General features: G+C 41.3%; 1 protein-coding gene across 7 annotated transcripts; it reads right to left on the reverse strand.

Moving 5' to 3' along the window:
* Positions 1-317: 317 nt before the first annotated feature.
* ZNF475 (zinc finger protein 475) lies at positions 318-58269 on the reverse strand. 7 transcript variants are annotated; one of them, XM_059175754.1, is made up of 7 exons: positions 58092-58269; positions 47932-48086; positions 46650-46769; positions 34079-34163; positions 30703-31949; positions 5090-5270; positions 318-2193 (listed from the first exon to the last, which is right to left on the reverse strand). In XM_059175754.1, exons 5-7 carry the CDS (start codon positions 31735-31737, stop codon positions 2042-2044), a joined length of 1368 nt encoding a protein of 455 aa, XP_059031737.1. In that variant the 5' UTR covers positions 31738-31949; positions 34079-34163; positions 46650-46769; positions 47932-48086; positions 58092-58269; the 3' UTR covers positions 318-2041. The 7 variants fall into 7 exon arrangements, with proteins under 7 accessions (XP_059031737.1, XP_059031736.1, XP_059031740.1 ...); XM_059175753.1 differs by lacking the exon at positions 34079-34163; XM_059175757.1 differs by lacking the exons at positions 34079-34163; positions 47932-48086.
* Between the last annotated feature and the right edge of the window lie 13820 nt (positions 58270-72089).

Here is a 72089-nt window from a genome sequence, read left to right on the forward strand (position 1 = left end):
GTTGACTTGGAATTTTTTTTTTTTTTTTTTTTTTTTTGTCATGCTTTGAAAGAATGGCTATCAGAATGTCTTGTTAGGACCCCAATTGGCAACCCATTTCAAAGTTGAGGTCAGCATTTTCAGTGTATTTCCCCACTGGACTGCTCAACATCTGCGGAAGGCAGGGTGGCTTTTGAAAGAACTGTGCAAACTTGGGTTTTCACCTTTTCTGTTTAAGAGAAACCCTAACGGGCAGGCAAACAACAAGCATCCTAAAATCCCTACTTGCCTTAGTTACTTAGTGCTGGGTACAAAAAAAAAAGAAAAAGAAAAAAATCACACGTGGCGGATCATTTGTTTGCATGGTCCATTGAACCTGTGATGAGATGTAGCATACAGATAGCACGGGTACCTGAGGGAATCTGGGATTCCGGGAGTCACGAGTTTGCTTCCCTAGTCCATCCCTCTACTCAAGCCCAGTGTGACCTCGAGTTAGCTTGTTATCTATTTAAATACCATTCCTGAGACATAAAATAAAGAATAAAATAATTAGTGCCACCTCTCCTCCTAGCCTGATGTGAGATTTATTCGCATGGCAGTCTAAGGGGCTCTAAGCACAGAGGCTGATTGACGGTACACTAACTCCGGTATTAGATATTGTCAACCGTGCTAGTGAAATGAAGAACTAAACTATCAACAGGGTGTTAGATGCTATGTCTTTCTCAAGAGGATAATCTTCTTTGAGGGTACCTAAAGACTATTTTAAAAGTTAATCTCTTCTTCCTTTGTGACAAAAACAAAACAAAATAATAACGACTGATTAGTGCAATCAACATAACCTAACCTCTTCTAATTGGAGATGTGGGACTAAAATATTAGGTCCAACACATTTTGCTTGTATAATTTGGAGCTGACTGTGCTGTGTTAGGTCATGAATTCAAGGTCTGCAGCAACCCAGTGGATCCTGGATGGTTCTGAACTTCAGCCATAAAATGAACAAAGACCATAAGCAAAACTGCCAGGAGTCCAGGCAATGCAGCGCCGTCCAGGGGAGCAGAATTTCCTGGGCAGAGCACCTCCTGACCCTGGCCTCCTCCTGGGAGAGCCCCACCTCTATGAATGCACATTCAAGGTCTAAAATACAGAGCAGTTGCACAAGCCATTGCCCGGGCAGTGGGTGGGGAGGCATAGAACTTCCTGGCAGGCTTTTAGAGCTCAACAATAAAACACCTATAAGCCTCTCTGAGGCCACAGAGAACTCTCTGGACTTCTCCTATAGGAGGGAAGCGCTAACCTCCACCCACCCATGTGATGAATCACACTGTAGCAGTTTTCTGACATATGAGGCTGGCATCAATTCTGAAATTTCTCTGTAGCATTTCCCGCTCTTGGTAAGGGAGTAGGAGTTAGACATGATCCTAGTACTTTAACCCCTTAGCTCTTTTTTGAAAGTCTTTGCTATGCAATGATTTTATAGAGAAAAGAAGATTCCCAATCAACAGCTCAATTAAGAGCGTTTCCCTGGGTTGGAGGAAACCGGGAGTGGCACCTTATTTCAGAGAGCACAAGGGTGGGAAGGAATCCAGTTTTTCTGGAGACCAAGGAGTTGCCTGAAATCACCACCTGAACCCTCTTGTTCCCTGAAAAATAATAGGCCTTATTGTGAAATTCAAAAATCCTGCTCAGGAAGAAGAGAAGGGAAGAAAAACAGCAACAGTTGGCTCTGAAATTTCCTGGAGACAAAAATGCCAGCCCTGAGGAGTTGCAGCCCACTTGTAACTCTGCCCCACGGAGTGTGACGAGCCCTCCCTTCCCTTCACCACCGTGTGGCTGCGCGCAAGCACGCAGCTGCTCAGCAAATGCAGAGCGATGGCCCACCACGTCACGGTCATGGTCACGCTCCTGCCACAAGAACCCTGAGCAGGCTTCCCGCTCTAGACAACCTCCAGTGGTCTCCAGGGTTTCTTGTTTCCTTGCTTTACCCCCTTTCCCTCCGTCTCTCCATACCCCGATCTCTCTCAGAAGAATCTAAGTCCTGTAACACTTGTGCTGGGAGAGGGCTTTACTTGGCGGCTTTTGGTTTACAGGATCGTTGGTGAACAATCAGTCTGTCTGGCAGGAAGGTACGCCCACAAATATTACAGGGAACCAACTGGCTCAGGGCACTGGTCCAAGCAGCTTCATTTAAGGCATCAAGATCATAGAAACCTTTGGCTGGAAAGTTAAAGAAGAAAAAAAAAAAAAAAAAGAAAAAAAGAAAGAAAGAAAGAAAAGAAAAAGAAAAATGGTAAAACATGGATTAGTTTTTATTCTGGACAACTATACCCTACTTTTTATGGAAAATATTTTCAGGAAATACCTGTTGACTGAGGGTTTAGACAAATCATACTACTTTTGCCAAAAAAAAAAAAAAAAAAAAAAAAAAAGTACCACTCCCTCTTTCAAGAGTTGAGTAAAAAGTTAGCTATGAACCAGAGACTTTTTACTCCTTGGATTTTAAAAAGGGGAAGACATTGTTTTATGTGTTATGATATGCATTCTTCACTAATTATTAACATCTTTGCTTACACATTATTATCTTGTAAATACAACTTTTGGCCTTCTTTCAATTGACTCTAAATATAAACTTACAAAGGGAAAAGAACATGCATTTGTGTTTTCCTCTTCTGTAATCCTTCAGTGGAATGTTCTGAAAGGCCAAAACTGACAGTTCGGGGTGAATTTAGGATGAATAATATCCTAAAAATGTATCTTCTCGTCATGGCCATAAACTCAGAGACTCTTTAAATAATTAAAGCAAAGAATGCAAACAGAATAGTTAATCTGACGAAAAGAAGTGTCCTTAAGAAAACAACCAAGACATCTGAGAGATGTATAATCGTCATTGGCAGAGCATAGGAGAAAAGGCATATGGCTTTATTTTAGAAAAACAGTGTGGGATTTAGCTTTAATAAACCTTATTTAAATAGAATGGCTTTAGTACATTAAATTGACTGTGTCTTCGAATCGCCCAAAATAGGCCCCCCTAGGTGTAGCCAGGCACTCAAACCTAAATTGCATACTTTTCTTTTTATCATTTTCACATCAAATATTTCTTCATTAAAGCCCAGGCAATTCTCCTGTGACTCCCTCCTAATGGTTCACACAAGCATAGCAAACTTGAGATTCCTATCCCGCTACTCCTCATGTTCTTGATTTTACTCCACGGGAAGTTAAACTCCAGCAGAACTTCGTTTTTTCTCCTTCAGACAAACCCAGTATCTCTTTCCACGCAGGATACGAACGTGTATTTTGAGAGCTTTGAAAACTACTGAAAAGGGAATGGCACGGACTTTCTCCTTACTCATACGATGTAACATGGATTCAAAAATTCCAGAGTACCCGTTGGGTCTCACTGGGGAGGATTCATCGCATTACTAAAAGTTTTTGAGTAGGGCTTTGACTTTGGATCTGGAGGAAGGGTTGTCTGGACCCCATGACCACAGGAAGTCCATAGGGTGGGAATGGGAATTCTCTCAGCCTCGAGAGGAAAGGACACCTTCAGAAACAAAAACAGCATGGCACCCAGAGGACGACTGCAGGGAAGTACAGGGATAGGTCCCACCATTTCCATCTGGGGCCAGTAACAGACTATGGAATCCCTGAGGGCCTTCAAACCAGTCGTTTCTCTCTCCTCTTCTAGACTTGTGCAGAGAACGTGATAAAGTCAGAAGTGAAGAGAACAGATTTTTAACACCACACAGAATTGCTAGGAAGAGAGTTTCAGTGCGGTAAACCACGTCTTTGTGGGCAAATGCTCTCATTTCATGGATGGATGTGTTCACCTTGAACACTTTTCCCACCTGAATGATGGGTTCTCCTACTGTTGGCAAGGACTGTGAAGAGTCAGGTCCTGGCAGCCTCTAGAACTTTATCATGGCAACCTAGATTCCACTCTGTGGAAGTTAGAGAACTCTTCTGTGTCACATTTCTGACAAGAGTGCTCTGGACTCATTGATACTGAATGACTTGGAGGTACCCTCTAGTTAGGCAAATCTACAGTTACAGAAAGAGGATTAATGAATTGAATGGTAACTTTCTTAAAACCAAGAATGATTTTCCTTTGAGGGGATCTGCTGAGGAAGTGATGACAGTAGAAATAAGATGAGCGAGGCTGAGTTGGTCTGGCAAACATTTTCTGAACTACTTTGTTCTCGCCCCAAACGAGCAAACAAAGGCTCCATAAAGAGGCCGCACACAGCAGTTTACAGGGTTTCATTTGGCGTACGCCGTGCTGTACGAAGTATTAATTGCAAAATTTGGAAGATCTGGGCATTGCATATCAATTTCTGGATTTCCAGTTTCCTTTGTGTTAGCAAAAATATGCCCACATGGAGGGGCGCCTGCGTGGCTCAGTGGGGTAAGCTTCTGCCTTCGGCTCAGGTCGTGATCTCAGGGTCCTAGGGTGGAGCCTGACGTCAGGCTCTCTGCTTGGCCCGCCTGCCTCTCTGCCTGCTTATGATCTCTCTCTGTCAAATAAGTAAATAAAATCTTTTTTAAAAAATATGCCCACATGGGAATAAATTTCTTAAAGGTAACAGCAGGAAGCAGGTAGCAGTGATCTCCTTTAGAGAGAGTCAGCATTCTCCCACTCACCATGGTCCCCACCCTCTCTTTTGTCACATGTGGACCAATTTATTCATTTTGCACCCTGGCTGGTGGACCCTGCAAACTGTGAGTCTGCTATGCTGCTCTGTGAACACCAAGTCATAGTCATATTTGAAAACGTGTCTCTAGGTGCCCTCTAAGATTTTTTAAGCTTTGTGCTTCTTAAGTATGAAGTTTGATAATACATGAAAGTAGCTTTTGGGAAATACAGGGAGTGCCAGTGGGTCCCCTTCCTTGCCCAGTTTTGACAATAGTGGCTTTACGTCTTAGCGTCTGAGGCCCTTTGGTCAGGCATTCTAGAACTGTTTTTCCTATTTGGTTGTAATCAAGACAGTAAATGTTGCTGATTTCAGTTGTTTGAATAAGTAAGAAAGGAATACCTCTCCTCTAATAAGTTTGGAGAGAAAAGTCTCCCTTACACACTTAAGTCTTTTCTTCTTTTCTCTTTTTTTCAAAAACTTACCAGTAATGGTCCTGACTTCTGGTTTTTTAGGTTCGGGTCTCCTTAACTCTTTTGGTAACAAGTTGTTTTCATTATGCCACTTTTTCAGACATTGTGGTTCGTGGATGGCGATAGACTTTGTTCCATATTCACGACCACAAATGTAGCAGATAACTGTTGGTGGACGCCTTATCATTGTTGGCTACAGGGAATATAAAATATCTGTTAGACAAAGTGCAAGTGTAGAAATAACACTTTAAAATTATAATACATTCACATTAGCTAGATAATCACAGTTTTTAAAATTCCAACCAGTCAGGGAAACTGAAATATTTTTGGCGATTAAGAGAATAAACCACGTCATCTGAGTGGTTGGGAGTAGGGGAGAGGGTGTGGGTTTGGGAGGACGATAAGAAATTAAAAAGAGATGACCAGAATTCTACAGATTGGTACTTAATAAAATGTGTTTTCTCATTTAATAATTCTTGCTTACCTATCTTCTGGCCATTCTCCCTGCTAGGAGACTATGGAAATCAATTAGGTATGAATCATCTTTTCAATAACATCAGGTTCTAGTAGGCCAATATTCCTGAGAAGTAAAGTCATAAGTGTCATTGGAGAGTCTAGAGGAGACACTGTGTACCGTCCCACATTCCCTCACCTGAAAAACTTCCTGTGATTCTAGGTCTTTTTGACCTGGAACAGGCGCCACCCACAGGCAGGGCAGCTCATCTTTCACAAGTGGGAGTTGCTCGATAATGGCCACTTCACCAATCAGGCTGATTCCATGCAGTGTTCCAAGAGCGGGACTGCACCTCCCCTGCTCATTGCCACCCTATACAGACTTCCTTCTCTTCCCTGTCTTTCTCCCTCTACTTTACTGGGGTTTCCTGGGGTCACCTCCCCAATGAACTGCTTGAACTCGAGTTTTTTTTTCTTAGCATTTGTTTCTGAGAGAACTAAATCTATGGAAGAGTGAAGGATAAAATGGAATAGGGAGTTTCTGCTTCTGCCCAGGGTATAGAAAGTGACAAAAAAAGATTGCTCCCACCTAAGCAATAAGAACAAATCAGATAACTTCTGGAACTATAAGTTCTTAGTGTGTTGGAGAATCAAAGTTTCAAAGTACCTCAATGAACTAGAAGGACCACCTGAGTTTGAGAGTGCATCAGCCCGACCAAAAGAATATCTCCCAAGCTGTAACCTTACGTGAGTATGAGGCAGCAGGTGTCTGCCACAGAGAAAAGGCAGAACAGCTGAGTGAGAACCCTAGGGAAGGCAGGCATGCAGGAACTATCTACATAAGCCCTCCAACCCACCATGTCTTACACCAGGAACAGTAAGGCAGTGGGAGGTGGCAGTCTAACAAAGCAGAGAGACCCTCATCAATTCAAGAATGCAGGTCCTGCCTAAATCTGAAGGTAGAGCTGGAGAATTAGACCTTGCACAGGGTACCGGATAAGAACAATCTACTGCTGATGGGAAGGGTGGGAACTAAAGGTGGGGGGTGGGGGCGACTTCCTCTGTGTTGTGTGCATGAAGGGTCTGCAGCAGCCCAAGGGTGCAGCAGGAGAACAGGGAAGAGCCTTGTAAGTACAAGGCAGGGGTGTCTTACCACTGGGGGAGTTTAAAGCCTATAGTGCTTTCAGCTTACCTAAAGCAAGGACTGAACACTGGAAATAGATGGTCACAGAATTCTTAGATTTTTTCTGAAACTAATCTTTTAAACACAGACTGTGATATGTTAAATGTGCAAATTTTAATCTCTACAGTAATCACAAACCACAAGCACATGCAAAGAGGCAGAACTAAAAATTCAACATGGCGGGGGGTGCCTGGTGGCTCAGTGGGTTAAGCCTCTCCCTTCGGCTCAGGTCATGATCTCAGGGTCCTGGGATAGAGCCCTGCATCAGGCTCTCTGCTCGGCGGGTAGCCTGCTTCCCCCTCTCGGCCTGCCTCTCAAAAAGAGAGTTGTGATCTCTTTTTCTCTGTCAAATAAATAAATAAAATCTTAAAAAAAAAATTCAACATGGGACATAGAATATCAGGGAAAAAAAGGTAAGTTAACCACTTGTCAGAGAAAGATAGGAAAGAAGGAATCAACCAACCAACAAACAAACAAGGACAAGAGGAATAGAATTAAAACACTAAGGTGATAGGCGTGCCTGGGTGGCTCAGTGGGTTAAAGCCTCTGCCTTTGGTTCAGGTCATGGTCCCAAGGTCCTGGGATAGAGCCCCGCATTGGGCTCTCTGCTCAGCAGGGAGCCTGCTTCCCTCTCTCTCTCTGTGCTTGCCCCTCTGCCTACTTGTGATCTCTGTCTGTCAAATAAATAAATAAATAAGAAATCTTTAAAAAAAAAAAACCACTAAAGTGATAGATTGACACTTAAATATATCAATAATTGCAGTAAATATAAACAGACTAAAGAATATAATTAAAAGGTATGGATTGACAAACTAGATTAAAGAAAAAGCTATAGATGAAAAACCCAACTATATATTGTTTACAAGAAACATGTTGTATGAATAAAGACACAATCAGATTACAAGCAGTAGGATGGGGAAGAAGTTTCATGTAAACACTAAGCAGAAGAAGGTGAGTATGGCTCTATTAGTAACACATAAATGAAATGCAAAGGTTGCAAATGTTTCTTCCAGTTGTAAAGATCAGGGAAGCCTGAAGGAAGTAGCATTTGAAGAATGCGTGGAGTTTGGATCACAAAAGGTGTTGGAGACAGGAAGCAGCATGAGCAGAGTCTCAGGGACAGGAACCCGATGAGTAGAGAAAAGAGCAACCAATATAAAATACTTACATTAATAATAAGAAATAGTTGCCCAGTGATAAGTGTGGTCTTGAGAACTATCATCAGATAGTTTGGCTTCAGGCATGTTATCAACAACCATGAATGCCATACTAAGATCTGGATTTGTTTTCTAAGTGGTAGGAAGCTATTTAGCAGGGGAATGACCTATAATTGCATTTCTCGAAAATTAGTTTGGCAATAATGTATCTCAAAGGGCTGTGCTGGCAGCATATCTACGAAAACTTGAGCATCCACAGAAATCACGGATCTAAGAGAACATCAGTTGGCGATGTCACTTGAGGAAAAGGGGAAACCTGGAAAGGCAGGTTAGGGAAGGAGGAAAAAAGTGGAATCTGTTCTGGACCTGTTGCATTTGATATCATAGTAGAACTCAAACATAAGTCCAGCCAAAACAGCAAATAGAGGCCTGTCATTTAGAATTCATGGGTTTCAGAGCTATGCACACAGAGACGATGTCTAAAACCATGAAAATTTCCAGAAAAGGAGCAGATAGAGTATGTACGGAGGGAAAGTCCTGAGAGAATATCTACAACAAAGAGATCGGGCAAAGGAAGTCACAGCCTGGAAAGACAAAGGTTCAAGTTCGTAATTAAAGAAACAGGGCATGGAGACAAAAGATTCAGTTCAGAATTCTGGAAACACTTCTGGTTTCCAGAAAGGCGGTGTCATTGCTTCTGTGCCGTGCCACAGGGAGTAATGGGGTCTTGAGAAAAGTCGCTAGATTTGGTTGCCGACAGATTACGTACCAGTGAGTTTTCAGAGTTGAGCTCCAATGGAGGGATAAGGGTAAAAACGAAACTGTTTAAAGTTAAGATCAAGGAAAAGAGAAATATACTTTCAAACAGTTTGCAGAAGGGAAATTTGAGACATCAGTAGAGTTGAAGAAAGATCTGTTTTGGGGACACCTGGGTGGCAAAGTTAGTTAAGCCTCTGACTCCCAGTTTCTGTTCAGGACCTTATCTCAGGATCATGAGATCGAGCCCCACATCAGGCTCTGCTTTTAGCAAGGATCTGCTTGAGATTCTTTCTCTCTTTCCGCTCCTCTCCCCTGCTCTCTCTTTCTCTCTAAAATAAATAAATCTTAAGAAAAAAAAAAGAAAAGCTCTGTTTGGTTGTTGTTTTCGGGGTAGAGGTATCTCAGGCAGAGAGCAGGTTAGGACTGAGAGAAGAAGGCTAAGTATGGGAATGTCTCAGAGGAGGTAGGAGGAGATGTGATCCTCAGAGGTAATTAGAGATGTTAGCCTCCGATGACAAGGAGAAAAAAGAGAGAGAGATTGATTGTCAAGAAGTGAGGCACAGGGGCGCCTGGGTGGCTCAGTGGGTTAAAGCCTCTGCCTTCGGCTCAGGTCATGATCTCAGGGTCCTGGGATCGAGCCCCTCATCGGGCTCTCTGCTCAGTAGGGAGCCTGCTTCCTCCTCTCTCTCTGCCTGCCTCTCTGCCTACTTGTGATCTCTATCTGTCAAATAAGAAAAAATATTAAAAAAAAGAAGTGAGGCACAAGAAGGAGCTCCTATGGGATGACTTTAGTCTTCTAACCGTGAGGCAAACCATCTTCAGAGAACGAACAGATTCAGATTCTGGGAAACAGAACAGCAAAAATTATGGGGGTTTTTGCAAAAACAAACTGAGATTCTCTTGGCACCATGGAGAATGTAATACTGATAGTGACTCAATTAGGGAAGACTACTAAGACCCAGTTAGGTTGAGCTGCAAAAAAACTTCAGTAGAATGAAAAGACATTTTCCAGTGTTTGTAAGCAGCACGGGGTGACATGAAAGCAGAAACAAATTAAATTGATGGTGTGGTTTCCTTTGGGGATATAAGACACCATAAAATGTGTGCATGTTTGAGAGGCAACTAGCTTTTTACAAAGGTGAATGGGGGTTACACCTGCAGCGTGAGGAGACAGAGCAAAATCACAGTAAGAAGAAAACACGTTTCTGGTTTCTGCATACCCAAACAGAAACGACGATTCTAGAGGAGTAAAGCCACTAAGACACAGCAAGCAAAACAGAAAATGGCGTTACTCCTGAGATGATCCATTTTCTGAAAGATACACGTTATTTGCTAGAGGGGAGATGGGTGAGGGATGAGCGAAATAAGGTAAAGGGGATTCAGAGGTACCAACTCCCAGTTATAAAATACGTAAGTCATGGGAATGAGAAGTACAGGTAGGGAGCACGGTCAGCGATATCGTAGTAACATTGTATTGTGGCAGATAGTAACTACACTGGCCTGGGGTAAGCAGTGGGAATTTACAGAATTGTCCGATCACTATGTTGCACACCTGAAACTAATATAGCATGGTATAATATTGTATGCTGACTAGACTTCGATAATTTAAAAAAGGATAATTTTAAAAATATTTTAATTAATTAATTAATTAATTAATCAATTAGAGAGAAAGAGAATGGGGGGGAAGGGCAGAGGGAGAGAGAATCACAAGGAACCTCTCAGCTCCATGCAGAGCCCAATCTGAGGCTCAATTTCATGACCCTGAGATCATAACCTGAGCCAAAACCAAGAGCCGGATGCTTAACGGACTGAGCCTCCCCGGAGCCCCCAAAGTATCATTTTTTAAAAAGCACATTATTTGAAGTAGAATATTTTTCTTCTATTATTCTATGCTGAAGTATGCCAGTAAACTACATTCATCAAAAAATGCCTACATCGTGTTTAGTCTTCTTTTTTATTTGCTGTGTAACAGGATCTAATGTCTGAAAAGTGACTTTAAAAATATCTGGCAAATTTGAGACCTAAGAGAAAGGCTAAAGCAGAAGCAGTAATTTTCAAAATATCCATTAGTTTCTTACTATTTTTTACAGATTCATTTACTTGAAGATTAATTAAATACAGGCTTTTTAAAGTTTAATATGAGAAGCTCGCCTTTTTACTTTGCGAATAATGAATATTAATATTCCATATGGAAAGTATGAGCCAAATCCAGTATTTAACCAAGCATACAAGCCGGATAAATGGCACGGGTCATTAATGGAGACGTTCATGTCACATTGTCAGGTTTCTTTTGGAAGGAAAAATTAGAAGAAAACAGGCAGATCCAGAGGCCAGATGATATGCACAAAATAACTTAAAGGGATGTGGGAGAAAATTAATACCATAAAAAGGCTAAGATGTTCTATATTATATTTTCCAAAGCTTGGTCCATGCTCTATATTTGTGGTTGAACTGTAGTTGAACCTGCAACACACTCCATATTCTTAGGTTTTAACATTTTACTCCTAAGCCTGCTCCAGAGAAGTGTAAGCAACCCAGAACACAGCTGAAGAGAAAAATGCATCCCCTCGGGGTGGAATGGGAGATAAGAGAACCTCTTTTACTTTTCATTAATGTCACCATTGTCCGTTGGAAACTTACAAAGAGAGCGGAAAAAGTTCCATCCCCTGGTCCCCGCCACCCCCCCACCCCACCAGTTTGTTCTTCAGCCTCTTTTCTCTGGTGTTTTGAGCTGGTTGGGGGTGGGGGGACGATGGAGCGCGGAGGGGGGCGGTCAGCGCCCCAGGGGAAGAAGAAAGGGCACAGGGTCTGTGTGCCAGGACAAGACACAGCCCAGCTAAGCAAGGCAGGCAGGCACACTGAGGCTTTGCCGGGGCGCAGCTCGGGGGTTGTCTACCTGGGGTCTTTCCAGGACCACGGATTCCAGGAAACCATAATCAAAGGCAGGCAAAGAGGAAGCCGATAAAAGTTCCAGCAGAGCAAATGGTTAGATCAACAATTTTCCTGTCAACATTTCAGATATTCTTGGGGTGAGGTGTTAATTTTTTAACATTAAGGTAAAAGAATTTTTTAAGAAGTTAATCCCTGATTCTGTGGAATTGTTTTATGGTGGGGAAAGGAGGGAGGAAGTTTATTAAGGGCTCATCACAAATTTGCTTTTGCTTCCTGATTTCCTGAGAAAGTCTACTAAGGCTGGAGATGGACAGAGGGCATCGAGCCCTTCAGGGAAAGCTTTCGCATGTGTGTATTTCTTTTAACTTGAATCCACTAACTTTCATATGTTTCCAATCATTTTGCTGGCTACCATTGGCATTATCATTTTATTTTCCATGCAGTGTTTTTTTTCTTCTTCTTCTTTTTGCTATGTCTTTTCTCTACTGAGAACACTTCATGTTTCATCTTTCGGGCCAGGACTATGCATGGCAAAGGAAAGTGGACATTTAACAACTTTCCTGAGTCACTGTGGGGGAATGACTGGTCATCCACGTATTACTTTTATAGTTTAAAATAAGTAGCAATCACAACAAATGTTGGTGAGGATGCAGAGAAAGGGGAACCCTCTCTCTCTTTTTTTTTTAAGATTTTATTTATTTGACAGAGATCACAAGTAGGCAGAGAGGCGGGCAGAGAGAGAGGAGGAAGCAGGCTCCCTGCCAGGTAGAGAGCCCGATGTGGGGCTCAACCCCAGGACCCTGGGATCATGACCTGAGCTGAAGGCAGAGGCTTTAACCCACTAAGCCACCCAGGGAACCCCAGGGGGAACCCTCTTACACTGTTGGTGGGAATGCAAACTGGTGCTGCCACCATGAAAAACAGTATGGAGGTTCCTCAAGAAGTTAAAAATAGAGCTACTCTATGGCACAGAAATTGTGCTACTGGGTATTTATCCAAAGAATACAAACACTCTAGTTCAGTACATGCACCCCGATGTTTAGCAGCATTATCTACAGTAGTCACACTATGAAAGAAGCCCAGATGCCCATTAATAGACAAATGGATAAAAACTCGTATAGTATATACAATAGAACATTACTCAGCCATCACAAAGAATGAAATCTTGCCATTTGCAGTGACATGGAGGGAGCTAGAGATCATAACACTCAGTGAAGTCGGTTAGAGAAAGACAAATACCCTGTGATTTCACTCATAAGTGAAATTTAAGAAACAAAACAAAAGAGCAAGGGAAAAAAGAGACAGAGACAAGCCAAGAAACAGACTCTTAACCCTAGAGAACACATTGATGGTTACCAGAGCGGAAGGGCATGGGTGAAATCGATTTCATCATGAAATCGGTGATAGGGATTAAAGAGCGTTCTTGTCATCATGAGCACTGGGTAATGTAGGGAAATGCCGAATCTCTATAATGTACACTTGAAACTAATGTAATACTGTAGGTTAACTACCCTAGAATTAAAATAAGATTAAAATAAAATAAAATATAAATAGCTGTGGAATACCACCATCTAAGCGATGGAAACAGAACAAGGACCAACAAGGTGCGTGTTTTGGCATGAAACAAGGTATTAACAGAAGAAGAATGGAAAAAGGTCCTAAAATCCTAGACTAGGAAATCTATTTCAAAAGCTTCCAACAGCTCCCAGTGATCTCCCTGACAGTTCAGGCTGAAAGGAAACCCAGTAAACAGCACAACTCAGTTGCAATAGAGCTTGTAGAAGGAAGTAGAACAACTGGTTGAGGGGGAGACATATGCCTAATGGTAAGTAACGAAAGAGATACTGATAAGTATAATCAAAGTCATTACTAGCAATTTTGCAAAAGATCAGAAAAACTCTACATTTTGTCCTTCCTTATGCTAATCCCACAACAAAAACTAAGTAATGATAATGTGAAATTATATTTGTGTGATATCATTCCTACATTAGGGGAACATAACCAACCCAGCAAGGTAGCTTTTTGGAGATTTGTGGTGAAATAGAGATTAGTGATGCTCGTGGGGGCAATAGACCCCTTTGAAGATCTAATGAGTTATATGGCCATCTCTCCAGAATAATAATTTCCATGGATAAAGAATTAGGGGTATGATTTTGAACAACTGGTGGACTCTGTAAAGCCCAACCATTACCCCCAGGAAGTGAGTTCTTGGGCCTTTAGTCGAAGCAAACCTTTTTTATTCCCCCCAATAGATGCTTCTTTGTGTGAGGAACCATTTGGCACCATTTAATGCCTCAAAATGCCTCAAAAAAGGGCTGAGTTGAAGCAAGAACTTATGAGATACACCACGTCTGGCTTTAGGATGATCTTCAGTCCTGCTTTGCCTAAAACAGTCCCTGTGATGCCGGTTGTCTTGACAATTAACAATAGCTCCTCTTGAATTCTCTAAGATGCCCCCGTTTGGTTAACAAATTATGTAATCACTCTACTTCTGATCCCTTTTGGAAAACATGATTTAATAAAACAGAAGCAATCAAGAGATGAAACGACCAAACAAGCTCAGAAATCTCAAAGCCATGACTCTAAGACTGGCTTTGACCTTGGAAATTGGGGGTTTGAGAAGAGAATGAAGAAAAGAACATTCCTCAACATATAAAAATACTTACCAAAATTTGAGAAAGGAAGGAGAGGGGCCAAGATGTTAACGATACTAAATTCTTTACTGTCATGACAAATAGCCACTTCAAACAGTATAAAATTAAAACCCAGAGTTACACGTTTTTTTTCAAATCTGGTATTATCTTTGTTTTTTAACTGCAGCGGGTCCTTTAAAAATGAATATTTTTTTAAAGATTTTATTTATTTATTTGACACAGAGAGAGGGATCACAAGTAGGTAGAGAGGCAGGCAGAGAGGGGGGGGGAGGCAGGCTCCCTGCTGAGCAAAGAGCCCGATGTGGGCCTTGATCCCAGGACCCTGAGATCATGACCTGAGCTGAAAGCAGAGGCTTTAACCCACTGAGCCACCCAGGCACCCTAAAAATGAATACTCTTTAGTGAAGAAATATTTATCTGAAATTCAGCAATACCATCACCATCTCTTTGGTTTCTTTCTGTCAAAATCAAGTAAAATTAAATATAGTATCTCTATTTTTTCCTTTACTAATATCTGTATTAATAACTTAGTCATGACTACCTTAGTCCCATGAAAACATCTGCGTGCCTGTTTATTTATATATGTTTGTGCACAGAGAGAGATTCCTGGAATAATAATCACTTAGGTCAAACAAAAAGGAGCTTGGAACAATTTTTATGCCAACGTTTGTACTTTACTAGTGGCTTTAATTTTTTTATAATAAACATGTGTCATTTTTATAAGAATAATAAAATAAGAAGAATATCAACTCCAGGGTCAAAACTTCAGTTGGAATTAGGTAATCCAATTAGTCCTAAATGGAAAAATCAAGTGGAGTCCAACACACTTTCTGAACATTCCTTAAATAACTGATAAAAGATGGTATAATCAAGCCTGTGTATATAATCCAATCTAGTGTTGTTGTCATCAGTTAGTAACTGGACCTAGAATTAATGTTATAAATGAGTAGTTTTGCATAGCATAAAATAAAACTGTAATGCAAAATGAAAATATTTACAGTATCTTAAATTACATTATTCCAATAGTACCATTTTATTTTGTCAGCCGTTCATAGTTGGACATACATCAGTCACATGTTTATATGACATAACTTAATTGAAGCCCTAGAATTTTACTCCATTACTTTAAAAAGTGATAAAAAGGCCTGGAAAAAAAAATCTGAAGACAGAATTTAGCATGAGTTTGTTTCCACCTAAGATAATCTAAATACAGCACTTCCAGATATTTTCATTTTTTTCAGCCTCGGTTGTCTGATCTGGTAGCGTTAGCCCAAGTATGATTTCAGAAATAGCTAAGTGGGACCGTATGGTATTAGCCATCTTATGCTGAAAAGTGGCAGCCAAAGAGATAATCTGGGGGGATGGATGGATTGAACCATCCCCTGGGTCCTCTGTTGTCCAATTGTGGCTGGACTGACAAATCAACATAGAATTTTCAGCCTCCCAGGTCCCCCACTCTCGTCTCTGCACTTGACTATGTTTTGTGCAGACTTGGTGTGTCTGATGTGGTATCCAGAATTTCTGTGGTTTTCCGTGGCTACAGAAGAAAGGCTAACATTTCATGTTGATTTCACTCATGCCAACCTTAGACCTATGAAACAGGTCTACTAGCCACACCAAACTCAACACCAGACCTGAAGCTAGAGCCAACAGTCCTCAACTTTTCCTACCTTCATGACTTTACTCATCTGCTCCTTCCAGCAATAAATGTTTAAATGGAGGATAGCATCTTCCTGTGCTGGAGGTTATGTGGCATGCCAATCCTTAGCTTTCTTTAGTAATGGAGACTAGCATATCAACTACTTGTTCAATTAGAAGGAAAAATTGGTTAAGTGCCATGATAGACAGAGCCCCACAGGAGCCTGCCATAGGAAGGAAGGAAGGAAGGGTTTTGGCCAGAAGCTAGTAAAGTGGGCTGTTGAATAGGTAGAACTGTTCAACAACTGTTTAATATTACTGTAGTCAGTTAATTTGAGCACGTTAAAGTCGGTCATGAAGACTGATTAGAGAGAGTATGAGAGCAAGGACCAGTCTATTCAAAATAGGCACACTGAAAGCTTGGCACATCTTCAAAGCATCCTGCCACCTTTCCACTTTGGTCCTGACCCCAGACTCCACCTGCCTGCCACAAGAAGCTAGCCACGCCTCAGGCGCTGGGGCATGATTGGACAGAAGAGACCTGCAGCCAGTACTTTCTCTGCCAACTGAGTGGCATCAGCCACAACTAAGACACAGTGCTGTTTGGGATGTCAGACAGAGGGAGGGCAATGAGAAAAGTAATGAAAAGTGTCTTGATTGTACTGAGACCTGAGTGTAAGGATGAGGACCTCATCCTTTTGAGGCAGAATCAGATGAAGGCATGGCTCACGTTGGGGCATTTGATACTTGTCACAGATTAAACCATCTTGATTTCTTTCTTGTTGAGAAAACGCAGAAAGATTTTGCCTTCCCTGAAGTAGAAAGCATTCTTAAGTGATAATAAAAGCAGTAAGGCACATATTGTGATGAGCACTGGGTGTTATATGCAGCTAATGAATCGTTGAGCACTACATCAAAAACTAATGATATATTAGTATAGTATTATTATACTAATATTAGTATTAGTATAAGCTGGCTAACTGAACATAATAAAAAAATTTTTTAAGAAAAAAAAATAAGGCAACTGAAAACACCTGTAAATAGATAAAGTATCACACTGCCATGGCATGGACTTAGCAATAAGTACCACTGTTGTTTGTACCACTGTGGATAGCCCTCAGAGCCATGAGGCTGATATCTCATGAGCCATGAGACATGAAGAGCCCATTGCTGCCGGATTCCAGGGAGAGAAAATCCGCACGAAGCTGTGGTGCTTAAAAATCAAATCAGGGGTCTCCAGGAGGTAGAAGCAAGAATGAAGGGTATAAGGAATCTTCGGGGTGATGAAAATGTTCTGTGTCTTGATTACGGTGGTGATGTAACAGGTATATAAAACTGTCAAAACCCATTGAGTTGCGTGAGTTTCATGAACGTAGTTTATTGTTTGTCTTTCATTCCTCAGTAAAGGTTAAAAACCACTCACGCAGACCTCGTTTGGGGGAGCACTTTGCTTTGTGGTGACCACGGATTGCAGTCAATTTCAAGTCAGCAGTACACCCCATCAGAGGAAATCACAGAATCAAATGATGTATTTTAGAGCGACGTTTGCCGGGCACTAGAGACTATTGTTAAGATGTCTAGGTTTGCACGCTTTTAATTTGTCTCCCAAGAAATTCTTGAAAAGAGAAAAAAAAAATATCACGGAAGAAAAATGAAAAAAGAAAAAGAACTAGAGAGAATTAGAAAACATTTTATTGAGTACCCCCCCCACCCTGAACATCAACATTTTTAAGAGGGACAATGCACTGGGGAGCAGCAACCCCATTCACATATAATTTCATTCAGGAAAGTCCAATTCTAGACTGTCAGGCCCTTGCTCTGGGGCAGGGATGAGTAGTTTGAAAGTAGGGCTATTCCCCCGTGCCCATATGTGTGGCATCTGGTCTGTTGAGAACATCACTCATGCCAGTTTCTATCTTCTAGTAAAAGGAACTTCGAAGTCCTTAAGTATATGAGTGTGTGTGTGTGAGAGAGAGAGAGAGAGAAAGAGAGAGTCAGAGAGAGAGAGAGTGCACAAAGGACACAGGTCAGTTCAGTCACTTTCCGCAGGTGATGTCAGGGATATCCAAAGGCGTTCTTTGCTTCAAACTATCCATGCCTTTGCATTTCCTTTGGCTATGTCCTTGACCTCCTTGCAGCCTACAGTTATCATCTCTCGGTTCATTCCCCTCAAGAGGAAAGAGAGAGAGTCCTGAGAGCTTTGGTTCTAGAAGGCCACTAGAGAACAGACGAAGCCTCCCACGTTTGTGCACTGGGAAGCAGACGTTTGCTGGATTTCTTTGCCATCATGAAAGCTGTTGGCCTGTTCCTTTTGAGGAGGTCATTTAAGTGGGGCTGTGCCGAAGCAACCACATCAAAATGGAAAAGATGTCATTTTATGGCCAAAAATGTATGTAAATAAAATGCCTGCCTTTTTCCTCTAAGGAACATGCTTCATGCGTTACTTGGAAATGAAACTAAAAATGCAGTAAGTTTAATTGCCCTTTTTTATTTTTATTTTTTAAAGATTTTCTTATTTACTTGAGAAAGGAAGAGACAGAGGGAGAGTACAAAAGAAGAGTAAGAGTGAGAGGCAGACTCCCCATTGAGCAGAGAGCCCAACGTGGGGCTTGATCCCAGGACCCTGAGGATCATGACCTGAGCTGAAGGCAGACTCTTAACCAAGGTTAAGAGTGCCCTGGGTGTCCCTATTGTCCTTTTTTTAAGGTTACATCATAACATCCCTGCATCAAAACAGCCATATGTCCTGTGTCCATTTGGGGACGTTCATTAACCTGAGAGTCAAAGAGGAATCAAGGAACCCAGAGGTGAGAACATCCTGAAAAAAGAAACAATCTCCATCGGTCTAAACCAGGACTTTGATAAGTACATTAGAGAAAGGTGCCCCACCTTAACATGTTTTCAAACCATCTGGTTGTGATCATTAATCTGTAATGGTAGAAATAACAAGATGCAAAATTAAAAAGTACTGACCATGGGAGGGATAAGCATGGCAATCTTGCCTGTCTCAAGACTTGGCCATAGACCATTAGTCTATATGTTGACGTGTACTTTGTTTCTGGGAGTGGGACTGGAAATGAGCACAGTATGGCTAGTCTGTCAATATCTGGGTTTCATCAGCTTTTTTTCAACTTTACAAAAGCCAGGAGAGCATTGAGGTTCTAAATATTGATACCGAAGTCGCACTGTGAACAGAAAGCACCCAGAGACACCTCCTAAAAGCACAGGCTTTTGGAAGATTGAGACCTACCCTATGTGGAAATGCATCTGGAGGAATGGGCTGTCTGTCTGGAGGTGATTCGAGGTAGCCCAGATACTGTTGCTCAGGAAGAATCTTCTGGTTACAGGCCAGGTGCCAGACACCATGCTGGTCCCAATAGTTGGGATAACCATACTTCATTCCCTACCTTTTCTTGGGAAATATATTTTCACTTTCTTCTGAGCTCTTTCTCCAGGACAGTAGGTCAGGTGGACAGGTCCCTCTGTGGCATGCCCGAGACCCACTCCGTGTGAAGTTAGTCAAAAGCAGAGTCTGGGTGACAAAGGAGCCCACTGAGTGGAGGAAGCATTTTTTAACCTTTTCACCCACTAATATGTTTAAACTCAGACTCTAAGTTCTAAAAACTACTCTCCAGATTGTGGAATCTCTCTAGGGTCCTGTACTTTCTGTAGCCCTGTAAAATTCTTAGGTTTGGCTCCTGGATGTTTGACTCACAAGAACAGCCTCCTTGTTTTGGGGACTCCCACAGGTGATCCAAATGACAGCTGGTTGCTGTGGTAAGTTACCCTGTGTTCAGGCATGGAATGCCAGCTGCTCTCAACTGTCATGCAACTACGTGCATCCCTTCATGGGTCCTTCATGACTCAGGCTGTCCCTTTCACAGCATCTTAGCCAGGCTACCCCCCAGAACTCCCTTCCCTCTGCTTCATACTCTGGATCTCTGACTGTAACCCAATGGACCAATGACCATCTCAGTCAACAGACAGTCTTGTTGTACTTGACCAGCATGAGGTTCTTAAAAGTGTTAAATATGATATCTTTGAGGAGGACTTACTCTCCAAAATACCACAGGCTCCTCCACTCCCTATTGCCTTCCAGGCAGCCTACCCAAATCCTGAAAGCACTTGAGGAGGGGAAGGCCCTGAGTAGCTATCTCCCTATACCTCTCTCCAATCAAAGGTATTTGGCTTCTATCTCATTTCTAAGAGATGACCTGAACTTGTGGTTAATGGGCATTCATGTGCCAATAGCTAAAGAGGGTTTGTTATTCATCTATAAAATCTTTGCGTTTTAGCTGGGAATCAAAGGACTGAATCTCAGGCTGTGGAATTCAAAACCCTCCAGGTCACAGAGGAGGTGTTTTTGTTTTTGTTTTTGTTTATTTGTTTTTAAAGCATGTGCAGTGAAAATTAACAGATGGTCACAACAAGAATTCCCTGTTTTCTTTGAATTTAGCCCTGAGGCAATTCCAACAGAACTCAACTGGAGTCTTGACACCCATCCCGAGGTCTGAAGAAGTTTTAACTTTAAAGGCTGAGGATGGTTTCCAAGACCGCATAGTAACCATGTGCCCGGGAACTGGGCATGACCCACAAGTTGTCTGCTTGCCGGAGGATGTTTTGCTTCCCCACTCCTGATCACTGGCTGTCAAAAGCAGGGCACGTCCTGCCCGAGGCTGAGGGACTCTGAGGCTCTCTCGATGGGTGTCATGCCATTGACCGAGTTCCTCTTTCTTCACAACAAAATTAAACATAGAGGAGTTGGGTCTTCATGGATGTTTTAGATTTTCCACACTCCTGATTCCTTCCACCAGGGCCAAATAATTGAAATGTCTGTGGTTAAGTGCACAAAGCGTATCAGAAAAGGCAGAAAGTTCGGATAGAGAAATAAGAGGGCAAGTTTTTCTCCTCCATCTGTGTGGAGAAAAGGACAAAAGCTCTTGTAGAAATCCTTAGGAACATTACAATATTGAGAATATCTGACCAAGTAGCTGCTAATCATGCTCCAACACTTTCTCAGTTCCAGGACTTGTACTAAGCACTTAACATGCTTTAATTCTAATAGTTCTCATTCTAATCCCCTGGGCAGGACTCAGAGCCCTGTTTTACAGATCAGGAAACTGAGGCACAGAGTAGTTAATAAGTAGTGAAGTTTGTTTTCCCTCAGAGAGTAGCTCTTCTGCCCCTGCCACTGTGAAGGGGCAGGAAGGAGATGACAAGGGACGATTTGTCAGACACCATCCTGTCAGACACCATCCTGTCAGACGCCAATCTGTGTGGGAGAGCTTTCATTTCAGCCTCTCACAGTGGGGGAATAGAAGCTGGAGAAATTAATTGGTTCAAAGTTCTGTGAGTTCATTGTTCATCTATTAGCAGATTCCAGGTCTGTCTGATTCCAGCTGCTTCTAGAAACATGGTAGAGGTAAGGTCATCAAAGGTTAGCAGAGCATCATGCTCAGTCTTATTTGTCTGCAGAATCAGCCACTGGGTAGGATTTGACAGAAACCAGCACAATTCCCCCATCTGTTCTCTGGACTACCTTGAATGTTCTTTCCTTTGGGTTGAACACCGCCCTCCTTCCAGATCCTCTTTCAAAAATGCGGATAATCCTATGAAAGATTTTCCTGTGAAGGATTTTCTCGGATTCTCCCAAGCTCCTTCCAACGATATCTAGAGGTGAGGGTTGGTAGAGACAGGGAGTGTACACAAGGCGCTAACAAGTAGAATGAGATCAGAATATGAGACCGGCTCATCAGAGACTCCATTCCCAAAGTCAGAATTTTGCCTGCGGCCATTTAAAGCATAATTCCAACAAACCTGATGGAGACTGAATGTGTATAATTAAGTTTCCGTTCCCTCGGGCACTCCATACACATGCAAAGTATAAATAGCATTTTAATGTATAGGACAAACAGTATAGCTCCGTCTGAAACCACAACAATTGCAATTTGATTGTCTAGAAACCACTGGTATTTCACATTTCCTTCTGGTGTTTTCAAACAATTCTACCCAAATGTCACATCTGGAAGGATCGTTGTTTGAAACAGAATTGTTTTTGGAAATCACTGGATGCCACGTTAAGGAATTTTCCGACCCAGCCTGTGTATTGGCCCACTATTAGAGTCTGTTACTTATGATCTGGAGTTTTGTTTTGCTCCTTTGAATGATAAGAAAGACTTCACCAATCATTTGGAAGGGCTGCTAATATTCAAGTATCTGCATGTACTGATTTTTTTAAAAAACAAGCTACTAGTATTTGGGATATAGGCTTAGCATTTTAGTTATTTAAGTGCTCATCCTGAGATACAAGGCTGAAAAATGTAAGTCAAAGAACAAATTCCAAATTGGTCTCTGCTTCTAAAAGGAATACAGATTCTTGGCTGAAGTTATTTCTTCTCCTCCTCCTCTTCCTCTTTCTTTTTCTTCTCACATTTGAGATAAAACTGTTTTTGCTCCTGATGTTTTAGAAGGATGTTGGTTAGAAGGTGAGGTGTATGATCAAGTAAGTCTCTTGCCAAATTATTATCAAGACTGACTTTCCTTGAAGTAAACGGCTGGAAGATGTCCCTGGTGTTTGGTTCTGGTGCTTCTCTGTTTTGCAAAAGACCTGACCTGTGGCCCTCAAAGACTTTCAGGTCACAGGTAAAATGAACCATCAAGAGAGCAACAGGAGTAAGGGAGGAAAAACTCACAAACAGAGAAAGCCATTCAGTTTTTCTCAGGTTTTACAGTTAGAGAGAAAAAAAGCAAATCATAGATACTATCCGACCTGGAACTTGGAAGCTGGGTTATTTCCAATGCTTGATTTGTCTCCATCTTATATAATAACAGGCTCTGCAGCTCAGAGAGAGGCCAAAGAGGAATATTAGAATATTGATATATTGAAATACTGGAAACTTCTTGAGTTCCTGGGAATATTAGGCCCTCCTTCAATTTCTAGGACATCTCTTAGTAAGTAACTCAACCTCATCGCGGTAAATATTTGAAAGGGAAGTAGATGTAAGAAGGAGGTGAATTATACCATATAAAGAGAAAGCAAGAGACAGAGTCCCAAGTCAGAGGCTGAACTTTTGTCTAATGATTTAGCAGTGAGATTCTGCTCATAGGAGAATCACCTCTGTTTCAGGAAGAACTTTTTCAAGGTTGTATTGCCTTTGGTGAAGTTCTAAGAATCTTGGGAGAGATGTTGGTTGTTGATCCTGGAATTTGGATTTCTAAGAACTATGCATATCCATTCAGTCATTACACAACAATTTACTAAGTATCGACAATCAGAAAATACGGATGTCTGCTTGGGGCTGGAAGTAGGGAGACGGAAATGACTGGGAAAAGCAAGCACATAAAGACGTATGAAATTATTTAAGCTGGATTAATTGTTTTGAGACTGGAGCGTGTTGTAGATTTGTCCATTTTAGGACTGACTAATATTAGAATTTATTCTATATGATACCCTCTTCTCACAGAGGTGACAGTCAGTATATTTGTTATACAAATATAGGAGCAGAAAGCCACATATTGGAATACCAGTGCAATAACTACCTAATATTTCTTGTCTTTGGGCTCTGGATGAGGTAACCCTGTTAGGGTCTCTGCTACCATATGTACAATTATAATTTGAAGCTGATTTTAAAAAATAATTATGTTACACTGTCATTGGTACAGACGAGCATTATTCTTCATATTTTCATATTAGGAAGTGATACCTCAATCTCACGGATGATGCTGTTACTCTGAAATTTGTAACTCCCCCACCCTCTGTACACACAGAGTCCACACATGATATACAAGCACAGATTCTTTTGGGCTGGCTTCTAGAATCAAGAATGCAGAAGAGAACTGGTCTGGTTACCTTATAGTTGTGCTTGGTACACCTGAGAGTCATGGGATCCAAGAATGGCTTCCCTGGTATGCGGGCATGGTTGGCACCAAGGAAAGATGAAGAAATGGCACATGGAGTTGGACATTAGTGGTCCAGCTCTCAGCATCATCAGGGGCAGTTTGTGAGGTCGATGCTGGTCTTCATGACATCAACACAGCTGAGGTGGTGAATTAAGGCCACTTAAGAGGATTATAAGGCTAAGAATCCCCTGAAGGATCCCGCTGAATGTTTCATCTACCATCTCCGAAGACTTCCAAGACATTCTTGTGTTTGGGAATCATAGCCTTAGTCTTGGTTTCAGGAACTCAGTCTAACTGAAGGCATGAAGAGACAAATGACTAAGCAGACTCTTAAAATCAAACTTTTTCTCCCTCTGCCTCTTTTTCTCATCTGATGGGCTTAATAGGCTTGACTGGTATTTCATTGAGAAAACATGAGATAGAAGTGAACAGATCCAAGTTACCTCATCTTCCCACCAGCAGCCTACAAACTTGCCTTATCTGCATTCCAACCTCCTCCGGACATGAGTAAGTGTTGTCTCCTGTCAAATCCTACCTTCCCGGTGTGCTAGGATCTCACCTGCTACTGCGTGTTTCTTCCCCAGGGTTCACACTTGCCCCTATGACCTCTCCTGCGTCTTCAACCCCCTCTCTCCACTGAATCAGGATCCTAAACATTCATATATGTTCTAGAGTTTCCCATCTCCTATAGAAACCTCTCTTCATGTGCCATCTCTATTTCTTGCCCACCCATTGGTCTTCCAAGGCCAACGTTTCAAAACGCACCCTCCTGTTACTGGCTCAAGGTAGTTTCAATGTAAGCATCTTTCGCAAGCATTTTTGCTGCATACCTAATGGGCGGTAAGGCAATTTTGACATGAAGGATAAAATAATGAAAAATAAAAGAGGGACAGTAAAAAGGACATAATGAAACATAAAAAGAAATAAAAGTATTCATTTCTTCCTTCAGAGAGGTATTAGTTTTCCTAATACAAGGATGCATATTTGAAACTGAGCTTTGAGTTGCATCGTGAAAGCCTTCTACACTGTTCATTCTTGGCATATTGTCACATGTCTGTCGATAGATGTTCCAAAGTTCTATGGGAAATGTGAAAGAAATGCTCATGCTGTAACGCATGTGTTGCTGGGCTTGGTTTTCATTGTCACTGACATATTATCATTTTCTTGTATGGTTGAGTACAGTATATAATCTGGCTTCCCACTCTCTTTGTTCACACTTCAAGTAAGTTTTATCACTCTATTTTCTATCAAGTCTGCATATGGTGGTGTTATTCACTATTTTAAGATCACGACGTCTGTTTGTCCCTGGATGGAGCTTTATGAGGGCTAGGAAAGATTTATATAATGTAAAAACTGAAACTTTGTCAGTGAAGAAATGAAACCAAACTGTCAACCACTTATTTCGTCTTTTATGGCCAAATTGCTGTTTAGCCCATGCGTTACATGGTGAAAATATCCGCAGCATAGTACTTGGGACAAAGATGTCTGTGGCAAAGATGCTCACAGCAACAATACCCCAAGGACATGATCTTTATCATTCACACATTCTGGAACCCCCAGCACTACACGGAATGTGTCCTTTCCAAGGTTATGAGACTCAATCCACATTGCCAAGTTGAACAGGTATTTTTTTGGCCCTCATCCTACGCCACCATCCCACACTGCTTTCCACACCCTTGTTTGTGACATTTTCTGCAGTGTCTCCAGGCTCTCACTCTCCAGCTCCTTCTCCTCTAACCACTACATCATTTAATGCCTCAGGGCTCAGCCTGGCGTCTCCCTTTTCCAAACCACAACTCCTTCTGATGACTTTCAATATATATTAATAATGCACAAATATATACCCCAGTCCAATTTTTTTTTTGAGGTCCAGACTTCTATATTCAGCCTGACTTACCCACTTAGATTTCTCACAAGGACTTTGAGTTTGCTGCATCCAGAAAGGAGCTATTGGTCTTAACCTTCAAGATCCTCCCCTGACTCCAGACTTATCTTAGAAAATGGCACCAGAGCATTTACTCAAACCAGAAGTCTGGGAGCCACATTTGACCCTTCCTCAACACTTCCAACATCCCAACTGCCATCAAATTATGTCTATTATACCTTATCTCCATCTTGGCTATCAACGCGCTTGGCCAAGCTTTCATCTTCTCTCAGCTGGACCCCCTCAAGAGCCACACAACGGATGACCTCTGTTCGCTGGGCAGCTTCAGGGACTTACTGCTTCTATAGCCTCGTCTTGTATGCCTCATCAATCTCTGCCCACATGAGCTTCGGCCAAAATGTCTCTTCCTCTCCCTATTCCCTTCTCCCCACATCTTTACTTCTGGCTACTTCTTTCTTACCTGTCATGGTGCAGCTGACGTATCACTTCCTCCCAGAGGATTTCTCTAACCAAGATTCTGTATGTCAACCTCCCACCATTAGACACTGTCATATCACAATTTGGAATTCTATATTTAGTTCCTATTATTTCCTCCGTAAGAATAAAAATTCCATGAGATCAACAACTGTGTCTTTTTTAGGACTCTCTGTTGAGGACTCAGCCCAATGCCTAACAACAAATATTTGCTGAATAAACACACTTCTATCCTCTGTTGGACTTAACACTTATACCCTTTTTGTATCTCACACATACTGTGTCTCTTAGACTTGAAAAGATAGGGTCTTTGGAATCAGATCTGGTTCTGACACCCACTAGCAAACCCACTGGGTGACTCTGGACAGGTTGTTTCACCTCCGTCTCCCCAGATGGAAAGTGGGAAAACTGTAGCTGTGTTATGGTAAAATTCAAAGGAAACCATGCATACATAGGGCTGATCATAAAGGTACTCAATAAAAAGTCAGTTTCCTTTCTTCTGTGATTTTACCTAAACTCCAAATATTTCTAACCCAGTAGATGCAAATGTGCATCTATAATAAGGACACCTTCTCTAATATATTTGGAGGTAACAGGAGAACAATAGTATTTTTGACAGCACAGACACCTTACTTTAAAACACCAGATGGCAGCACCAGATGCTAGAGATGTGTCTGATGGGCTCTTAGTTCAAACCTAAACATCTAGGATGACAAAGGTAGCTTAAAACTAGATTCAGAGAGAATCATTTACGGAAAGAGATGATTTCCCTAAAGAGCGCTTATTTCATAATATAGTATGGGATTTTTAGGAATAATGTTTCACAGGTCACAAGCAGAATTCTAAGAAAATAACCCCAAGCATTATCTAACCAATAAAAGATAATGAGACTAAGGCCTCATTTTGGTTTGTAGTGATATTTAGTTAACTACTGATCTGTGTTCCAATTAGCCAGAAAGGGCCTGAAATCAAAGAGTGAAAGATGATCGGATTTTAGAAAAGGGCAACATTTTCCCCCAAATATTAAAATGTTAGCACTAAAATTTATTCATTCATATTAAAATCAAGAGCAGTAATGACCTCTATTACTGTACCCATCAGCTTCACTTAGGAAATTGCTTACTAAAATAGACAGTAGGCTTACTAAAGAGACAAAATTTAATAGACAAACTAAATGCAATATTAACATTTAAAAGGATAATCTATCGGTTTCCATATTAGGCATCGAAACTTCATCTGGATGTACTATCACTTTTAAAATCTTGCTAAGGTGGAGATCGCTTATGCAGCCTTTCCATTTGTTTTTGGAGGAAAGAAAGAAAGGGTGATTCAGCTCATGAAACCATATAATAATGCAGGTGCAGCGACCCCAGAGCCGTCACACCTTTGAAATAAAGATCTTCACTCAGAGTTTTATCCCGCTTACATACTGCTTAGCGTCCTTCAGAGCTCGCCTGTGAGATCAGAAAGGGTAAATGCAGCCTTGTGCTCTGGAGGAGACACAACAGGTTAACTCAAGCTCATGAGGTGGTTAGCGGGCAAAGCAGAGCTAGAGCAAAATGCCCGCGGAAGTCTCGGAGAAGAACTCGTCTCAGGCGGTATTTATTTGCGTTTGGGTTTGATTGAAGGGTAACAGCAGCGCCTGTGTCATAAAAGAACTGAGCCAGTCTATGTTGGAGGAACACTCTGAGCAGACGCGTAATTCACTCTGCCAGCGGAACGGTATTGTTGCCCGACTGGAGTGAATTGTTTTCCAAGCCCCGCTATCACGGTGCTGAAAATATTCTCCCTCACCGGAATTCTCTAGGAGACTGAGCCCTCTAGGAGCACCAGGCAAGCTCTGATGCTGATCCGCCATCAGATCAAGGATTCTAGAATCTGATTGACAAGAGAAGCAGCGCACATCGGAAGCGTGACAAGAAAGGGCCTGTGCCAAAGCCAAAAGTCGGCTGTCACCGGCAGATGAAATATGGAGATCTAATCGTGCACAAGGCAGTGATCTTCAGGGGAAATGGATGATTTTCCATCATATTTCAATTTTGAATGATACAAAGAAATTGTACTTCTAAATTTTCAATGACACAAAGGAAGAAAAACAGCAATAGATCAAATCATAACTGAAAGAGAAAACCACACTGCCTGGGAGAGGTTTCCTGGTGAAAAGCACTGTGGAATGGCAAATACCTCTTCTAGGGAAGAAATCAAGTCCGTTGCTTCAAGAGATCTTATGCCTCTCTGAAGCCTACCAGTTTTCTCCATTTTAATTCATGCAAGATTGCTTTAAGTCTGGCAACGAAAAGGACCCTATGTTGGATGACCTTCCTATGCCCTTCACGAAAGCCTGTGTGGTCCCCAAACGGGCCAGCACACGTCTCACAGCCATGAGCGCCAACTTCCCGCTGCCCTGCGGCTCCTCAGGTCCAGGGGCAGGGTTGGTGGTGCTGTGATACCAGATGCCTTTGTTCTGATGGACAGCCCCTGCTTTGATCTAAACGCCTGAGTCACCAAGGGCCACCGCTGTGGCCTCTTCTTCTGACATCTCCCCCCCAGATGCCTGGCTGAGGCAGGAGGGGTCTTCCTGGGAAGCCGTGAGCCCGGGCCAGCCTCTTTCAGCAGTCTCGACTGAGTGAGAACACGCTGTGCTCAGCCTCTTGGCATGAAGTATGTGTTACAACAAGGAGCACAGGAATCCTGACCACGCTCTTCCCTATCTCGAGATCTGTACTGAGAACATGTGAAGCAAATGCATGCACTCAGGAAACAGGGCTGCGAGTCAGAGAGCTAATGGACTTGCCGACTCGTGGCCCTGAGACACGGATTCTTGTGTTCTCTGAATCCAGACCCCACACATTTTGGAAGAAAAGCAATAGCCAGGAGATGGGAAAAGCAGATCATGTTTATGAGACCAGCCTGCAGCTCATGCCACACATAAGAGTGTGGGTTTTGATTTCGGTACAGAAACTAACAATTCTTTCTTCAGTGTTCATCGGAAAACTCACCCAGCCTCTCTTAGTCTGACTCTTGGGCTTTATGGTCATAGTCTTGGAATCTTTTAAACCAGTAAGTTTCTAATCACTTCGTTTTAAACACGAAAGTGAGAGAAAAGTACTAGAAGACTGCCAATGTAATGCAATACAAAAGTAAGGAAGAAAAGTTGCAGTAAAAAGTAAAAAAACAAAAGGCTGCTTCCTGTCCTCCAACCTCCAGTCCTTCTGGTTTAATCTTTTTAGAAGAGCTTGGGTAACCTGTTTCCCCCAAACCATCCATTAAAAGGGGTGCCTGGGCACCTGGGTGACTCAGTGGGTTAAGCCGCTGCCTTCGGCTCAGGTCATGATCTCAGGGTCCTGGGATCGAGTCCTGCATTGGGCTCTCTGCTCAGCAGGGAGCCTGCATCCCCCCCACCCCCACTGCCACCTTTGCCTGCCTCTCTGTCTACTTGTGATCTCTCTCTGTCAAATAAATAAATGAAATCTTAAAAAAAAAAAAAAAAAAGAAAAGAAAGAAAGAAAGAGAGAAGTGCCTAGCTGGATCAGTCAGTAAAGAATGTAACTCTTGATATCGGGCTCATGAGTTTGACCCCACACTGGGGGTGGAGCCTACATTAAAAAAAAAAAAAAAAAAAAAGAGAGAGCATCCCTACAGGTGAGGTGTTCTAGGTAGCAAACCATAGAGAAAAGATTTTTACCTATTTCTCATGATTTGACATCCTGTAAGGTATGACACAGAACGGTGTAGTCACATCCACCCAGGCTTAATGGCAGGACAAAGCACAAGGACCATGGCTTATGGGGAGTCAACCTCATAAGCATTCTTGCCCAGTTATGGTTGATGGGGAACCTTCCGGTAAACAATACTTCACCGTACGGGTTAGGGACCCACGGCATCATGCTTATTCCCAAGTCCCCAAGTGGGGAGCAGTGCCTGCTGGCCAGCCCAAACACAGGACACAGAGCAGCAGCGGGAACTGAGCCTTTCCCAGAACCATGAACCCACACCTCATCAGTTCAGGGTGTGCCCTGGGGCTTACGTCCCGCATATCATAATCACGTTAAAAGAAAACATGCTATTGGAGGAACACGTCTCTTTCTGTGAGGGCTCCAGTGCCTAATTGTTGCTAAAGTCATTTGGGGTTTTTGACACAGATTCTATTTTAGTAAGATAAACTCAGCATAACCCGGCGTTGCCAAGAACGAATTCCTAAGGTAGATGACTAAAATAAACCGGTAATAAATATTGGCTGTTGGAATGGGAATTATATCTCTGCAATGTAGACACAGCATTAATGACTCATTTTCAACTAACAGTCTCTCCCAAGGATTATTGGTATGAGGAATCAGGGAAGAAGGACGTCCATCTCTCTTTCTTTGAGGAGGCAGAGTAGAAGAGGACTACAAACCCACTGGGCAGGGATGTTCTTAGATCGACTTTGCCAACCAAGATAGAGGGTCCGACACTGGTCAACCAGGACAGGCTGCACTGAGGCAGAGGCAAGACATTGAAAGAAACTATCCTAGGGGCTGAGGCAGCTGATGCTGGGGATAGTTTTCTCTGATTCTCTCATTTCTTTCATATCCCCTGAGGATAGTTTTCTCTCAATGTACCCATGAGGCATCTCATGAGGCATGAATTACCTTATCAGTCACCGTGGGTGCCGCCATGTTCCTTTGCTGTTTGGACTTAGCGGACTCTTTTAGGGCATCTTTACTCCCTAAGGTTAAATCCTGAATCTTTGGCCCACTAGGTTGAACTTTACAGCTCCTCTGGTGTACCAGAAGGCGGTCTGGGGCAAAGGTCCGGCCACAGTTTGGACAGGGAACCAGCTGGGTTTGACTTGGCCCCTCTTGGTTGGACTGTCCGGTGGGAAGTGGCTGAAGCTTCTGTGGGAGTGGTCGGCGGAGCTCCCTGGGGAGCCGGTCATTTTCTATTTTCCACTTTTCCAGGCATTTGGGCTCATGAATGGGAAGGGACAGAGTGCCAAACTCCCTACCACAAATATAGCAGGTGAGAGTCTGTGGTCGGACGGGGATGCTACCAGCAGCCTTCCTGGGACCAGCACCATCATCAGAACTGCTGAGGGTTGGTGCTCTGGTCCCATCATCCTTGGGCTTGCAGCTTCTCTGGTGAACGGGAAGCCGATCTGGCAAGAACGTGCGGCCGCAGTATTCGCAGGGCAGCAGCTGAGCCTGGGAACTTTGGAACGCTGCCTCGTTCACTGCCTGAAGATCGTAGGACCCGCTGCCCCCGAGAGGCTGAGGTTTAGAGGGCTCTGGCCTCCTCAGGTTCTTGGGCAACTTGCTGTTTTCAATCCGCCACTTCTCCAAGCACTGGGGTTCATGAATGGCAATTGACTGGGACCCAAATTCTCGGCCACAGATATAGCACACCCGGAACCCAGGCCTGCGGGGTGGGATCACCGGGGGGCTGGGCTGACCTTCCGACATAATTCTCCTACTGGACTGTTGTGAGAGTATTACCGTTCCAGGTCTCGTTTTCTGAGGTCCTGTCTTTATTTTTCCTGCATGACTGACATTCTCTGTGTCTGGCAAAAGGCTGGAATGGGAGTCCCCACAGAGAAGGGCCTGGCTGAGAAGGAAGGTGGGCTCTTTAGAATGGTGGAAAGCCTGCTGCAATTTGTTGCAGACCCTTTTCTCCTTTCCTGTTTCCATCAACAAGCAAGTCTTTCTCTAGGCTTGCTCTGATTTCAGGCCAGACTCATTTTGGGATTCTGCTCAGACTGAAGGTTAGTCAGGTTGGCTGTCCTGGGGTTCCACATTGTTGCCAACTTCTTAGACCCAGAGACTCTGACTCACAGCTTCATTGCAGGGCAGCAGTCTGGAATGCTGGAAAGTCCTCATTAAACCTCAGATGCCTCCAAGATCTGTGGGGGAAACATAAATCAAGAATTCATTACACACACACACACACACACACACTCGCACACATACCCTTAGATCATAAGTCAGTAAAGAGCAGTAATATATATATGTTTTTGACCTAGTATCCTCTTTGGCTAGATAGTAACTAGCACCTAAGAGCTGTTCAGTCAATGCTGAAATAAATTTGAAGAAAATTTCCACTATGAATCTCACTGTTACTGTATTGAAAGTAGTATTCTGCCCAAAGACCAACAATCACACACAGCACAATCCAACAGAGGCATGATGGTGAGACCACAGAAGACAGAACTAAGACCTGTGACAACTCAGTTAATGAAACTGCTGATAATGTAGAAAGTCATTTTCTACTCTCTTCAGCATTCTTAACTTTTTAGTGTCATGGGTCCTTTTGACAGTTCTCTGAAGCCTGTGGTATTAAAGGCAAAGATCTTACTATCTCAAGTGAAACGAATTTTATTGAAATAATTGATCAAATATCTTTGGTCATAATATGTATTTTATTCAAGATATGGTAACAGGCCCGACTTAATGAATGCCCATTAGCCTAAGCTTAAGAACACCTGCCAAAGGAATTCAATAGTGGATATTATGAATGTTATCAGGAAAACCCACAGAGGGGGTAAACTTCTTTTTTTTTTTTAAAGATTTTATTAATTTGACAGAGAGAAATCACAAGTAGACAGAGAGGCAGCCAGAGAGAGAGAGAGAGATGGGGAAGCAGGCTCCCTGCTGAGCAGAGAGCCCGATGCGGGACTCGATCCCAGGACCCCGAGATCATGACCTGAGCCAAAGGCAGCGGCTTAACCCACTGAGCCACCCAGGCGCCTGGGGGTAAACTTCTTATAACCTAACATGTATCCACTTTTCTTTATGATGGGAATGGAGTGTGAATAAATTGGGGCCATAGATGTCAAACCAAGAATGCAACCCTGGCCTACAACCTTTCCTGGTAAATTATCTATAGATTTTCCTGGGGATGAAGATGCTCAGATTTTGCTTGATGTTCTTTATGTAACTATTGTACTTAGCTCCTTGTATTATCTCTGTCTCTATCTGTATCTAGAGCTATACTGATAGATAATATAGATACTAATTTTAATATTAGATAACACAAATAATATACAATTGGATAAATATTATCTATTTCTATATTATAGTTATGTATTACAGAATATATTATCATATATAATATATAATAACTATAATATGGAAGGTAGATAATATCTATTATCTATAAATATACTTTATATTTATATATTATATATTGTTATAGTATCCATTATATTTATTATTTATTATTTTAAATTATTTTAAATTTAAATTATGTTAATTATCAATAATAATTCATTAATGTACTATATTATGTTTAATCATACATAATTATATTCCATACTAGATATTAGGATGGATATTATCTATCTTCAAAATTATTTTTGTAAAAATATGGCTCATGATTTTCCCTGAAAAACCAGAAGGGCAGGATGATAAAATCTCATCATGGGCAGAAGGGTTAGGAGTTTTTACCCTGGATAGAGGCAGGAGTCAGTTTCACCCAGGGTGAATATTATTCTCTAGGGTCCAAGAAAGATTACCATTAGGCGTTTTAGGGCCTCCTTCATTTCCTGAAGAGGGATTAGGGTCTGGGTGAGAGGCTCTGTATCACTGACCCCCCCCATCACAAAGGGATCAGCTCCTGACCTGAGGCTGGACCCTACAGACCACAGGAGACCCCTGAGTTCAGGCTGCTGGTAATATCACAACACTGGGCATTGTGTTTGATGAAAGACAAAAAGAGCTTTAAGACCTATGCCTCGTTTCTGTATTTTGGTGCCGAGGAAGGTCTGGATCTTTGCAAATAAGACAGACTATCGGATCAGCTCTGGCACAGAAAGCAAGCGATTCTTCATTTTGACAGATCCTAAGACAGTGATATTAACACATGTGACAAAAGAATGCTGGCCCCAGGGTAGCCAGCACAGAAAATGAAGCTCACAGAAACAAAATGGGTCCTCTTCCTGGCACCATCCAAAGGAAAAAGGGGGTCTAAAAAACAGAAGGAACCTAGGAAGATGATTTCATGAGGTTTTGATCAGCATGTGGGGGTAATAACCTCCAAACCACTCTGCTTCCTTGTTCGGACATCTTGTTTATCAAGGATCCTGGGTTTCCTTTCCATTTTCCTTCATACCAGGACGCTGCAGATAACAAAAGAACTTAAGAAGACAGGAGACATCAATGCAATTACATAACCTTACTCCCCCTAAACTTACTCACAGTTTCTCTCTCTCTCACACACACACACACATATACATACACAGAAATGAACACACACACACGGCTCCCAGCAGATCAGAATACTGGGGAGGCCCCATAACTCACCCCAGCAACTCCTGTCTCCCTTAGGATCAGGTGAGAGGACAAGTATTTACTGAATACCAACTATGCATCAGATATTGTACAAATTTGTTATATACAATGTTTCAGTTAATTCTCAAAAAGAAGGCAGGTATGATTGTTTCAGTTTTATAAGTGAAGACACTATGAGTCAGAAAAGACAAGAAACTGGCCCACGCCAGTCCGTCTGTAAGTGACAGAACTGGGAACCCCTTCCAGCTCTCTTTGGCTCTAGTAGTCGGCTCTTTCCATGATTCATTCTGCCTTAGAGTCTACCAACAGAGCTTCTTCTCTTTAGTTTTTATCCCGGTTTTAATGGAGGATGCATACGTCTCATGGGAAGGTAACTAAGCTCCCACCAGCCTTTATGCTGCCCTTGAGAAGGAAGTGTCAAAGGGAGGAGGAAAACAGGGCACGGAGTGGGCGGGGGAATGGGTGTGTGGGGAACAAGCCCCTGTGATGGAAAAAGCAGAAAAGCGAGATTGGGGTTCCTGGAGACAGCATCTTCCCCAAAGCAACAGGGCTCATTTTAGTTTGCTGCAAGTGGTTTTCTCGATGACGTTGGCCATCTGCAGCCTGTGCAATACAGATCCTATTCCCGATCACACCAGCATCCCTGGGAGAAGTCTGTGTTATTTCCTAGACATGGGAATGGGCCAGGGGGATCTGGGGTGGTATAATGAGCACAGGGTGAAAGCAAAAGCTGCCCCAAGAGGCCAGACGGTTGCTCCCTTCACCGCCCCTTCATCATTTCAATTAGGGATGGTTCTTGCAGTGTGCAGGTATTTTCCTGCTATACATATTTTCTCTGCAACAAACCTGAGAGTGTCATGAAATTCCTGACTGTATCTTAATAAATTTTTCCACTATCTCTTTCCTCCTTCAATGTCCTCCTAAAATTGTTATCTTACTGTGCTTAAAGTTTTCAAAATATGAAAGAGGAGGTAGCTGGAAGAAGTGAAATCTTTGGGAACTGCAGCATCTAACGGAGAGTCTTGTGTTGTTTCTTTCCACCCAGGATTCTGGCAAAGCCTAGCACGGCCAGTCACTCTCCCTTATATGTTAGTTCTAAAAGCAAAAGTACTGGAAAATACTAAATACATACAGTTAGATCACTTAAGAAACTGGCTTGCCACATAGACACATCGTAAGGCAACGTTGCGAGTTTATAAAGAAAACTACTTTGCAAAGCCAGCCAGCTCTACCCCAAGCAACCGTGGAGAAATGTTCACTCCAGTTGGTCTGAATTATCCATTTTGACCATATTTGCACATAGAATATTTAAAGAATGTCTTGGAAGGCATCACATTTTATCAACATGATGCCATTTTTCCATGCCCTTTGGGGTTCACAAGAAGGGAGAGACACTCACAAGGATGAATATAATAACCATGGAAATCCAAACCCATCTTGGCATAGAAGGTGTTTCCCTATTTAAAAAGGTGTGTGTGGGGGAAGGGCATAATCAAAGGATTAAATCTTTTTTAAAAATTTAGTCTTTTGAAACAAAATGAATGTAAGCAATGCATGCCCCCTTCCCTGTTAGTATAGAATCCAAATTCTTTAAATGGACAAATGAATACTTAAGAAAGATGGAGTTAGGCTGGTGCTGGCTCTGAGCAAAATTATAAAATAGAGGGGGTTTGTCTTCAATATCCTCCGTCCACCCCATTCAGCAGGCTCCATTCTCTCCTGCCTGGTGTCCTTATATGCTCGCTAGTCTCCCTTACTTTTGAACTCTCCCTTTTTCAAAAAGGAGCTGATAGACTTATTCACACCAAGGCTTATGACTGATGAGGTAATATCCCTCCCACAGTCTGGCAAAGACAACTAGTCCCCCACCAGTAGTAACTTTGCCCAACTTCCTCAGATTTAGAGAGCCCCAATTTTTAGCTGGGCACATGATTTCCCAACTTCAAGTCGCAGGCCCCTTAGCAGAATTATATAAGACGTGTCTACAGTGTACTCTTCTTTTCTTCCTTCAAACTGATGCTTAAAACATGGACGTGATGGCTGGAGATCTAGCAGCCATTATGGACCAGATTACATTCATGTGACTCCTAACATGATGGAGTAGACACCTGGATGGACTTGAGTCCCTAATAATGGTGGAGTCACCATACAAGCTCTCAAGTGTCACCCTTGGCCTTTATTTACATAAGAGAAATAAATATCTGACTGTATTGTAGCCACTTTTAAACAGTCTTTTCCTTGCATGAAAACTATAACTAGAATCTAAATCTAATGAGACACCATTGTATTTTAATAGCTGCCATTGGCTTAGCATAAAAGGAATTCTAATAGCGATATTTCAAATTTTAGGGTCTACTTTTATGAAAAGTGAAAAAAAAATTTTTTTTTGAGATAGTACACCTTGGGGGCAAAATTGACTTACTAAACATGTACTTTTTCCTGAAAATCAGAAATACAAACATTGAAACTATAAATATGAACCAATGGTCCTTAAGAAATTCATTCATGATCTTCCTTTCCTAGAATTCTGTTTTTGGGGAACAAATTTGAATGACATATTTTGTTTCATGGAAATAAAAACTTACTTTTTCCACAAGCTTTGGAAGGAGCTAGAGTTCATCTGTTGTGACAATTATTAACATTATCTGAGTATTCCAAACACTCTTTTCTGTATTCATTTTCCCTATGCTCACTCTCGGACTCCACGTGCTCCATAATAGACAGGATTAATCCTAACCTCTTCCCTTTGATACATCAGCCCTAGGAATGATATCTGCTGTCTCCTTCATAGAGTTGTGTTCTTTTTTTATCCTGCAAGTTACTATCTATGTAACGACTTCCTTCCTGGTTAACAACTCTTTATATTACATTGTAATCAAATAATTGGCATGGTTTCTTGTCTTATGACTGATAAAACCACCCTCAGAAAATAAGTAATAAGAATCTGTGATATTCGAGCTGCATAGTTCCTCAGTATTGCAATAAATACAAACTCAAATGAATTCTTCCATAGCAGCTTAGAAAATCATACGGTGCTGAGCACCCAGGTAGCTCAGTCATTAGCATCTACCTTCAGCTCAGGTCATGATCCCAGGGTCCTGGGATCGAAGACCACATTGGGCTCCCTGCTCAGTGGAAAGCCTGCTTCTCCCTCTCCCATGCCCCCTGCTTGTGTTCCCTCTCCCTATATATCTCTCTCTGTCAAATAAACAAATAAAATCTTTTTTTTTTTTTTAAAAAAAAAAGAAAAGAAAATATTGTGCTTATTTTAACATTCAATCCTCAACTTTCAGACCACTGAAAACAAATTTTTAATTTTATATCATCATCATGCTTTGAGAACTAGAAAATGTCACTTTTCCTTCTGTGACCAATTGAATGAAACCAAAAGAGGAAATCTACCTTTTTAAGCATATTCATATTTTCTTTCATTTTACATAATTGTCTTCTGCAGCTGACTGCCCAGCCATAAGGCCACCACTGTCATATAGGGAGTCAAAGTGATCCCATTCCTAGATCACAGATGACCGGGAAAGGGGGGTAAGGTCACTCTGGTTGATTCCCTGCACTCCTCTTTGCATAGCCACTAGGCCAGTAGCACCTGTGGTCTCAAAAATTTTAATGGGAGTGACAAAAGATCAGATGAGAGCAGCTAGGAACTGGAGGTGGACTGGTTTGGGAAAGACAGGAACAGCACTGAAAGGTAAACTAATAGAAACATGTTCAGAGGGACACCTGGGTGGCTCAGTTGGTTAAGCAGCTGCCTTCGGCTCAGGTCATGATCCCAGGGTCCTGGGATCGAGTCCCACATCGGGCTCCTTGCCCTCCGCAGGGAGCCTGCTTCTCCCTCTGACTCTGCCTGCCATTCTGTCTGCCTATGCTCGCTCTCGCTCACTCTCTCTCTGACAAATAAATAAATAAAATCTTTAAAAAAAAAAAAAAAAAAAAGAAACATGTTCAGAAAAGCCACTGACCCTGAGGCATATGGCTTCAAGGGAATCTGCCTGTCCCTGTTGGCAATTCCAGGCTGATTCTGAATAGCTAATGAAAATTTACCCTTCCTTGTCTCTTTCCTTCACTGCGAAGAATTTTAAACCAAGAAGTCAGTTTCTTCACCTTCATTCAATCTAATTGTCAGGTGTGTAGACATAATAGTCTATGGTGTTAGGAGAGCCATGCAAACAGAAAATGGGAGAAATGTACTCTTTACACTTCTAAGTAGAGCTTTCGGTAAGGACATTTTATGTTGTTAAAGCTCATAATACCACTCTATGAAGGCTGTTGTTAGATCGAGCCTGTAATTTTCACTCTATATTGAGCTTCCAAATCACAGAGTACTCTAGAGTCACGAACGCCACACAGGTATGACCACGTAATTGTAACATTGACATCTGGAGGGGTGGAGAACTGGTTATAGAAACCATCAGTACAATCACATTAGAATCCTATCGTGTATAGAAATTCAAAGTGTAGACAAAAAACAGTGGGGGAGTCAAGCTGTTGAATCATAAACAAGCATACAAACCATCTTTCCTGGGCAAAAATCCTAATAAAAATAGCTCTATTCCAAATAGAATAAAATAGCTATTCCAAATAGCTCTTTCGTAAGACTTTAAGGCAGTAGGTCATACACAAAATCTGGCCCGTTAATAAGTTCTTTTTGACCTTCCTAGAGTTAAAAATGGTTTTGGGTGCCTGGGCGTCTCATTTGGTTGGGTATCTGACTCGTGATCTCAGCTCTGATCTTGATCTTGGGTTGTGAGTTCAGTCCCCACATTGGGCTTCACGGTGGGCATAGAACTTACTTAAAAAAAAAGTTTAGGGAGGCCTGGGTGCCTCAGTAGTTTAAGCATCTGATTCTTGGTTTCAATTCAAGTCGTGAACTCAGGGGTTATGGGATCAAGCCCAACATCGGGTTCCACGTTTAGTAGGGAGTCTGCTTGAATATTCTCTCCCTCTGCCCTTCCCCACTCTCACTTACTCTATCTAAAATAAAAAAGTTTATCTTTTTTCTTTAACAAAAGTCTGAATTAGGTGCCATTATTTTAAAGTTGGGAGATGTCACACAAAATCAGGATTTTGGTTTCTTTTGAGAAAGTGGGAGAGCTGACATTCCAATGCGGCAACAACCTACATTGACTGATACTGAATAAAGGCTGTGTCTGTGGGTCAGACAGCCAGTCTTCACTCTTCCGAAGTTTCTCATCAGTCCTTTGCTTTATTTATTTGTAACTCATCCTTGATTCTCAAAAGGATATGAGTTCCTGACCATAGCCTCATTTTAAAGTGTCCCTTTCCCCCATTTTTATCCTCAATTAAATATTTGAATATCACTTAAAGGAGCACTTGCCCTCAGTTAATTGGGAATCCAGTTGAAGGCTTTTCTATGAGAAATATTTACTAAAAGCATGACAGATTTATTGGTAAAAATTCAGAAACAAAGCTTCATAATGACAGCAGAGTGAGGCTAAAAGACTTATTTCTAAGAGGGAAGGAAATATCCGAAGGGAAAAGAAAGAATCAGTGACCTGAGGAGGAATTTTCATACATTAATGGAAGGTCACAGGAAATGATGCATCTAATTTCAGAGAGGAAAAAAAAAAAAAAATCAAGCAGCCAGTGTTTAGATCAGCCACAAGAGAGATGGTAGAACCAAAGAAAGGAAAAAAGAAAAAAAGACAAACACAAAAAGAAATGTGTTTGGAGACCATCTGAACTTTTTGGAAGCATTTCCACAATTATTTAGTTACCGATGATATAACAAGAGCTACTCGTCTGCTTAAGCCAACGGTTCTTGATTTACCATTAAATGATCCCTCACATGAAGAATGTTGCATTGCTTAAGTTATTAATCTAAAGAAAGAATCATTCAGTCAAAAGAACATCAACAAACCATTAAAAATATATTGCTAGATTTCCAAGATTTGGGCTGGAACTGGAAATACTTCCTAAGAGAATTATGCTTCCCTGTATAGATTACAGAATCTGGGGCACTTTTTCTTTCTGACAAACTAGCCATTTTGTCAAGTACCACTTACAAATTAGTTTGAACTGAAAATGTATAAGAACAGCCAGTAATTCCCTCTCAACCTAGAATGAGGTATCAGATATCCATCAAGTGTCTAAAGTTGATGTATTATGATAAAACATAGTGGGGGAAAAGGTACATATTGTTTCAGAATTTAAAAACTGTAAATAGGTGCATGTGTTTCCTAGCCCCCATCACCTGATATGTTTGCACAGGGTTCCCACTGTCTTCTTGCTCCTGATTTATCATCTCAGTACGTTATCCAGTGGGATATCTTTGGCACAGACTTGCAAACCACAGAGTGGTAGTATCAGAAGGACAATCACTGGATTTGTGTGTCCAGGTGGAAAGAAGCACAAAGAAGAATACAGCTGCCTTTGAAGGGACAGATTGGCCAATGGGAGATGGGCCTCCCTGTATCCTGGAGGAACCTTTTCTTAGCCACATCACCCACTTACCAGACAACAGCCTCAAAATTGTGCCTTAGTGCGACCCACCTCCGGGAGGTCCGAGCCTCCCAGAGCCTGGCTGACACGTTAATTGATCGTCATTACCATTCATCGCAGACATCAACACCCTTTGTGAATGCTCTCTCCACCCAAAGCTGTTTCTCAGGAAAGTCCCTGGGAAGAAAGTCAAAAACAGGGCCGAGCCCATGAGGCTGGGCTTCTGCTGTGTGTGTAATGAATGCACCTCTATTTTCTGGTCTGATCCGCATGACTTCCCTGGTGGTGGCTCTGGAGACCTGGGAGTTTATGTACGGCCATGGGGTGAAGGCTGTTTCTGAATGTGGGTTCTTTGTTGCTCTTCTCCCCACATCTCTGGTCCTCCTATGTAAATAAGTCATCAACAAGCTATTGTCATTCCATTTGACATCTCTGACTCTCATGAACAAAGCACTCTTTCACAGGCCAGATGGTCTGAGATCCCTAATGGTTCGGAGTCCTCCATACAACATCCTTTCATTGCTCAGGAATCTTACATAGGCTTTCCCCTGCTGAAGAAAACCACTAGAAGGCGTCCTCTGGGATCTTGGGGGAACCTGTCCATCCTCTGTCCCCAGAGCCCAGGCCAAACAGGAAATATGGTGACAGCTCTTTATTTTTCAACCTTCTTAGCTTGTAGTTTGATTTTTAAATTTACTTAGTAAATTTACAACTACTTAGTAGTTTAAAATGTACTGAAAGCCTCTTTCCACCCCACTCCTGGTAACTATCAGATAGCAAGGAAGTCAGTCAGAGTGTCAAACAGCTTTGTTCTGTTTTCCCTTAGTAAACACAAAAAAGATCCATGTGTATTTTAAGTCATACCTTGGATCAGAAATATCAGGAAACTTTAAATAAACAGACAAGTTTAGGAAAAAATAATAAAAGAAACCTGTCTTACAAAAAAAAAAAAAAGAAAGGAAATATCAGGATATCTGATTAGAAGAACACAATTTAAAATCAACGGTGTGATTATTGATTTTTCCACTTTCTTACGGTTTTACCGCCTTCTGTGTTCTCTCTTGCTTTGCTTTCATTGTGTCCACTGTCTGTCTGTCTCCATTTTAGGTGTGGAAGGACAACCCCAACACAATAGAGAGGGTGTCATTAGGAAGGGCACCCTATGGTTGATTCTACTGTCAGTTTGCTCTAGAGCCATAAGGCAGTGCTGACCACTCACACTAGAAAAGTGTGGCTTATAATTTTAACTCTGTTATATTCTGGAAGAAGAAGGATTAGAAATGATAAGCCCAATATAATGATATGAGTCCTCAAAAGTGGACAGCCTTTCCCTGAAAGAGGTAGGACAACCAAAGAAGAAAGGGGCCCAACCACCCATGGCTAACTTGAAGATGGAGGAAACGAACTATATATGCTAAGGAATGTGTATGGCCTCTAGAAGCTGGGAAGACCAAGGAGACATGGGGCCTCCAAAAAGGGCTCCTAAAAATGAACACAGCTTTGCTGACACCGATTTTAGCCTCAAGAGACCCATGTTGGATCTATGACACAGAGAACTATGAGATAATGAATTTGGGTCGTTTTAAGCTGCTAGTGTTATTGTATTTTGCTACAATAGCAACTAAAGCATCCCAAAAGAAAGAGACCAACACTGTGAATGCAGACTTCTGCAAAAATGTTACTCAATTAGTTTTGGCCACACCGTACCCCAGAATTTTAATAGTTCACAGTCACCCAGCTCTAGACTCCACTGGAAACACCACTGCGGGGACTCTATCCCAGGGCATCAGGTGGCCTGCTAGAATGAGAATTATAATGCAATTCACCTTATGGTAACAAAGGCATAAATATTCATATAATATTATACAGGAGAGTCTCATCCAGTGTGACTTGGGAAATAATTCTTTCAGACTTGGCATTCTCCTCAATATGATCTATATAGCTTCCCTGTCTACATGTCAAGCTTGTATCCCCCTTGCCTCTTTGACTGTATTCTTTGTCTTAGCATCTACATAATTCCATAAGGTAGAGTCTTTATTGACTGCTCATGGCTAACTGACTCTATTTTGTGTTCAGGGTTGTGCTGTCTGCATGACAAGGGTCCCCTTCTCTCTTTTCAACTGTGTTGTGAGGACCACTAACAGTCTTCTCCAATGATGGAGCTGGATGGTTAAACCGTTCTTAGGTGGAAAGGTCATTATCAGTTTGGATTCTGAGCTGAAGAGCCATTTCCGTTTTGTAGAGCAATTTCTTATTTGGGATTGTAGGGTATCAGATATGCCACTTTGGCATAAGGATTATTTTGAGTTGAAGGCAATTGGGAAGAAGAAGATGTCAGAAAAGCTCTCTGCTCTCACTCTATTTGCCTAAAAGCAAGACATAAATTTGTAAAGACGTCTCTCTTTCCCAAATCAGGAAGGAAACTCAAAGGCAACTCTACTCTTGTCAGCTCAGAGCCAAGCACCAAGAGGAAGCTACACACAACATCACTAAAGAGCCCTTATCTTCTATTAGTTTCCCCCATATATTTACTTCCTGTATTTTGCCACCCCTAAAAGCCTAAATCTCTTTGCCTTGTTACTCCTTCACAAATTTATTGTTTTTTGTTAAGATGCAATGTAAACATCAAATTCTGACCACCCTAAGAGTTTCTCATCCTGTGTGTAAGTATGAGGCACCAGTTAATACACTCTTTCTCTTGTTAATCTGTCTTTTTTAAAAAAATGGATTTCTTTTTTTTTTTTTTAAAGATTTTATTTATTTATTTGCCAAAGATCACAAATAGGCAGAGAGACAGGCACAGAGAGAGGAAGAAGCAGGCTCCCTGCTAAGCAGAGAGCCCGATGCGGGGCTCGATCCCAGGACCCTGGGACCATGACCTGAACTGAAAGCAGAGGCTTTAACCCACTGAGCCACCCAGGCGCCCGTTAATTGTTTATTAGCAATATTCTGTAGGCCCAACCACTGAACCGAAAAAGGTATAGAAACTTTTTCCTCTTCCACAGAACCCTAGGATAAAAAGGATCCCCCAACATGTTGTGCCAATGTCATTTTGTTTAATCCCATTAGATGGCATCAGTAGTTCATGGTCAATTACAGTTCAGCCATTTCATACCCATGTATATGCAGTACATAAATACGAGAAAAGCAAAAACGAAATTTGGAATATACTGTAAAAATAGTAGAGGACCATTGGAGATATTGCCTATAGTGCTCAGAAAAAAAGAGGTAGATTTGATTTTAATACAGAGGTGACTGTTTGATCAGTAACTGTGTCATATTTGGAAGTTCTGATAGGTAGAAGAGGGTTGCCCTGGATAAGTCACTGCATTAACATGATGTAGCTACCTAAAATATGGAACTTCCTTTCATGTTTCCCTGTCTGTGTGCTCCTCACAAAGAAGAACAACTTGGCAATTCAATGTCAGAGTGTGTTGTTTAAAGCTGGGGTGAATGTTTGGTCTGCCTTATCATTGTGTCCCCAACCCTAGTTGTGGCCATGTGATCTGCTGTAGAAGATCTAATTGTAGAAGTTTGCACTTTCCTAGGTGCTTCTCATCCCATTTGTTTTTATCACACTGTGATCCTTTAAAGTGTGTCTTGTTATCTAGATAATAAGAATTAATGTTAATGTCTAAGGTCTAGAGATGATATTATATTCTTAATCGCAATTTTTATTAAGATAATTGTGGATGCACATGCATTTCTAAGAAAAAAAATATAGAGATCCCTTAACCCCTTGTCTGATTTCTCTCAATTGTAACACAGTGTAAAATTATGATATAGTATTTCAATCAGAATACTGATATTGACACAATCCACTTTGATCTGTATTCATGTCTGTGTGTATTAAGCTTTGTACAATTTTATTGCCTACAAACATAAGCACCACTATAGTCAAGAGAGTGAACAGATCCAACACCATATGATGTCTGATGTTATCAATTTACACCCACCTCTCTCCCTTCCGCTGCCCCCTCCAAGTCCCCGTCTCTTATTCCTTAAACACACTAATCTGTCTTCCATTTCTATATATACATGTTTAGTCATTTCAAAATAGGATCAGGCAGTAAACCACCTTTTGGGATTGGCTTTTTTCCCAGCTTAATTCCCTGCTGATATATCTAGTTTTTGTTTGTTTCAATAATTAGCTGTTTTTAATGTCCGAGTACTATTCTATGCTAGGCATGTATCAAAATTTGTTTTACTTGTTCAAGAACATTCAGGCTGATTACAGTTTGGCTATTACAAGTAAAGTTTTACACATTTGTGTGTAAAATAGCAATGTCATTTGGGCTGGTTTGTGAAAGAAGAATAGGAGTTACAAAGGGAGAAGGACATTTACAGCTGACACAGATAGCACCATAAGCAAAGGTAATGGGAACCTAAAAGAACATGATGTGCTAGAAAAACTGTGGGGCTTTGGTTTGTGGCAGGAAGGACAGGTGTGTGTATGTGAAAGTTTGTGGAGGAGGGGTCTGCGTGTGTGTATGTCTATAAGCAGATGGGGATGTAATGAGATGTGAGTAGATGGATGTAAGTTGATGAGTGTATGTATGGGTGAGAGTATACCTGAGTGTAAGTATGTAGATGGATAGAGTTGGTCCGTATGTGAGGACCAGTACAAGTAGATGGGTAGGCCTGTATTATGGGTGGAAATATGTATGAGTCTACAAGTGTATATAACAGAGAATGTATGTATGTGAGTGTGTAGATGGGTATGAGTAAACGAATGTGGGTTGTACATGAATATGAGTGAATAGATGTGTGTGTATGGATATAGGAAGAGATGGGTGTGAGGCAAGGAGAGATGGACGTGAGCGTGTGAATCAATACGAATTATTAAGTGTGGTATGTGTATGCATAGAGTTAAGTGTATTTAGATGAGTATGACTGGGATGCATAGATAGGTGTGAGTGGATGGTTGTGAGTGTGTAAACGTTTGTGTATATGTGAGTTGATAAACAGATATAAGTGTGTGTGTGAGAACAGGTAGTATGATGTGGGTGAAATGGCAGAGGAAAAGAATGAAGAATAAAAGAGAGAAGTAACAAGGAAAGAAATTTGAAAACAAAATATCAAAAGCAGTATAGCTACTTTTAGGAAATCTGATTGCCTTACAGGAAATGAGGAACCTTTACAGATTTTTCTTAAACACATGCAACATATGATTGAAAACATGTCTTGAGTAATAAAATCTGGCAAATATCAACATTTCACATCTAAAGACTACTCAAAGGAAGTTCTTTAGTTTCCTAAAAGGATCCATTACAGAATTTTCTCTAAAAGCAAACATTTAGAAGGAAAATAGATCACCCTGATCTACAAAATGTAATTTGTATCTAACTTCTTGAAACCATGTGTACAACACAAAACCAGACGTATATGTTTCTTCCAGTTCTCAAAATCTGTTGAATGTTGTTTCAAACAGTCACCGTCATGTCCCATCTTATGTTACTAGTAGCTGACACATGTCTAAATATTTTTGTTAAAAATCTTGACAAATACTTCTGGACCAGAGAGTGAACTTCTGCTGTAGATTTTTGCGGTATTTAGACAGAATTTTTAAAAATGAAAGAATTTATTTTAAAAGCATCTTTCCTTTGGATGCTAAACCAATTCCTAATTCCCCTTTCTGTGTGGCCTGGGATTAGGTCACTCAGATCTTAAGTTTGATACCATCACATCTAGGAAAAAAGTCCAAGTTCAAGCTAACCATAAAACCCCTGGTAAGGTCTAATTTACTAAGAAAAAGTAGCTTCTAGCAAAGACTCTAGTAATACTCGCATTGGTCTCCATTCCAAAGTACTTTTTGCATAGTCCTATAAATTCAGACCTACCTGAAATGCTAGCTCCAAAATGCTTATCAGTTGTGGAATCTTGGGATATGTAACTTCTAGGTGTCTCAGTTTCGTCTCAGGTTTAGTGGGATAATAATACCTTGCATAGTTATTGTGAGCCTTAAACGTAAGAGAAAATGGTTAGCATGCTGTGTGGTAGGTGGTAAGTGTGTTATCATCATTGTCACTATATGGCTTTAATGTCTGTCTGCTTCTCCATATTTTCACAAACCCAGCAGGTGGGAAATGTAATTACGAGACTAACTATAGATTTCTGAAATTATTCTCCTTTTGCTAAAATATTATAAGGAATTTCAAAGTTGAGTTGGCTAACTGAAATCATATTTTATTTTGTTTTTAAGATTTTAATATTTTATTGATTATTATTAATTTATTAATGCATCTGGGGCTCAGTCTCACCACCCTGAGATCATGACCTGAGCCAAAATCCAGAGTCAGACACTTAACTGACTGAGCCCCCCAGGTGCCCCAAATCATATTTTATTAAAAGATATTCTGGGGTGCCTGGGTGGTTCAGTTGGTTAGACATCAGTCTTTGGCTCAGGTCATGATCTCAGGGTTCTGAGAGTGAGTCCTTCTGAGGCTCCACACTCAGCGGGGAGACTGCTTGTCCCTCTGCTCCTCCTCCCAATTCATGGTCTCTCTCTCACTCACTCTCAAATAAATAAATAAAATCTTAAAAAAAAAAAAAAAAAAGACATTCTAACCTGTAGTCCCCAAAAGGAAAGAAATACTGAAACTTAGGAGATAAAGTAGTGCACTTTTTTAAAGTTAACAAGTCTAACTACTATGAAATCATCACTTAACTCCCCCTCCCCAATATAGGCAGATTGGATCTGAACTGGGTGCTAGAAAAAAATGCTCCAATACATGAATTGACTGGAAAAGAACTGGCCCAATCACGTTCCTGTCTTGGGGAAAAAAATAGTAATGGTTGCTCAAGCCAGAAGAAAGTGAGAGAGAGCTGCCATGTCCCAGCAAATAAGTGATGCTTGGAGGAAGGCAGAACAGAGGGCACAGGAGTGGCTGGGGGTGATGACAGGCTAATGACAGGATAGCTGGAGCTGCCATTGTTACTTGGGGACAGAAGACATGTGATGTTCCACAGTCTTTACATCTTACTCTGAGTGTATAGAATATCCATGCTCCGGGAACATCATGACATTCCTACCAGATACGAGACATGACATGACATTCCTACCAGATATGAGAAGATGTTATCACTGCCAATCATGTCAGGTATGAGAGAGGAAGCACTCACCTCAGAGGTGGAAAGGCAGTGACCACGTTGGGTTCGTGGAGCTTGACTGTGGACAGGCCAGTTTCTACACTTCTCTTTAAAAGGGAAGCAGGCTGTGGTCTCTAGTTCTCCTCAGATATTTCAACAATTCAAGAAAGAGCCTGATGAACATAGGTCTGAAAATCAATGGGGGTAATATCTGGTTATTAATGCTCTATTCAGCAGAAATAGAAAGAACCTGGTTGAGAAGTTCCTTCGACGATCCTCTAGAATTCTGAAACTTTATGAAAAACTGCCTACTAATTATTTTGGTGTCTGGACCAGAAAACAGAGTCTACTCAACTCTCTGGCTCAGGAGTCCCCTGGAGCAGGTAGGTCTTGTGGTTCCGGAAGCCTAGTTTTTATATTCCCTTGCATTTCCATGCATGTATCCTTCTAATAAATGCCCCACTGTTTGAGGTACTTGAATGTGGTAAGAAGGCCTGCCTGGATTAATTTAATAATTCATTCAGCCCAGAATGCTGCCTCTGGCAGTAGAGTCCAGAACAGATATTTTGTGACATAATTTTTGAGTTCCCTTCGCCACCACAAACAACACCACATTATTGGACATAAGTCTTATTGGACGTAAGGTTGGACATAAGTCCAACCCTTCCAACCATGAGTTAACAGGCTCGTTTTCACAACATGTTTACCTCAATTATGTATTCTTAAGATTTTGCATCACTACAAATAAAGAAAATCCTACTCTTGTCTCTTCATAAAATAGAGGCATATCTTTTTATCAAAGTAAGAAGTCCGGAGGTCATCTGAGGCTCAACAATCCTGGTGCTTCAGTGATGGTCTTGGCTTTTCCCGCACGGTTGTAACTACTGTACTAGTACCATAGTATTTTTTAAACCATGTCATTTTCTTGTCTTTCAATAGAGCAGATAGGCCAGTCCTAGTGTCCCCAGTCCTAAGGTCTAGTTAAGCTCTTCTCCTGCAGGTTTTCTGTGATGGTTCGCAGTTGGCCCAGGTAAATATTTGAGAATTCCATCAACCTATGTCTGTGAGACACCGATACAAGGCATCACAAACATCCTCTTCCTCTCTTCCTCTCTCTTCCTCTCCTTTTCCTGAGTTTTCATGCTGGGAAGCCCTATCTACAAAAGGATGTTCCACTAGGAGACAAATATGTCAAATTTCTCATGTGCCTCCTAAGCTGCCTAAAAAGGATTTCCCTTTCTCTCTGTCTTGAGAACTATTTTGTTACCCTGGATCCCAGGGTGGGAAACTACAGTTGAGAAACCCTTAGTGAAATCTGCATTGGCTTTCAGCAAGCTTTGGCAATTTCTCAGTGCTTTACTTTCTCCCCGCCCCCCACCCCCCAATGTTCTGTCCCCTCAGAAGCTTTCATTTAAATGTTTTAAGCTGGTTTCCATTTATTAGTTCATACCACCATGTTCCTAGTTTTCAAACACCAAGATCTTATATACCATGTTTCTATTTAAAAATATATAGAGAGAGAAGAGGTTGACGTATCTCAAGACGCTATGGAATCAATATTTGAAGATGTATAGATTTAGAATCTATCCTGCAAATACTGAACAGAGGAACGACGACTTTAGGCTACAAACTCAATCCTTGTTGGTTAATTGTAAAATTCCGGTTACAAAATTAACATTGAAAGAGATGCCATCACATTAAAGATGAATTATTCAGGGACGCCTGGGTGGCTCAGTTGGTTCAGCCGCTGCCTTTGGCTCAGGTCATGATCCCAGCATCCTGGGATCGAGTCCCATATCGGGCTCCTGGCTCGGCAGGGAGCCTGCTTCTCTCTCTGCCTCTGCCTGCCTCTCTGCCTGTGCTCGCTCTCTCTCTCTCTAACAAATAAATAAATTTTTTAAAAATCTTAAAAAAAAGATAAATTATTCATGAAGCACTCAGACCTATTTTATTTAGAAAACCAATGGATAGTGTCCAATTAACTCATTTCAGCTACAGCAGTATTCCACTGCTGCTTATCAATAAGCTTGTCCTGGGAGTCTCTGCTAAAAATTCATTTGCAAGTTTCTTATCACCCATAAATATGCTAATAACTAAAATAATTAAACGCCACTTGACATAGTCTTTGACATAAGAAATACACTAACTGAAGAGGAAAATGTGGTTTTAATTTTTGTTACTCAAAATGTCATGTGTTTCATATATAAGATGGTTCACTTGGAACTAAATAGACAAAGTAATCCAAGATTTATCTTATTCTTATGTTGCACAATCATTTTGTATTTTTGAAGGGAAATGCCATGAACTGATTCAAATAATGTAAATCCTTATTTTGTTTTACACATAGTTTTTCACAAATTAAATATATGTATATCTATCTTTCCAATGAAATTATACATATATATATACACACACATATATAGTTGTGTGTGTATATATAGTTGCTTAGCAACAGGCTGGAATTTTTATTAGCTATATTTATTATCATGTCACTGGGGGTCACACACCAGAACACACAGACACACACAGACAAAGACACAAACACACACACACATCTCTTCACATATTCTTTCTAGGTCAGAGAATGTATTGAGAATCATCGCCATAATCATCACTTAGCAAAGAATGGATGCCAGGATCCATCTAGCACTCATTTGGTAACAATATGTTGGATTGGAATCAGATGGTACTAATAAGGACAATCATTGGCTGAAAATTGAATTCTGACTCTACCCGCAATTGTTTCTTTCTTCTCCCATCGTCATTCCTTCTCATTTTGCTCTTCATTCGTTTCACTGTCATTTTCATAAAACCACCCCTGACCCTATCTCTGGACTGGGAAGAAGTCACAGCGGTGGTGAGTTCAGACTGAAATGATCATGAGGGTGTTTTCCTTTGCCCCAGCTCTCCAGCGAGGTTCTTGATCCTAGCGTGGACTGGCATGGGAGAGGAGGGGTGGGGAGGAGAGAGCAAGAGGAAAGGTAAAAGGCACTGCTCTAGTAGACACTAGAACATTTGGCTTTTCACCCTTCATTTTCTGTATGATCACCTATTAATGATCTGCCAGAGAAGGAAACCTCATATCCCCCTCCACTCCCCTTCTCCTTTCTTTCTGCTCACCATCTCATCTCTTGTCTTCTCTGATTTTTATCTTCATGCATCTTCTTTCCTACATTCTTTCCCACCTCCTACCCTTTTGATACTGGGTTACTCCATGTGATAATACATTCATTCAAGTAGAAACATCACCACAGGGGCGCCTGGGTGGCTCAGTGGGTTAAGCCGCTGCCTTCGGCTCAGGTCATGATCTCAGGTCCTGGGATCGAGCCCTGCATCGGGCTCTTTGCTCAGTGGGGAGTCTGCTTCTCTCTCTCTCTCTGCCTGCCTACTTGTGATCTTTCTCTATCAAATAAATGAATAAAATCTTAAAAAAAGAAAGAAAGAAACATCACTACACATATCGTTGATGCGGCTGGTTATTCCTTCTAGACATTTGGCCTGCCCACCTGAGTTTGCAACCAGGTAGGTGAATGGACCGGCCTCACCGGCCACAGGCTGCTTCTGCAGTAGCAGGGGAATAAATAACCCTTCCTGCGTGCCAATCTTTTCCTGAGTAGGCATATTCAACTCTTTAAATCCCAAAACAGGTCCTACACATCCCTGGGTTAAATGTTCCATGGTTGTCCCTCCACTCTGAAATAAAATCCAAATGCTTAGCCACAAAGTTCCTCTGTACCTGGTTCTTTCTTTAAGTCTCTGCCCTGGTCCCTCTTTACTCTCCCCTGCTTGCACTCACATTTTATCCATGTTCACTTTCCAGGTCCTCAAAGAACCTGAAGTCCTTCTCACTGCAGCGTAGTTCAGAGAAGGGACTGGAAAGGGCTTTGCTCAGGCTCATGCCATGGCTTAGAATCTTCCCCCAGTTCTTTGCCAAGTTTCCTCATATTTTCTCTATTTACATATCATCAACTCAAAGAGAGCCATCCTGACTACACTTCTCTCAGTACTTTCTCTCTCTCTCTCCCACACACATACCGATGCACATACACACACATGCACCAACGTGCAGAAGTACATGTGTGCATACACATGCATATACATGCACACAGAAATACATGTGCATACCACAGGACTTTTGGACAGGAAGGGCTAACAGCCAGCTTTGTAGTATCTTCTCAAGTCTTGGGGATCTCTGAGCATCTTACCTTGCTCCTTATAATCCTCAGGAAATTAGGAATTAGTATTCTAGCTTTAGAAGTGTAACTCCCCCAAATCGGAGAGAAATGAGAATCCATCCAAGGACTGAGTACTGGACCAAACCCTCATGACAAAGACAGTTTTATCAAGTGATAAGCAACAAACATCAATGGCCTAGAGTTTCCTCCAAAAATGGGGATAATTGACAGGCACACCAGAGGTGACACAGAACTTGCTAGCTCAGGCCGTGGGTGCTGTGTGACTAGAGAGAAAGCTGAAGAAAGATCTAAGAGGTTGGCTTTCCTGAGCTGAACTTATTCTTACGTTGTCCCTCTTGGTCACACGCATTCTGAATGCAGATGAGTCTCAAAGTTTAAATCTTGGAAGTGTTATCTCTTTTGAAGAGAACCCCAAAGGACTGGGTGCTCAGAGAAAAAAGAGATCCGTAGCCACAGCCCTTTAAATGCCCATGTGTGAGATGGGAAGCTATTTCAACAGAACTGAAGATTAGACAAGTGTTAGGAAACCATGGCTCACTAGCCAATCTGGCCAGCTGTCTGCTGCTTTCTGTAAATAAGGGTTTACTGGACCAAGTCGCACTTAACTCGTTTCTGTGTTTAGCTTTGGCTGCTCTTGCCCGACAACTGGAGAGCACATGGCTTACAAGGCCTCAATTATTTACCATCTGGGCATTGAACAGCCAAAGTTTGATGACTCCTGAATTAGAGCCTACAGAGGAGAGTCCGTTTTATTTTAACAGTGAAACATCCGATTACGAATCAACATGAATTATAAAGTAGCGCTCAGTGCAAGCAGAATTCTACCAGGTCTTGCTTGCATAGGACTCAGTCAGGCTCCTCACAGAGACTTCTCTCAAACAACAACAAAACAAGCAGAATCTCTTGCTGTATTGCACTCAGGACATCCTCTGCAGCTTGTCGTCACTCTGAATTTCTCAACAGCTTGCCTCCCGTACGTTTTCCCTCCCTGCTGCCCCGACATGGTGCCCACTATGCTTGATGCCATACTTGTATGCTATGATGTTCTGCATACGCTGCTGTGTTTTTAAAACTCCACAGGAATCACCACCAGCTTCCTCAGGAAGGGTGTTCCACAGCAGTTCACATTCTTCACCATTTATGGTTTTTTTTTTTTTTTTTGCTTTCTTTTGTTTTTTGTTTTTTTAAGAATTGCGTGTATTTTTTTTTTTAAAGATTTTATTTATTTATTTGACAGAGAGAGAGATCACAAGTAGGCAGAGAGGCAGGCAGGGGGAGAGGAGGAAGCAGGCTCCCCGCTGACTGGAGAGCCTGATGCGGGGCTCGATCCCAGGACCCTGAGATCATGACCTGAGCTGAAGGCAGAGGCTTTAACCTACTGAGCCACCCAGGCATCCCTCTAATTTTTTTTTTTTGGTATAATACAAATGTTCTTAGTTAAGTTGCATGATTCTTGAATATGTTTCATTCACCAGAGAAGTTGGGAAAATTATTTAAGATGATATCACATATTCATTTAAATTATTTAAGCACCCAGAAGGAACAGCCAAATTAAAGTCCAAGTTTGTGAAGAAATTGCTCTAAGAAATAATACATGAAATTCAAATGCTAAAATAATCTGAAAAATGCAACTGAAAGAAATGATAGTTTGCAACCTGAGCCTCAGAAGGAATGGGTATCTTTTGATAGGGATAGCAAACTTGGAAAGGCTGAGGAAATGTTCCTTAGTAAACACTTGAGTGTCAATAATTTTCTGTCAATTCACAGGAATGTATGAAGACAATTAACCGGATGTTTATTTTATCAGATATGGATTTTTTTCTCTATAATTGTGAGGAATACATTGTTAAATAGGAAACAGAGATTATAAGTAATGTTTCCTTGCAAAAATTATGGGCCAAGAAATAGTTCCTTTCCCTCTTGCTTTGTCCAAAGTCATGCCTGCAATATAGTAGACATTCAAAAATTACTGAAGGAAGAAATGAAAATTAAGTTTACATATCATTCTGTATAAATACATTTGAAAAATGCATCTCGTTTGCTGGGATTATCATTCTTGAATACATTTATGACTGTACATTTTTGGGTTTTGTTTGTTATAGAATCACTTAAAATCAGATTAAGTCCAGGGAAAAATTTGCTCAACATGCAAGAAAAAAATGTCCAACTTAACACAAACTCTTACGCATCGTTCCAGTGGCAAGAAATCATGGAAGGACTCCACTTGTATATTTGTTTTAATACTTGCCATACTACTTATAAGCCAAGATGAGCTGCTTTATTAAAAATTAACAATGCCAGTAAAGATAGATAAATTGGTTCATGTAACAGAATAGAATCCAGAAATATATGGTTGGTTCACATACGCAGTCAATTCATTTTTGACCCAGATGCTAAGACAATTTAATGGAGGGAATAAAATCTTTTAAACAAATGATGGTGTAACAACTAAATACATGTAGGGGGAAAGTTAATATCAATTCTCTTCTTTCACATGTGAAAATTCAAAGTGGATCATAGAACTAATATAAAAACTATAATATGTAAAATGTACAAGTATAAAAACTATAAAGCTTTAGGAAGAAAGCAAAGAAAAATATCTTTATGAATTCAGTAGATACAAAGACTTCTTAGACAAAACACAAAAAAGCATTAAACTTAAAAAAAATAGAATTTTAAAATTTTCCTTTGTATTAATTAGAAACTTCTGTTCTTTAAAACTATCATCAAGGGGCACCTGGGTGACTCAGTTGGTTAAGCAACTGCCTTCTGCTTGGGTCATGATCCCAGGATCCTGGGATGAACCCCACCTCTGGCTCCCTGCCCAGTGGGGAGTCTGTTTCTCCTTCTGTCTCTGTGCCCCCCAACACTGTCTCTTGCTATCTCTCTCTCTCTTAAAAAAATAAAGTCTTAAAAAAAAAAACCCATAAAACAAAAAACACCATCAAGGAGTGCATGGGTGGCTCAATCAGTTAAAGCATCTGACTCTCGATTTCAGCTTAGGTCATGATCTCAGGGTCATGAGATCAAGCCCCCAGTCAGGCTCTGCACTCAGCATGGAGTCCGCTTGTCCCTCTCCCTTTGCTCCTTCTCTCTCTCTCAAATAAACAAAAAAATAAAATCTTAAAAAAAACCCAAAACACCATCAAGAAAATTAAAAGCCAAAGTCATAGATTGGAAAGAAATGTTTAGAAGACATATATTTGAAAGGATTTATTATATATATCTATATCTATCTAGCTATATATATAGATGGTCATAATTCAAACAAAACAATTTTTTAAAATGGGCCAAAGTTTTGAATAGATTATGCATAACAGAAAAAGTATAAATAGTCAATAAGTTCATGAAATAAAATTTGACATCATTAGCTGTTAGTCATTAGCAAAATGCAAACTAGAACCAGAGATACCACACATGAGGATGGCTAAAATTAGAAAGGTTGCTAATACTGAGTGTTAGTGAGGATGTGGGAAAACCGGAACTCCCACACATGCCTGGTGGAAGTGTGAAATATATAAACACTTGGGAGACCAGTTTGTCAGAATCTCACAAATTTAAACCAACACCCACCTACTAACATGGGCATTCTATCCCTAAATCATCACCCAACAGAAGTGAAAACATACGTCCACAAAAGACATATATGAATGTTTACAAAAGCTTTTACTCTTAATAGTGAAAAAAATCTAAGAAACAACACAAGCATATCTCAGCAAGTAAACGCATAAGTGAAGGATATTCGTGGGATAGAATAGTACCCCACAATAAAAATGAACAGACTTCTGATACAGTGATCCTACTCAAAAATATTTTGTTAAGGGGCGCCTGGGTGGCTCAGTGGGTCAAGCCTCTGCCTTTGGCTTGGGTCATGATCTCAGGGTCCTGGGATCAAGTTGCACATCGGGCTCTCTGCTCAATGGTGACCCTGCTTCCCACCCCTCTCTCTCTGCCTGCCACTCTGCCTCTCTCTCTCTCTTTTGTCAAATAAATAAATAAATTTTTTTTTTTGTAAATAAAATCTTAAAAAAAAAAGAAAAAAATATTTTGTTGAATGAAGAGTCAGGTGCAAAGAATATGCTGAATTATTCTATCTATGAACAGACAAAGATAATCTGGAAGGGAGAGAAAGAAGATCCGTGATTGCTGGTTGGGGGGCTGGGTGGGTGGAGAATGCACTACAAAGGGTAATGGACATGTTCTTGTATTGATAACACCCGGTGGGTAGATGGATGTAATCCTTTGTCAAAACTCATCAAACTGTGTACTTAAAACATATGCATTTTACCGGACGTGACGTATACATCAGTGAAGATAATATAAACAAGAAAGGAAACATCTAAAATGGACAAGAAAGGTAACCAGATAGTTAATAAAAGCGAGACAGCGATGTCCAACAAGCTCATGTAAAAATGCTCAACTTCATTAGTCAGGGGAATGCAAATTGTAGACACAGTGACATATCATTTCATACCCATTATAAAGTCAAGCATACATCTACCATCAATTTCAGTGCTAGGTCTGAACCTGAGATACATGAAACCATATGTTTACCAAGAGACTTGTGCAAGAGTGATTACAGCAGCTTTAGTTACAGGAGACACGAACTGAAAGCAAGCCAAATACCAAGGAGCAGGAGGAGAGAGAAACAAATGCAGGATAATCCTATAATGCAATAATACTCACCTATAAAAGGCATTGAGTTAGAAACATACACAGTAACATGGGATCATCTCAAAAACATTCTGCTGAGCCAAAGAAGTCAGATACAAGTGTGAGTCTATTCCTATGAAGTTCACAGACAGCCCGGTTATTCTCTAGTGATAGAAATCAGAACAGTGGTGGCTCACGGAGGGACAATGGACTACAAAAGACATGAGGAAGCTTTCTGGATGATAGAAATGTCCATGTCTTGCTTAAGGTGATGGTTTACAGCATTATGTATATTTGTCAAACTCACTGATTTTAGGCTCTTGAATTTAAGAACTTAGGGTCCGTTGCATTTCCCCACATACATTTTATCTCAATAAAGAATCTGCCGATTCATCTGAGTAACTCTAGCCTTTCTCACCCCTTTCTTTTTCAAGGATAATTTGGCTAATAAACATATAATCCTGGGTTAATGTAAAAAAACATTTCATCTACTTTCATTGAAGACAATTATTTTTAAATAATTATACATTTAAATAGTATTATTTTTGGGGCACCTGGGTGGCTCAGTCAATTGAGCGACCGACTCTTGGTTTTGGCTTAATTCATGACCTCAGGGTCGTACGATGGATCCCAGCTTTGGGCTCTGTGCTCAGAACAGCGTCTGCTTGATACTCTCTCCCTCTATCCCTCCCCCTGCCCTACTCTTTCTTTCTCTCTAAAATAAAAGAAATAAATAAAATCCTTAAATAATATTATCTCTTCAATTGGAATATTATCTCTTCAATATTATCTCTTCAATTATCTCTTCAAAGAGAAATTTGGTTCTCTTTTAGCCCCTTAAACATTGACTCCAGAGTTCCCATTACTGCCAGCACCACCCAGTGAAATAAAATGATACTTGTTACTTTGTCAGTCAAGGGTTTTTACTTCGTGATTCATTATTTTATTTGGGGTTTCTTTTCTTTTCTTTCTTTCTTTTTTTAAGAAAATATTTTATTTATTTATTTCACAGAGAGAAAGAGATCACAAGTAGGCAGAGAGGCAGGCAGAGAGAGAGAGGGGGAAACAGGCTCCCTGCTGATCAGAGCCTGATGCAGGGCTCGATCCCAGGACCCTGGGACCATGACCTGAGCTGAAGGCAGTGGCTTAACCCACTGAGCCACCCAGGTGCCCTGAAGTTTCTTTTCTCTAGTGAGATACTATTTATGACATGTTAGCGAGGTGGAAGTGGAGGAGACCAGGATGGCCTAACATAAGCCTCTATCATTAGTGGAAAGGTAAGGTTGGAGACTGACTGATTAGTTAGACAACAGAGGAAAAGCACACTTTCCAAGAGAGCCTCACCTGGCAAGGTTTGTTGTCACCCTTCTGCTTCAGCTTGTGTCATGGCCTGATGAGCCCCTCAGGGAGGGGGCTGGTGGAAACAGGAGCAGAAGAGCTGGGAGCTCCAGGATTCACATGCCCTCTTGCAGGAATTCTTGAGTATGTACGGTTGGGCTGCCAGGAAGAGAAACCCCAGCCTTTGTCGCCTAGAGAGGTATCCTGGCAACCTGTCAACAAAAGGGACAGCACCGAGTTCTGTAGCGATGGACGGAAAAATCCAGAACAAGGGGTGGAGGGACTCTGAAACCAATAGTACAACAGGTATGGATGGATCTCAGCTTTCTTGGAAGTTGACTCCAGTGGACTGAGCCCCGAAGGAGGAGAGGTGCATGAATTTAAGCCACAAGGCTCTTTTCAGGGAGGAAATGGAGTGGAACCCCTTTTTCAAAGGAAGAAAAAGGAAGATTTACTGTCTTACTGATCTTGTCTAAGGTCTTCAGAAAGCAACATCTATAGTCAGGAAGCTTGGCCTCTTACGGAGACAAATGGGAGATTCTCCATGAAGATGTGGACGTTAGGGGTAGTTTATTTTCTAATGTGTCTCAAGTCACAGCAAATGACTTTCAGAACTCCAGTCAACATTTCAAAATGTATCTGAAAGAATGCTTTTTCTAAGCCCCCTATTGAAAAATACTGAGACGTTAAGTCAATTGTGGTACATTCGTACTTTGAAATACTCTGCGTGCACTAAAGCTCCCGAGGTCAAACGGTTTACAAACGTGGGGAAAATCCACAGTCTCTTTGTGGGAAGAGAAGCTCCAAAAGCAAGCAAATGCTCTGATCTCATCAAACCCTGCGTAAGTGCGCACATGTGTGCCCGTGCTCGTGCATAGCTCGTATATTGTACACCAATATATTTCCAGTAGGAGCTGCTTCCTTACTCCCAGATAACTGATTTGGGAAATACGGGTGATTCACAAGACTGTGCATTCTGTTGAATTCATGTCTAGAGACCCTGCAGGATGATGAAGTTCACATCCTAACTTTCTATAATGCTCCAACGATGACTATACAAAGAGATTTAATAATGCTTCATTGTACTATCCCCAAAGTAGTTCCAATTTGGCTGTTTTTCTTCTGAATCCTTTCCTAAAATGCCATAGATAGAGCACGCTTGAAGTGACTTAAGAGCTGCTCTAAGGGTGGGAGCGAGGAAACTTTGCTTTACAGTGGGCTTTTTCCTAATTTGTGGGTCCCCAGTCAATCTATTTTGTACTTGACCCGAACTCCATGATTTCTCGGCCCCATTGTGAGCTGAGTGAGATAAGACACTGCTCAGTCAATAATCACCGTCCCACATGCACCCACAGGATTCCGTTCAGTGGCCAGCCACTTGGGCCAGATGGCAGAAGAACAGATAGGGAACTCTGGCCTAGGGCAGGACAGCCCGGGAACACACGGACAGCAGAGACTGCCGAGCTTCAGTGGGGCAAAGGGTTCTTTTCCCCGGCTGGAGAGACTGCTCTAGGGGGAGCCCGAAAACAACAGGGCCTCCAGGAGCGGCCATAAGAATCTGTTGGGCAGCTAACAGCACCTTCAGAGCCCCGTCCTTCCTGGTCGGGTGGCGGACTGGCCAGCAGCTTCCCTGCCTTTACCAGAGCTGCTTCTGAAACTGGCCGCCGAGGAGCTTTTGCTTTCTTGTAAATTTGGGACCCATGTGAAATTCATGGGGTGGTAGTTTCAGCTTAAAGCGACCTTCGGGATGTTCAAGTCTATTTCATCTTGGCCCCACAGGCCTTCTTAGGTCTCTCGGTCTTTCTTGGTCTTCTCTTTCTCGGCCTTTTAGAGAGACCAGCGCTTTTGAGCTGTTTGTATTTAACCGACGGAAAGATCAAGCTCACAAGGCAACTCGGACATCAAATAGCTCTTACAACACAACGTTTTGATGACTTAAGTGTAAACGAAGCAGAAACATATGGATTCCATTTCCCATAAATCACACACGGTCCTTTAAAAAAAAAAAAAAATCAAGGGAGAATGTGCCCAGCACGATGTATTCTGTTTGCTCGAAACCAAAACATCTGAAGAATACTTGGAGGCTGATGAATCCAAAATATTTACCCCTTACTGTATTTAACATTGAGGAGAAAAGCCCTTGATTCAGGGCAACAGCTTAAGTGCTCGCATGTGCTGAGTGGACGACCAGCAACCCATCTAAGATGCGAGGGGACTGTGTTCCCTTTTCTCTTCCTTCGCCAGATACTCAGCTCAGCCGTGGATCAAAGACACGGATGCCCTTCCTTAAACAGATTTAGTCCAGTTTGGTGTTGCATGAGCTTTTTCTCACCTACAACAATTGAGAGTTATTTCAAGCTCTTGGCTGCCCAGTCCTGTTTTGTGTCTCTGTGGGCTAATGCCAGGCTCCACCAATAATAGAGATCGGACCCCTTGTGGCAACAGCCCTACCACAAGGAATTCTGGCTTAGGTTCCCTTTATAAAGTCACAGCTGTTGTGCCTGCAAGAGCCCCTGACTTTTTCATTAAAGGAATAAATCATGGTGATTTTTATGGAGCGGGAGAAATACGGCTCCTTGCCGGTTTCTCTGATGGTTCTGATGTCCCTTTCTTGAGGCAAAACCCAAGTCCCCCTCTGAAAGCAACTTATAATACTTTTGAATACTTCATTCTTTATACAGTACAGGGGCTACATTCTGTGTGCAAGATTTTTTTTTTTTTTTAATGGCAGCAGCAGGAGCTCAAACAGGATGTTTGTGAAGTTTGGTAAAATAGGTCCATGGGCTGTCTTGTTCTCTTCTACCCGGTTATGGTTTACTTTGCCTTTCTGTCTCACTCAGAGATGGCTACTGTCCATCATCTCAAACCCTTCCACCACCCTACCAGGTGAAGCATCAGGACCCTTGTCCTACAGATGAGGAAACAGCATTGGAGGCTTTAAGCAACTTGCCCTTAGTTTCGAGGCTAATCCCAAAGGAAGTCGGGGACTGAGGTGTGTGTCCTTCTGGTGCCCAAGGACCCCTTTCACAGCCTCCTGCAAGACCTCACTGCCAGACTGCCACCCAGAACAGTCTGATCTCAAGAGAGACAGTTGTTCTCCTAGCCACACCTTTTGTCACAAGGGAAGAGTTTTATGTGCTGCATTGAATTTGAAGATGTCTCAATGTAAACATTTGCAGAAAGTGTCCTGTGGTAGATTAGAAAGGGCAGAGGAAGTGAGTTAAATACAGACTTTTTAAGATAAAAAATAAAGTATATTTGATGCACCAGAGTCTTTCTCAACATATCTTAAGGCCCCGAGAACGCCTTGTCCCAAGACCGTATTCCTCAACATTTTTTTTTATTGCTCTCTCTCCAAATTATTTTATATATATATTTTTTTCTAATCACCCCAAACGAGGAAATTTTAATAGCACAGATAAACTTGTTATCTGTTTATGCATTATGGCCCCATAATGGGCCATGAACCAATGTATTATCTAGAATTATGTCACCCCCGAAGCCGATTTATACTGACTCCATGGAATGCACGCCTGAGGGACATACATCCAAAAAGCTGACAAGGTTGACCTCTGATAGACACAGAAAAAGTGACCAAGAGGACACAGAAACCATGGAAACCTTCCTAAACTGCCAAAACAAAAAGGACAACAAATTGCCCTTCAGCTGCGTTCAAGAGATAAATGGATTTGTGGGTGGAAGCCAATAAGGGTATGATATTTTCTATGCACTTGAGTGGTTTACCATAGAACCAGAACTCTTGGAGCTAAAGTGGGCTTTAGAATAGCCTCTAGTCCAGCCAACTGTCTCCAGGCAAAAGTACATAATTGGCCTGACTTTTTTAAATTGATGAGGCAGGGGACATGAAGTTATTTGTGTATGTGCCATGGATTTCAAACTCAGACTCCAGTGAAAGAAAATGGTCAAAGGACTCTCTTGCTTTATCCTTGGCATAATGAAAAACACTGTCGGGGCAGAGAGAAGGATTTTTTTTTCTTTTGATCTCGCCTCCTATGGACGGGGGGATGTTTTTTTCAGATTTTATCTAGGCGCTCCAGGGGATTATAAAATATTTTGTAATATACTGTGTTGTAAATCCTCCTTTTTTGAAGGCCTATGATTCTCGGTTTTAAATATCTGCTGTGAATCTGGACAACCCTTCACAAGCTCTGGCTCTCTCCAGAATGTCCTGACACACCTCTCCATCTAGCTTCCCTTCCCCGTTTTCAATACTCACCACAGCCAGCCAAACACAGAACTTGTACATACTAGGTGCCCACAAATATTTACCCACTAAGCTGGGCACACACCTTTCTTTGTTAAAAAAGATGATGTGACTAGCTTGGTTGAAGGTAGTTAAAAGTCACAAGATGTTAAGGCCAGATTAATCCTTAAAGTTTTCTACTTAATGCAATATAAACATTTTGAAATAATTTGGCCTCTTTTTCAGAGAACTGGCAGAAGTCCAATGCCTTATGCCATGTGAATAATAAATATTTAATAAATACTTAATCACTAGTTTATTGCCCACAGATTTCCAAAGCTGGTTTAAATTAGAGTGCTCACGGCTGATAACAGTCTCATATTTTACCTTTCCATGTGCATTTTATGAAGGGCATTTCAAACTCTAAATTGAAAACTGTGGGTTATAAAGGGATTCCCTCTTATTCTCTTTTTTTTTTTTAAGATTTTATTTATTTGACAGAAAGAGAGCACAAGCAGGGAGAGCAGCAGACATAGGGGAAGCAGGCTCCCCACTGAACAAGGAGTCTGATGTGGGGCTCGATTCCAGGACTTTGAGACCAAGACCTGAGCTGAAGGCAGACGCTTAACCAAGTGAGACACCCAGGCTCCCTCATTCTCATTCTTTCTATAGGTCTCAGAGGGAGGGACATTTCTTTTCCAGTAACTGGCTTCCCTGGTTAGTCCCTTCTCTCTGGCACCTTAAATTTCTTCTATTCTACTGGCTTCTTCCCTTCACACTTTAGATAGTCTCAGGTGTTCTCTATCTTAGAGACAAGAATCTATGCACTTTCTCTCTCTCTCTCTCTCTCTTTTTTTTTTTTGCACTTACTCTCTTTTTCATAAAGAGTGGTCCAATTTCCTGCCTCCCTTCTCATGGCTTCCTTCAGTTTTTATCCCCTCTTCACCTATTATCTGGTTTCTATCTGCTTTTCTCCCTGAAGCATCATCTTAGAATCTCATCAGTGGCATCTCAATCAGCCCATCTAGGCATCTTTCCACCCTCCATCACCTTCGGTGACTCTGATGTATTTAACATGGTCACCCTCCAACCCATTAGAAATTTTCTCCTCTTAACCACCCATTGATTAAAAAAAAAAAAAAAAAAGTACACATTCCCCAGGTTACCTTTACGACTTGATTATATAAATACGATCAGTCAAGAAGTGAGGAGTGCAAAGCCTAAGTCACAGCCCACGGTTCTGGGATGAGTCACGAGAGACATGGCAGCATGTCAGATGGCAGTAAGGACGGCCATATTCTGAGACCTAGGAAGAAAGAAGAGAGGTCACTCTTGTTGTGCACCATGTCTTGTGCCAGGCAATATGCAACTTGGTTGTCCCTCTGCTCTGATAGGTTAGAGTTTTCTGTCTGTCTTCACTCCCTGATTTCCCACAGATCTTTGCTAAGACAGAAACTTGGTTAGAGTGGCGACTCATGAAAGCTTTACCAAAGTATTGACCCATATCAGCAACACCAAGTTTGTTTGTCTTACAGAGGCTCATGGTAGAGGCAGACCATGCCTTAAGATGAAGCTCTCTTTTCAGAGTACAGCCGACCATGTCCTCATTGCCCTAGCAAGGTACCTAATGAAGTTAGATTGAGAGTACATGGTAAGGCACACCAGGAAAAGACAACTAGGCTTGGTCCAGATACCAATCCTAGCCTGACTATAAGAACCAAAATAAAAGTTGATGGGAGAATCATCCTCTGAATCATTACTTTTGAACTGATGGTGATTCTTCCCTCCACCCCAGGGACATATGGTGATGTCTAGGGTTTTTCTGGTCAGTCACATACGGGGTTGTGGGAGTGTTACCAGCATCTATTGATAGAGGTCGGGGATATAGCTAAACATTTTACAATGCACAACACAGCCCTCCATAGCAAGGAATTACGTGGTTCAAAATGGTTCAAAATGTCAATAGTGCCAAGTTTTGTGCTCTAGACTGTGTTAAAATGAGGATGCTTTCTTTCTTTCCAGAATTAAAAAAAGAGGCTCTTTTCAGACTCATGGTGCATAGCTAAGGGATTACATTACAAATGAAGCAGCAGGCATAGAAAGTCTAAGTAGCTTAGTCATAATTCTGCAGCCAACAAGTGAGGACACCTCGGAAATGTGAACACAGGCCCTGTCTGCCTGACTTCAAAGCCTATACTCTTTTCCACGTCACCTATCCCAAGCAACTAGGTGGCAGACTTTCAATCCTATGTGACTAAGTGTAAAATCACTTCTGCAATGTCAAATCCAGTTAGAGAAAGTGCAAAGACAGAGAAGGGAGATGAGTCTTCACCCATTCAAGCTGTAATGGAATTAGAGTGGGCAGGAATACAGCTAGTGTGAGCAAGTGCATACTCTAAGGAATGAGGCCAAATCCCAGTTACAGGAAAACATTAAGACAAGTTCACTTGGGCTGGTCAAGAGCAGCCACACCAAAATTCACTCCTAGATAAAGCACAGACTGGAAGATGATTTTGAGAGGTGATGATCCCAGTCTGGTGAGCTCGGTCGTGACCAAGTTGTCTGTTATCATCCACAAGCCTTTCGCCACTCTGCTCTCCTGCTCCCCCCACCACGGCTTCCACTCCTAACAACTTCTCCCCCTCTTCCTGAATGCTCCTTCTTAGAGCAACTGCTCTAACACAACATATGAAGTTTGAACTTTTCAGCTAGTAAGATATACTGCTTGGGGTTCATCTTGTTAACAGGACATTTTTTCTCTAATATCAGACTCAAAATGAGTATGTTTATTTTCTATGGTTGGAGGAGTCCCTGCTTTAACAAACATTGGCCTTTTCTGTAGTCTAAATTTATCCTACTTCGTGTTAGAAGAGTCATTTAAGGTTCAGAGGGGGAAAATTATCCATCCAGCAAAAGGTAGAGCCAAGAAGAACATGGTCTTTGTTTGCTCACTCTGTCTTTTGATACTACATTGATTTTTTTCAATGAGCAATACATATATATTTGTGTATATGTATGTACACATATGCATCAATATGTATATGCTTTCTTGAATGGAAGATGTGTGTATATATATATATATATATATGCTTCATATATATATATGTACACACACATATATATATATATTTGAACACACTCTCCATATATATATGAAGTACAAGACTGAAAAATGAAGAAAGAGCATACATGAAAAAATACATTCTTTTCTCACCTCTGACTTACCAGGTTCCCACTCCAGGACCTACCCCAGAAGCAACCTGTGTCACTATTTTCTTGTGCATCCTTCCAGAAAGCCTATGCATTGACAGTCACATAGTTCATGACCCACAGGCGGGTGCCCTTCCCAGTCCTCTCCATGGCCACGGCAGCTTCTATTGCTCAAGATGAGCCATGACAAAACAGATGACACATTTGTGCTGTTGAAGGAAAACTCAGTGACTCAGATAGACACAAATTGTTCCGTACACCTTTCATCCTCATTACCAGGTAACTTTGCCAAGGTCAAGTGGTGACATTCTGATTTACCACGGAGCAGACTGGACACAACTCCCATTTGAGGAGAATCTGGAACTCAAACACCAAAAAAAAAAAAAAAAAAGAAGAAGAAAAGAAAAGAAAAAAAAAGAAAGAAAAAGAAAAAAAATCCCAGTATTTTCTTAAGGCTTCCAGTTTCATAATTGAACTTGCTTTCTTGCTTTGCTGAAAACATTATTTTCCTTTTGGTTCAAAGACTACAGTCAATCTGAAAGGATTAAAAACAGGACTCTCCCCAACCCCCAATTTATCACAAAATTGCTAAATTTAAAGTCTAGTTTCACCACCTTCTTGACATCTCCATTTAGCATCTCTGAGAATGAGCACCAAGGAGCCTCACTGTTTTCACCAATCAGGTCAGGTGGAGCCAAATCCAGGTTCCAGGTACGAAAGGCAAATTTGGCTTGCTGTGGCTTTACCATTTACAAGAATCTGTATTCACATAAATCAGGGATACATTTCTCTTGGCTCTTACGGAGACCCTTCTCAATAGTGACTTCAACCCTCCTAAGGTTTTTGTCCGGGTTGCCTGAAAGCGGACAATTTTCACAAGTTTGCTTTGGCACCCGTGGCATGAATTTTTATTGAAAGTCACAGTTGTTTTAGTGGGCACCACAGTCTGCCAGTGGATCTCTGTAGGGGCCTCCCAGCCAATTCAATGAGAACTATGTGCACTTAAAACATGCCAAATGTTGTAAGAAGTGACACGTCCTCCAACTCTTTGCTTGCCTGCATATGACCAGTCATTCGTTTGTACTTTTGTTTTAAAGACACACTATTGAGTGTGTCTGTAGCATTTCTGAAGTTGAACAGTTACTTCTATATTGATGTTTATTCTGGTTTTTCCCTGCAAACATTTCTTTATCTCTGGAGTTGTACTCAATGTACTCTATCATATCAAAAAGGCAAGGGAACCTGAAAATAAGTTCATTGGGAGCATACCTCTTCCATTGAATTAAACAAGTGAAGATTTGGTTGGGAAGAGATGGGAAGGTCACCCAAACCCATTCTCAAAATGTCCTGTAAGTCACCAGGGGGAAAGAACACTGACTTAGGAGGCTTCAAATACAGAGGTATGGGGAGACCAAAAAAGACATCTGTTATTTTTACACTGCCATATGTAAATCATCACATAATCACCAGGAAGTCAAACAGAAATTGGCCTAGATCGACATCTACAAGGTCCTTGCCCCAAGATTGAGAAGTCCCTCGACATTATTCCTTTAGTTTCTGATTTTTTTCTATGTTCCATTTTATCCTTTGTCATATTATTTTATATCACTGAAAAACTTTCTAGAATTTTACTTTATGAAATGCTTAAGAAGTCTTAGCTTATTAATGGCTCAACCCTAAAAGAGCACAATTTTCATCTTTAAAATTAGACCAAAATCCTCAAAGCCAATTCCTTTCTGTTTACAAATACCTTTTCGGTCAATTTATGGTAACACCAGAAAACCAATGCATATGCGTGAATTCATATGGGGAACATAAGGAGTAGCATGAAGGACATCAGGAAAAGGAAGGGAAAAGTGAAGGAGTGAAATTAGAGGGGGAGACAATCCATGAGAGACTATGGATTCTGGGAAACCATCTGAGGGTTTCAGAGGGGAGGGGGTTAAGGGGATGGGTTAGCCTGGTGATGGGTATTAACAGGGTCTGTGCCATGATGAGCCCTGTTATATGCAAATCATAAATTACTGAAATGTAAAAACAAAAACAAAAACAAAACAATGCAAAGCAGAAAAAAAGACGTATGTGAAAATAGATTTTGTTAGCTGCTCTAGTGAAAACATATCTTAAACCGACCGAAAATAAAATCTGCTCTTTTACAATTTCACTTTCCCTCCGATTATACTGGCCTTAATGTTTTCCCTTTGAATTCCCCTGGGTTACACAGCACTCTTAAACCTCAAGATCGTAAAAACAAGAAACCTTTCCAAAATCACATGGGTCAAGTCTCAACCTGCTGTTAAAAATACTGCAAATGGGCCAGCCCTTCATTCTGTGGGCAGGCTTCAAAGGCTACACGGACACAGAGAGCCACAGTGAGTAGTGATGAACTACAAGGGAGCACAGTGTTCTGCACCACCCTCTCCCTGGAGAGATACCATGGCAGTTCCTGGGATCTGTCCCATCAACAGACATTCTCTACCTCCTTTGCTCTTTCCTATTTCTTGGGGGGGAAAAACTTACTTTTCCTTCCTCCCTTCTACCTGGGGACAGCCATGTCATTAAGCTCTGGCTAAAAAGACATATGAACAAGTTCATTAGGGCAGGGCCTCCCAAATTTTGCTGTGTCTATGAATCACCAGAGGATCTTGTTAATATACAGAATCTGAATCAGGATGTGGCTTGGGATGTTGCATTTTAATGAGTTCCCAGGTGAGGGATGACGCTGTGACCTGAGGACCACAATCTGAGTAGCAAGGATTTTCTTCCTTGATTTGGCCGGAAGGGTGCAAGGAGGAAAACTGCTTCCTGTACTTCCTGCAGCTCCCGGCTTTCCAATGGGACTGAAGAGGAATGTGAGTATGGGGCTATGTCAGCCATCTTATGCTGAAGAGGAATGGAAGCCAATGCTGAGAAGGAGAAGAGTGGAGAGCATCTAGGTATTTGAGGATATCATAATGCTGCTGAAATTCAGTAATTTTAGAAGCTCCTATCTCTAGCCTTCTTATTTTACTGGAATACTAGATATCATGATGGCTTACATCACCATTGGTCGAGTTTTTTGTGAACGGTAACCAAACCGTTCTTATTTATTATACGTGCTAAGGTGATTCATTCAGGACTGGGCTTCAATCAGTCAGCTCAGAGGCAGATCCCATCTTTTGGAGCCCGTGGCCTGCGGAGAGCCACTGGGCTTGGGGTCTGGGAATTCGATGGCTGCAAGTCTTCTGGGAGTAGAGAACATTCATTCATGTGCCGCCAGAAAGGAAATTTACTCTGAAGACTAGCAAGTTGGTTTTTAGCCGCTGGCACAGAAGGAAGCAATAGGGGAATGCAGAGATACAAAGGATGCTTAAGTATTTCTTCTGCTCTTAGTCTTCTAATTAAACTATTCTGAGGAATGAGAGGATCAGTTGTTTCCCGTGGTTGGGCTCAGAACGTGAAGGTAGCTATTGAAATCCCTCGGCACTCGAAAGCATCTTTTGATGACCCACACTGAGGACAGGGGGTTGCAGAATTATAGTAAGTTACCTAATGTGCATCCTCTTGGGGAAAACTGCACACTTGCTTCTCCCATTACTGAATAAACACAGGGTGGTATAACTTGGTCGACAATGGATTTTTAACTTCTTGCTTTACCTTAAGTATCTTTCACCCCAAAAGAACTCTGATCTTTCCAGTTCTCCCCCATATCTTTGGTGACTTTTTTTCCTTGTCTTCATTTTCTCATTGTTGTAGTTAGGCTGTAAACGGGTCCATTATAAAAAAGAAAAGAACAATAGGTTCACACATGGTTGAAATGGATGCATGTCTCATTTAACAGTCTGGGTGAAAATGGTTCAGGACAGAGAAGCAGTTTCACAGAGTCAGGAACTCAAGCTTCTTGTAGCTTCTTGCACCATCTTCATGGGATTTCTCTGTCTCATATTCTGAGGTGGCTGCTCAAAGTCCCACCATTCCAATCTCCAATCCAATCCAACCAGATGTGAAGGGAAAAGAAGAAATGGGAGAGATGTTCCTCCCGTTAAAAGCCAGGTAGGACTTTAAGGTCCGTGTGCCAGGTACAATTCAAATTTTACTACTAAATAGAGAAGTGAAGAATACATTTGGGAGAGTCTATACAACACGCATTGGTCAGCTGGCTCAGACGATTTGTCCTTCTATAACAGTGGTTAAAAAAAAAATAGTCCCAATTATTATCCTTTTAGATGCATTGGTTTATCTGGAGTACTCAGTGCCAGGAGAGAGGTAAGGATGATTCACAGCATAGCTCCCTTTCTGTCTGTCACTCTGGTCTAGTTACCAGGACCTTGTACTGAGAGACAGGACTATAATAAAAAAAAGAATAAAAATTAACTTGACTGAGATTTTTGGGAGTCCATGGCATATCTATATAGATGCTAGAAGCTTTTGTAACAATGAGAGGGCACATTTACATTCACTGCCACAGTCAGAATTTGGTTTAGGTGCCACTGCTCGGGCATATGGCATTGCAGTTTGGCTCGACCATCGCAGTACGGTGGCAGGAATGCTTCTAATATGCACCGTTCAAAGAGCTGCTTCTTTGTTCATTGTCATTGCTATACTGATTTGGAGCAAAAGAGAGTATCACAGATGGCACACTGAACTCAAACGACTTGGCTGCAATACACGGCAAGAGTTTCCTGAGAACTTTAAGGATGACTTTGAAGAATTTGGCGGATGCTGGCTTTTCCATAGAACAAGTGGAGTATAGCCAGAAAAAATCCTGATCTATAACCGTCCATTTGCATTCTTGCTTTGACTCTTAGGGAAATTTATTCTTCATTCCATAGTCCTCACAATCCCACCTTTCTCAATGGCTGCTAAATCTGCTAAATGTGTTTCAAACCCATTTGATCCCCTCTTCCATTGGTTAAGTCTTCCACCTGAAAGAGACATACATCACTTTCATTCTCATGTCACTGGCCAAAGTGGTCATCATCTTAAAGAAGCAAGGGGTGAAGTCACTCACTACAACATACCCTGAGAGAGGAGAATCAGGATATTCATAAACAGATGAGGTCCACAGTACTTAAACAGTAGACTTCAACTGCCATAGGATATGATGGGAAATATTAGCTATGATGAATGCTGTGACCAAATTGAAACTAAATTGCTCCACCTAATTTTGGTGTCAGCAAATGCATTAATCACTACTCTCTCCATTGAGTGCAACTCTTTGTGACTCTCTAAGACACAGGGTATGCCTCCTAATACAGAGCTTGGTAGCCAAAGAGCATAAAAGAAGCCATGATTCTGTTGGTCTGCATGATATGAAGTAATGGGCCATGCAGGCAAAAAAGGTCTCACATTTATGTTGAAAAGAAGTTGAATCACAAAGTTATTGTCTACTTTCCTCTAGAATAGCTATGGTGCACAAGGCTGGGATTAGGAACATTTGTGCAGAGAGTATGACTTGGAAATATTTCATTATCTCTTGGGGCTAATAATCTTCTTCTTCTTCTTTTTTTTAAGGAGGCTCTACACCTAGTGTTCAGCCCAGTATGGGGCTTGAACTCATAACCATGAGGTCAAGACCTGAGTTGAGATTAAGAATCAGGAGCTTAACTGACTGAGCCACCCAGGCCCCCAGAGCTAATATTTTCTTTCCAGGCTCTACCCCTGCTTCCCAAGGCTTCCAGAAGTTTAATACCCACACCTGGGTTTTTACATTCCAAAAAGAAACCCTTTTTAGAAATTTTTCCATCTCAAAATTCACAATCAGAATTTAACTTCACTGTGATTTATTCTTTAAGGACACAACTCTTTGAAAAAATAATTTATTACAAAGTGTCACAGCTGAAAGGAATAGAATGTGTAATCCTTTCCACTAATAAATTTATAAATTAACAAGAGCTTTCAATAGTTTCAAGCCAAAGGAGAAAGAAACAATAGGAATTTCAGTTTTCAGGAAAAGAATTATGGGACATCTCTTTGAACAGAACTTCCCTTGGGGGTTTCCCTCAAATCACTCCATAGATCTTGAAATAATCATTATAAACAATAAATATAAATAATATCTTTTTAAATTCTTCTGCTGTTAAAATAACCTAACTGATACCATCTGATGCTGGCAAAGATGCAGTTTAACTGACCTCTAATTCAATGCCTTGTATTAGGACAGGAACACTTTTGTGGGAAGGAAATCTTGGATTATCAACTCAAAAGATAAATCAAGGATTAAATCCAATTATTGATGAATGTTAGGCAAAATGCAAAAGAAATGTTCAAATATTTCTGCACACAATCCCCCCTCCAGGCACACTACTTTCTTTTCCTTTATTATGCACATGAGCTCCCTTGCTTAGTGGTCTTTTAATGTGCCATTATCCCTCCTTGAAGTACACTTACCTCGTTTCCATATGCCACTTTATTTTTTCTATTTCCTTATTCTTTAGGATCTATTTAAATATTATATCTTCTAGGAAGCGCCACAAGGCTCTGGGAGTAGGGCCAGAGCCCTATCTATGTATTTCCATAGGACATCTACTTCCCCATTCAAAGTATTTTCCACTCTATAGACTGGTCCATACCACTTACACTAAAGAAAGCTTCCTCAAGACAGAAATGGT

This window comes from Mustela lutreola, chromosome 5 (assembly GCF_030435805.1).
Source record: "Mustela lutreola isolate mMusLut2 chromosome 5, mMusLut2.pri, whole genome shotgun sequence".
Classification (NCBI taxonomy): Eukaryota; Metazoa; Chordata; class Mammalia; order Carnivora; family Mustelidae; genus Mustela; species Mustela lutreola.

Bases quoted from the DNA above. Each gene is read 5' to 3' on its own strand.
- ZNF475 (XM_059175758.1), bottom strand. From the start codon at position 31,737: ATGGAAACAGGAAAGGAGAAAAGGGTCTGCAACAAATTGCAGCAGGCT. The intron at 5,271-30,702 runs GTAATTCATGCC...TATTCCCTGTAG, and splicing joins CACCCACGGTGACTGATAAG to CCAACAATGATAAGGCGTCC. The intron at 2,194-5,089 runs GTAAGTTTTTGA...TTAACTTTCCAG, and splicing joins AGAAGTCAGGACCATTACTG to CCAAAGGTTTCTATGATCTT.